At 38.0% G+C, this 69,356-nt stretch overlaps 3 protein-coding genes across 4 annotated transcripts; all 3 read left to right on the forward strand.

Moving 5' to 3' along the window:
- The first annotated feature begins 7,410 nt into the window (after window positions 1–7,410).
- slc25a11 (solute carrier family 25 member 11) lies at window positions 7,411–26,606 on the forward strand. The gene is made up of 8 exons (XM_079815508.1): window positions 7,411–7,634; window positions 11,466–11,618; window positions 11,964–12,170; window positions 16,575–16,665; window positions 17,258–17,348; window positions 21,136–21,235; window positions 24,177–24,228; window positions 26,048–26,606. Exons 1-8 carry the CDS (start codon window positions 7,558–7,560, stop codon window positions 26,201–26,203), a joined length of 927 nt encoding a protein of 308 aa, XP_079671634.1. The 5' UTR covers window positions 7,411–7,557; the 3' UTR covers window positions 26,204–26,606.
- A 2,974-nt stretch (window positions 26,607–29,580) lies between these two features.
- On the forward strand, window positions 29,581–36,571 carry spag7 (sperm associated antigen 7). The gene is made up of 7 exons (XM_079815511.1): window positions 29,581–29,697; window positions 30,203–30,270; window positions 30,379–30,467; window positions 31,581–31,665; window positions 31,927–32,016; window positions 33,223–33,379; window positions 35,903–36,571. The coding sequence occupies exons 1-7, from the start codon at window positions 29,613–29,615 to the stop codon at window positions 36,019–36,021; spliced, it is 693 nt and encodes a 230-aa protein (XP_079671637.1). The 5' UTR covers window positions 29,581–29,612; the 3' UTR covers window positions 36,022–36,571.
- A 5,485-nt stretch (window positions 36,572–42,056) lies between these two features.
- rnf167 (ring finger protein 167) lies at window positions 42,057–56,403 on the forward strand. Of its 2 annotated transcripts, XR_013816299.1 has the most exons (11): window positions 42,057–42,343; window positions 44,956–45,084; window positions 45,293–45,373; window positions 45,460–45,606; window positions 46,752–46,839; window positions 47,653–47,743; window positions 49,241–49,346; window positions 49,836–49,929; window positions 50,287–50,367; window positions 52,715–54,186; window positions 55,114–56,102. XR_013816299.1 is itself a non-coding variant. In XM_079814317.1 (10 exons), the coding sequence occupies exons 2-10, from the start codon at window positions 44,995–44,997 to the stop codon at window positions 53,173–53,175; spliced, it is 1,239 nt and encodes a 412-aa protein (XP_079670443.1). In that variant the 5' UTR covers window positions 42,057–42,343; window positions 44,956–44,994; the 3' UTR covers window positions 53,176–56,403. The 2 variants fall into 2 exon arrangements, 1 of the variants encoding a protein (XP_079670443.1); XM_079814317.1 differs by having other exon boundaries at window positions 52,715–56,403.
- The last annotated feature ends 12,953 nt before the right edge of the window (window positions 56,404–69,356 follow it).

A 69,356-nucleotide genomic window follows, 5' to 3' on the forward strand; every position in this document is an offset into this window, starting at 1 on the left:
AATTATTCATGCCTTAGGCATATAAACATAAACGGGATATACAATTTATTTGCATGTTTACACAGAAATAAAAGTGCCACTTCTATGATAATTTCACATTAAAATCTACCAGAATATGCTAGATTGAGTCTATGCACAGATTGTTTCTTATTGTTGCATTATAAGGACCAATCCCAATTGCACATTACTGCCTCATTATTTCATGCACTCTACTCTGGTTTTACCTTATTTGTATATGTACATAAAGACCACATATATTTGAGTTATTTTCTCATATTTTCTGTAAGTAAATAAAATAGAGAAAATAAATAGCTCCGCCTGCCACCTCTGTCAGTTCTGGCTGTCTGTGCTTGTTTCATCACATCTTCAGACAATGAACGAATGACCTTGCTCATGAAACGATGTCAGATCACTGCAATATCCAAGGATGCCCCCTAATGTCATGCTACAATTCATTTTATGTCTGAACGCCATATTATATTTATTCATTTGGCTAAATACAGACCATTCTTAGATTAAAGCTATGATTTTTCCTGATGCTCTTAGAAAATGTAAACCTCAGACAATTTTACCATTTTCATTTGAAATACACCACAGGACTGAATAATCATCGTAATATTCTCAAAAGAGGTCCCTATATTTGCCTAAATGGATGTCCAAAAATTATGGTGCAATGTGCAAAAACATTTATTTCTGATATGCAGTGAAAAGTGAATTGTCATCTCCTTCATGGACATTTAGTTATTGCTTTCTTTTGGAGTCAAAGTTTTAAAGCTGTGATATAAAAAAAAGTCAAATTATACAGTAGAGAACAAAATAGCATATGGCGAAGACAAAACTTATTTTCAATAGGAGGCGAAATTGGAATATATTGAGTGCTAAAACCTATAGAAAGTGTTATTCCTTCAGGAGGATCGAAAGCCGAGTAGTGTTGGGGGTAACGTATTACAAGTAACGTAAGTCATATAATCAGATTACTTTTCAAGTAACTAGTAAAGTAACACATTACTTTTAAATTTACTACAAAATAGTTGAGTTACTTTTTCAAATAAGTAACGCAAGTGACGGACAGCTATCTTGTCTCCATTGTTGAGAGAAATCATAAGTGCAGAGGCGTAGTGTGTGGCATTTACTTATCTCACTTTAACAAAATCAGATTCAGTATTCCTCAAAATGAATAAAGTCAAATGTTTACATCACAGCTCGGCCAGAGCCGCTGACCCCGGTAAAGCCGCATTTTCAGTTTCTCCTCTCTCCTCCATATCCCTTTAAAATACAGCATTCTGTGTAGAATTCAAACGGGTCCGATATGTTTTGTGGTCTGCAGCGACTTGCACACATGGTCCGCTCTGGGCTATCGTGTCTCTGGACCGAGGCTGCGGCGGTTCGCGTGACACTAAAATGAAACCAGACACTGCATAAAGCATATTGACACTGTCTGATCGTTCCCTATCCCTTCCCTTGTATAGTGCACTATGTGCCATTCACCATGTAGAAAATAGTAAATGTGTGAAAAAGTGACCGATTTCAGCCGCAGCTTCAAGTTCTGTTTATTATGTAGGGGGCGGGGCTTCAGATTCTAGAGAGCATTTGATTGGACAGAAAATCTGATGAGAAGCTGAAGTGCGGAGTGATGTCTTCAAAATCATTGATCCATATTGGTGGAAGTGAGAGACTGTAAGTTGAGCACACTAGCTTATAGATAACAGTAAGGCTAACTAGGGGTGTAACGATATATATGCAAAAAAATGTTATGATATGTACCTTTATGGCGAATAATTTTTTACGATATGACGTCTGTTTTATCCTATTGGTTGAGCTACCGCACCTGCATCACACGAGCATTCACACTCAAATAAATCGCTTGAACTGAGCAGTAGCAGGGCAAAATGAGTTTGACTGAAATTGTCCACTTACAAGTCCGACGTCTGGCAGCATTTTGGTTTTCAAGTCACTTGACAGGAGGACGCTAAAAAAACAAATAGGAACTGTGTCAATACTGTAAACGAACACAACGTCGAACACTACAAATATGATGTGTCATTTAAAGTGTCATTTAAAATGGCACCACAACGACAAACTCCTGCAACCGTGTGCGAAAAAGAGAGTAAAGGAAGGCCAAACATCTATACAATGTAGTTTTGCTTCAACGTGGTGCAAAAGCTCAAGAAATAACCAGGAGCATCTGAGTTTTTAATCGCAAAATACATGAGAATATTCTGTTGTCAACAATGTTGGATTTCGCAAATTGGTGATATTCCATCACGCCCGCACTTCAGTCAGGAGGCAATTCCAGCCCTGTACAGCGAAGCTAAAGCAAATGTGACAGATGGTCTGAAAAAGGCTGAGAGTGTGGCGATAACAACTGACGGGTGGACTTTGAGAGCTTTTCAGAGCTAAATCACAGTCACGGCACATGCTATTGAAAATAAAAAGTTGTGTGCTTCGGACTCGCCTGCTTTTCAAGTCACACACTGGTACAAACATAGCCGATGTTTTAAAAGCGACCATACAAGTGTGGGAGCTTGAAAGATCTGCTCGTCCTAGCGTTGCTGTTGTTACAGACAACTCACACAACATGGAGGTGGCAGTGAGAGAAACAGGTGTTGGGTCGAATTCCGACCCCCACCCAAATTTTTACCCCCCTACAATGTCCAAGTATCGTACCAGAAGCTCAAAATTATTTGGAAGAAAATGACTGTACACGAGTCAAACGTACAGAATACAACTATTTATCTAGACCAGTGGTTCTCAAACCTGTCCTGGGGACCCCTCACTGGGGCTGTAACGATTTGACCAAAAATAAAAACACCTCGATTAATTTACCTCGATTACGATTAATGAACGATTGTTTTGCTCTTTTTTTCTTTTCTTTTTTTCTTTCCTTTTTTGGCCCTCATAGTTCACTGATAAGGTTTGTACTGTAACTATTTTCTACTATTAAAGGTGGGATATTTTGAATCATGAATAATGAATATCTTTGAGATTTTAAAACAGGCTACTTGAAGGAAACGGTTCACTCTCAGCAGTTATTGTCTATGGGGCAGATTTCTGTTTGTTGTACATCAGATACGTTTAAATTAGCACAGTAGGCCTACATTACATTTATTTGAATGCATTAATGAGAGAGTGATTGTGTGTGTGAATAAGTCACACCGTCTCTATTAATTATGAAGCTGTGGTTTGTAGTTACTTCAAAGGTATTAAAATGTATAACGGTTGAGTTTCTAAGCTACTTTAGTGATAAATCACAGGGGAATGTTGATAATGAGTTTCTGCGCTCCTCTCTTCGCGCGATCTTCGCGTGATGTGCCTCTATGAGTGTTGGTGTGTCACAATATATCAGGCATTGATATTGTGACACACGAACAAATACACATCTGATGGTCTAAAATCGCTTCAATGTTCAAACTGGCAGGCCTTAAAACATACAAATGACAAAGCTTTATGAGGACGCAAGTGAAAGTGATCTGGCTTCAGGGCGCGCGTTGTCAGAGACACGACTCGGCTCTGTGTCACAGAAAAAAGTGTCTACAGTGTCTTCACTTTTATGTTTTTACACATTCATTTCCCACAAATAATTGAATGAGGAAAGGAAAAACAAACAAAAAAACAGCAACAACAGACTAGCATGTTGACTACTTGAACATACATTTTGCTCTCCTTTCTTTCTGGCCAGCAAATTTCTCAATGACTCTCTGAGTAAAGTCAGTCATCTCAGTAGTGTCATGACGTTTGCATTGTTCAGTTGATATTTGAGGTCTCTAACCCCCGTTGTTGTCCACAACACTTCAGTTACCGACACTTTGAAATAAAAGACAGGGTAAGCAATAAAGGGCATTGCTAACAACACATCCAGCCAGCCACCTACGTTTCTCATAACAAGCACGTGAATCTCCGAGTGCAGCTTCATCCTCTGTCCCTGGCCGGCTGCTGGATTTGTAAATCGCGTTGGTCCGGTTCAGGATCTTCCAACGAACGCCGAAAGAATTTGGTTTAACTGCTGCCATCTCTACAAAAGTGATCATCATAACAAGGTTTTTGGCAGAGTCGGAGTGACTATGTGCCCTGCGCACTTTCGCTTTAGTGGCCAAGAGCGGAAAGTTGAATGACAGGTGACGAGAACCAATCAGATTGGATAAAATAACACGCATCCAATTCTGATTCGCCAGGGACGCAACGACAATTTGAGACCAGCTTTAGGTCACATGCTGCCCGTAGATTTTTGGACTCAGATAGACATCCATTTGTCCGGCGTCCCTCGCCCATGAAACCGCATGAAACATATTGAAGAACATATAAAATAGTTAACCGATCAAAGCCAGTTTTTATTAAATGCTGAGGCTCTTACTAACATCCGACACGTCGTATGAGTAAACTATTTTATTTTTATTTCATTTTTATATCATTTTTGTATACATGTATATTTCTGGAATTTTGATGGGGGCGACGCCCCAGCGCCCTCTATTGACCAGCCGCCACTGCTTGATATGTGACTGACGGGGCGGAGTCACGTGACTAAAACCGAAATAACCGACATGGAAAAATTACGTCGGTTAGAGGCTCTAAATTTCGGTTTCGATTACTTTTCGATTAATCGTCCAGCCCTACCCCTCACCACTGCACATTTTGTTTGTCTCCCTCATCAGACACACTCAATTCAAGTTTTGCAGTTTCTACTAATGAGCTGATGAGTTGAATCAGGTGTGTGTTTCTATATTAATAGAAAACAATTATTTTACATTGTAATAATAGGCTATATTACATTTTTTTCTGTATTTTGATCAAATAAATGCAGGCTAGATGAGCAGAAGAGACTTCTTTCATAATACTGCATAATTATCAAATATGGTAATATAATAAAGGTTTTTTACACGTCACCATTTCGCCAGCACACGTCACATTATAGGCCTGTAGGTGGCACTTGGGCTTCATTACCTATGATAGTTTAATCAAATATTAAACGTGCAACTTATCAATATACATAAATACAAGTTAAGTGAACACTTACCTTTTGGTGCTATAGTGTTTTCAGTTAACACTCATTTTCTCAGCGGTGCAATTTGATTTATAAAATGAGACAAAACGCAGATCAAGATCACTCCACAAATGTCGTCTGTCCATGTCATTTACGACCGATTTATGAATAAGAACGGAAAATTACCGCTCCACTTCACATTGTCCAATGAAATTTGAACTTGTTGTGTTGTGCCAGGTTGGTGTATTGTTATACATGACAAACGAGTACTGATGAATTATGTAATATTTTAAAATATATAATATATGGATTTTTAATGACATTGAAACAATAGCTTTGATTATTGATGAAAAAAAGTAAAAAAAAAGTAAAAAAAAAAAATTGTTTAGTTTATTTTTTCCTTCCATTGACCCATAGGCAGTTAGGCACTCACTGAAAGAACCACTGGCCTATATGGCTCTCGAGAGCCTAGGACTGAATCCGAAATCACTATTCCCTACGTTAGTCCACTAATACAGTTCCCTTGAAGGAGTGAATGAAAACGAGTGAGCGAATTCAAACAGCCGTGTAGTGTGTATCGCCAGTACATTCTTTATGGTGCATTGTGGGATTGAATAAGTTCACTCAAAAACATTCACTATCGTTTTGGACACCAGTACAAATGGCTGTATAGAGGATTTCGGCTTCAGCCCATCAGTCAGTCAAGCAAAACGCAGGCAACACATAACAATGCGTTATGGCAACAGCTCGGACTGACAGACAAGTAAAAAATAAACAGGAATTTCCAGACTGCGATTTGTTACTGTTTTGTACACATTGTCATGTTAAATTCAAAAGCATTTTCTTTTATTGACCCCAATATTATTATTGCTATTTGACTGAGAAGGGCACTTTTGACTCATTTTGAAAACAGGCAGGGGCTCGAGCACCTGGTTGTGTCCGAGAAGTGGAAAATGCTTCAAGCCTCCTGAGATCCCTTCACCTGATTGAGTTTTGAAGCCAGCATAGATCCTTCGCTGCCTTTGATATCCTACAATCCTGTGCTTTCCAGTCTGCCGTCTGAAAGTTGTGGTTGCTGGTCACTCCGTTTGTGTTTGTGTGTAAATGTATGTTTTTGACCAACTTTCTCCACTTCTTATGCCATTTCTAACAAGAAATTACTATTGTAGCAATTAAATATTTGTTTAGTTCTCACAAAAGCTTGCTTTATTTAGCTGTAGATTATATGCTGCCTCAGAAGTCTGTCCGAAATCAGTTTTGTGAGGTACCTATCAGTCCTGCTGATCACTTTCTTTATTCCACTCCGCTCATGTTAATATTAAAAAAAATTCCCAGGCCCACATGAAAAAATACTATAGTATATTATAGTAAAATTACTCTAGTAAATACTATAGTGTTTTTGAACCGTACACTCTAAAAAATGCTGTGTTAAAAATAACCCAAGTTGGGTTGAAAATGGACTAACCCAGCAATTGGGTTGTTTTAACCCAGTTGCTGGGTTAGTCCATTTTCAACCAAACTTGGGTTATTGTTAACCCAGCACTTTTTAGAGTGTAGGTTTACTATAGTAAATATACTACAGTAAATTAACAAAGTGTAGTAAAAACTATAATATACTACAATATACTACAATTTACTGTAGTATCTTTACTATAGTATGGTTCAAAAACACTATAGTATTTACTAGAGTAATTTTACTGTAATTTTACTATAATATACTATAGTATTTTTTCATGTGGGAACACTCAATAAGATGACATAAAATTAGAACAGCCGTCTATCTGGTACCGTTTTGACTTCTTTGTTCGCTGTTTTGCTATTATTCTTGTGCACTGACTCATTCGCTAAGCTGAACAGCCAATCAGAGTTCTCTCTCTCACAGACGGCCAGACACCGATTCTACAAGGTTGAATCGGCCAAAAAAACCCAGACAGTGTCCGACTAGAGCCAAGAGTGCAGAACACCAGGCTTTAAGGTGCGCAGTTTAAAGCAGGCAATGCCTTTCACATGAGCACCACAACGAAGGAGCTGGACTGTATTTACAACGGAAACTGCGTAGGACAGGCTAGAACAAAACTGTTCAATAAAGTCATTATTTTAGTTTGTTTTTGCACACAAAAAGTATTCTCGTCGCTTCATAAAATTAAGGTTGAACCACATGGACTATTTTAATGCTGGTTTTACTAACTTTCTGGGCCTTGAAAGTGTTAAGTAAAATAGCTTTCTATGGAGGGTCAGAAAGCTCTCGGATTTCCACAAAAATTCTGTTCTGAAGATGAACAATGGTCTTACGAGTTTGGAACGACATGAGAATGAGTAACTAATGACAGAATTTTCATTTTGGGTGAACTATCCCTTTAAAGCGGAAAAGGACGTGTCTGTCTCTTTAAGACAAAACTACACGTCACGTACGTGCTCGGCACCGCGAGTGCAAGCTCATATGTCATTGGTCCAAGCGTGTTCCGCTTGACGTGCGCGTTCCAGGCGAGTCACCTTGCTGTACACACATCAGCAGCCGTGTATCAGCGGAGCGGCAGAAGCGAAGGTGTCCTACAGAAACCCGAAACAACACTGCAGCCATGGCAGCCGCAGCGGTCACGGGCAAACCTAAAACCTCGCCCAAATCTATTAAGTTTCTCTTCGGTGGCTTGGCTGGGTACGTACGTATGCGTGCGTGCGTGCAGCGGCGCTGTGTGTTGCATGGGCTTGAATTGAATGAGCATCTGATGAGAGTGAGATTATTGACAAGGGTCAACCGGTTTCCGCTGCGCTAGCTATTGATCAGATTCAGCATAAGGAGTTGATATGGGGTGTTTTGGATTGTATATGGGGTGTTCTGTTGTGAAGGCATTTGCAGGCCCAGAGAAAGCCTGGTGTCAAAATCTGAACTTCAGTTTAAATGTCATGCGTCGTCATGTGTCACTGAGGAATGCACGTTGCAGGCCCTTATTTGTTGCGATAGACATTTATTTTGTGCCTCTTTTCAAATGTGTTTTGTATGCAGGCATTTAAATATTAAATTCCATCCTTGAATATATTGCTACAATTTTAAGACACATGTAAGACAGTCTCTGAAACAAACACAAGACCTTTGCTATTTCTTATACAGGTTGTCCTTGGGCAATGTTAAAGTCACCGTGATATCAAAATGGACAATTCTTTTTTTTTTTTTTATGTCATTTTGCTGTATTTATTCTAAATTATTTATCCATGCACAGTTATTTTCCTAAAATGCATGTGCCCTACTTTATTCAGAATATCTTCCCCTCCCTTTTCCAACAACATCTCTTCTCTTCCCTGATGACATGTTTACTGGCAACCTGTCACTCGCATGAGTCCACCAATAGCAAACCACCACCATCCAATCAATACTCCATGGATAAAATCAAGTCCCACCCTAAATTTTTTCTTGCTTGTGAAGCGGTTTCACTCAGATATAGGGAAGAAAAAACGATCGCAACTTCCGTTTCATGCTGACTTTAAAGGGTTATTTCACCCAAAAATTTAAATTCTGTCATTAATTACTCACTCTCATGTCGTTCCAAACCCATAAAACCTTCATTCATCTTCAGAACACAAATGAAGATATTTTTGATGAAATCAGAGAGCTCTCAGACCCCTCCATTGACTGCAACATAATCATCACTTTCAAGGTTCAGAAAGGTAGTAAAGACATTGTTAAAATAGTCCATGTGACTCCAGTGGTTCAATCTTAATGCTATGAAGTGACATGAATACATTTTGTGTGCAAACAAACCCCCCACAAAAACGACTTTTTGCAACAATTTCTTCTCATCCGTGTCAGTCTGACTCTTTGTAAACACTGCGCAGTGCTTCCGGGTTCGACGTCAGAATGCCAGCTCCCAATTGGCTGACGCTGTTCACGTAACCACCACCACGCATGCATGTGATGCTGGCGCAGGAGCCGGCCAATAATGAACCGCCGTTCTGACGTCGAACCTGGACGCGCTGCACTGTGTTTACAACGTGAAATGTGTAGAAGAACGACACGGATGAGAAGAAATTGTTGACGATGTCTTTACAACCTTTCTGGGCCTTGAAAGTGGTAATAAAACCCCTTTGTCTATAAAACATATTTTGTTGGAATGTACTGCTTTGAATATCACTAAGTTCTTTAATGGATGTTTTTAATAAAGTTTTTTTTTTTTTATCAAATATTGAAATGAAAAATCTTATATAATGTTTGTTATATTTATGTGAGATGGTTATCAATTGTTGCTTTTTTAGTCATTTTTTTTGCTACAGCGGTGTTAATTTTGTTTATATATTTATTTTTTATATATTGATCTTGCCATGAAAATAGCCACAGATGCTGATATGGCCCTAGAAAATAACATGAAAGTAGTAAGAACATAGCAGTCTATCGGGGGTCAGAAAGATCTTCATTTGTGTTCTGAAGATGAAAGAAGGTCTTATGGGTTTGGAACACAGACTTTTAAAAAAAATGGATGTAGTGTCCGTGACGTCACCCATAGGATTCTGATGAGCAGTTTTGAAGCGTAAAGTAGGGACGATCTTGCCGTTGCCATCTTGGCAGACGCGTGATGACGCACACTCCTGGATAACAGAAAATGGGCAAAGAGGCGGGACCTGGGTGGAGCTGAGCTGACGTGATGACTAACAGGCAGCAGACAAACGGCTATCCACCTGTCACTCAAAGTGGCCACGCCCTTAATTATGCTGAACTTTAAGGCTTTATATAATGTAAACGAATGAGTTATATAAAAATTCACCCCCCTCACAGTTGTTATGAAGGGCAAAATTAGCCGTATAGACCAAAAACACAATTTGTACCAGACTGTAAACATGTTTGTTATCTGCTGTAAAGTTGGGCATTTTAACATGGAGCTCAATGAGATTCTGCTCCCTTCTGGAGCCTGTCCCTAGCGGCCAGTCGATGAATTGCAGTTTAAAGGGTTAGTTCACCCAAAAATGAAAATTCTGTCCTTAATTACTCACCCTCATGTCGTTCGACACCCGTAAGACCTCCGTTCATATTCGGAACACAAATGAAGATATTTTAGTTGAAAGCTGATGGCTGAGAAAGGCTTCAGATAGGCCTCCATTGGCATTCAGTACATTTACACTCACAAGACCCATAAAAGGCACTTCAAACGTCGTTACAAAGTCCATCTAACCACAGTGACTCTACAATAATTTTACGATGCGACGACAATAGTTTTTGTGCGGGAAAAAAAATCAAAATAACACCTTTATCCAACTTGTTCTTGTCTTCCGTGTGTGCCTCCACGACGCATGCGCGAGAATATGACGTAGATCCGGCGTTATTAATGACAGAATTTTAATTTTTGGGTGAACTAACCCTTTAAGTCACTTCCATGTTGGCTTCAAAAGAAACTGAAGGAGGTTGCCGCTTGGTTTGGAACGACAGTAATTCAATTTTTGAGTGAACTATCCCTTTAAAGGTATAATAATCTCACACGTGTTTAAAACTGAGCTAAAGTCTAAATGACACCATAGTAAATGTACTAGTTTAGAAGGATATTAATGTGATGTGATTTTTTTTTTTTTTTTTTTTTTTTTTTTAAAGAAACACCAGCTGTCAATTTTAAATCAATACATTTCAATCATTATTTGCAAATAGTCTCAAAGGATTCTGATTAGATTAAATACGAGTAGCACGCGGAACTGCGCCAACTCTGCCGTCATTATGTTAAGCCCGCCCACCGACACAATGTGATTGGCCTGACCAGAGTTTGATTTTTCCAGCTCGCACGACAACGGAGAGTTGCTAGATTTTTTTCTATTTGCTGGCGCTAGGGTGCGTCTAGATTTCTAGGCTACATTTTTACAGCACCTCTCTCGAAAGCGTCATTCAGTTCCTGTTTTGATTAAGCCCCTAAATACGAAATGTGCTGTGATTGGTTGGCTGTCCCAGTGTGTTGTGATTGGCCCTGCTTAGCGCATGTTCAGGAAATGTCATGCCTCTTATCATAACTGCTAGATGAGCTCTAGTAAATATTAAGAACGGATTTCAAGCAAGCACAGACTTCAAGACGTTTCAGGGTGGTATGTTTTTGTTGTTGTAATTTTCTCATACATTTTAGATACGGAGTTATACACCATTTAATCGCGATACTTGTTGGAATACAAACAGTAATTGATCACAAAACCCTGATTAAGTTTCCTAAGGGGCGGTGAGCCGTCTTACAAAAGTGAGAGCTTACAAAAGTTGGGTAGCAGGCTAGCGGAGGAAAAGCTTTGCCCTTTGTTTACATCATAGCAACAACATAAAACATAATTGGAACAGTTAATAGAAAAAAAAAGACATGCTTACTAGTTGTGATCCCTTTTTTTGCGTATTCTGTGGGCGGGTTTATTTTTTAAATAAGTAACTTAATAAGATGCGGAATAAACACATGTTAAATAAAATATCTCCCTTTGGAGTGGACCCCTTTAAAGAAAATAAATGATTTAGCTAACACGCATTCTCTCTGATTTCCAGGATGGGTGCAACAGTGTTTGTGCAGCCGCTGGACTTGGTGAAGAATCGGATGCAATTGAGCGGTCAGGGCTCCAAGGCTCGCGAGTACAAGACCAGCTTTCATGCCCTGGCCAGCATCCTGCGCAATGAGGGCGTCGGCGGCATCTACACCGGGTAAGAAAGAGAGCCAAGCCGCAGCTGCGCTAGGAAACGAGCGTTGTAGATTAGTGAGGTACACTTTCTCACAAGGCAAGAATGTTCAAGTTCAGATGAATAAATTTGAATGAATTATTAAATTAATGTTTTTTGTTTTTTTAACATTAGTTTTACCAGACACTGGATGTGAGAAACTAGGGAGCTCTAGCTGGACATCCTTACTGAGTGACTGTAGATGGAGCCCCTATAGCTTTACACAAGCTGTAAATATCTGATTATGATACATAAATCTCATTCTTGTCTCACTACGCATGTATTGTGTTCACACCTCTGTCTGTTTCTGTCCTGTGTTTTAAATGGCAGGCTTTCGGCGGGTCTGTTGAGACAGGCTACCTACACCACAACCCGCTTGGGCATCTACACCATCCTGTTTGAGCGCATGTCCAAAGCAGATGGCACACCTCCCAACTTCTTCATGAAGGCTTTGATCGGAATGACCGCTGGGGCCACGGGGGCGTTCGTCGGGACCCCAGCTGAGGTGGCGCTCATTCGAATGACGGCCGATGGGAGGTAGAAGAATATCATCACACTTCACCATACTGTAAATCCTCTAATATAGGCCCGGGCCTTTATTTTACTCAATCGCATCGTGGTCCAGGCCTTTATTGGAAGGAGGCCAGAATTAGAGGCAGGCCTCAATTTCTATTTGAAAAAATCAAACTACCAGTAAAATGAATAAAAATGAGATTTTGCGTCTATTTCAACCTATAAAATACGAAAGGTTCATTTATTGAAAACGTACAGTTACCATAACATTATGGCATGCATACAGAACATTAACAACAAATACCGGTAATTCAGGCTAAATTCCAGTGTAGAAATATGGTAACAAAAACGTAGCAAACCATACACGGTGATAATTAGGTTATTGATTCATAACAAAAGGCAACAGACACCTTACCGCTCCAAAGTTTAACCATTCCTGTCTCGTTTGGTTTGAAGTTAAAAAAAAATCCTCCAATTCTGTTTAATCCTCGTCCTCCTCAGTTTCCTCCTCCTCTTCATCTCTCCCTGTAAACTCCTCATCACTCGCGCCAGCCTCTACAACAAGTTCATTATTGTACAGCTCCTCTTCGTCCTCCTCATGTTCCGCTGCGCGTCTGGAAAAAGGTTGGTTCTAATAAAAGCCCCGGCCGCTATTAGAGACTGGCCTTTATTTACCTTCGGTGACAGCGAGACCGGCCAATGTTGGAGACCCGGCCGCTAATGGAATACAGGCCAATATTAGAGGATTTACGGTATTTCACATATTTTTTTGTATCCTAAAAGTGACAAAATAAATCACTCTGTAGAGCCACACAGTAGGCTTGGGTATCAATTCAGATGTTCCGATTCGATTTCGATTCGCAAGCTCTCAAATCGATTTGATTTTCGATTCTCGATTCGAATTTCGATTCTTGATTTTTCTTGATTTTATTTTTATTTTAGGTACACTCGGGTACATTAAAACAGAACCCATCTATATATTTCAAATGCATACAATTATGTTAAAAACAATACCATCTTGATACAACTTTATTCTAAAAAATGTATCGCAGGGCTCCAGAGTGCGACTAAATGGTCGCATTTTGCGACTAAAATTTGAGAGAGTGCGACTGAATTTTACATCCAGTCGCACATGTGCGACCAGTAAATTTGCCTGCTGTCGGTACTGGAGAAATTAAGAAAATACACTTACTAATTATAATTGATAGACGTTATGTTTGGCAAATTCTATCTTTGCCAGCCGTTTCTTTATGAGATAATATTAAACCATTTGTCCGTGATGCATTTTTGCCATTCGCAATCCAGAAGAGAGAGAGCGAGCGAGCTCTGTCACGTGAAGCTCCAGCGAACACAACACCACCGTCAGCTTTAATGAGTGAGGATGCGATGGCCAAGAGAACTACACAAAAGTTTAGTCTTCTTAAACTTTAGGGATGTGCTGTGATATTAATCTAATTTTATTTTCGATTTTGGCTTTCAAGAATTATAAAAAGATGATATGAGGTAAAACTATTCCTATAGCCGTGTTCCGTCGAGCTCATCCTTCCCTTCTCAGCTGCGCTGTCATTTCTCCTTAAACCTAAACTAAACGTCAGATTCAGTGATTGTTGTAAACTGCAGTCTCTACTATTGCTAAACTGCGGGATGTGTTTGATCATAAAGAGCTATTAAATGCACAATAATCCGCGCAAGAGACGCTGTTTCCAACTTCAAGGCGGCTTATGTGTGTGTGCTGCGAAATTGACCGATTTGCACATTATTGTAGGCTTCGTGTGCGCGTCTAAACCATCAAATAAACAACAAATAGCCGGTGTCAAAATGACCGGATTGGAGAGTAGTTATTTTAACAGTTTATATCTTAAATGGGCGTAAATAGTTTGGAGAAATAGGAGAATATGATATTATTAGTTCTACATTCGATCGGTCTTAAAGGGGCAGCGTCTAATAAACCTGCTGACGATTGAGCCATTAATTCGAATCGAACAAAAGGCAAATAGAAAATATTCACATCTCTTGAATTAATAACTTTAGCTTTTATAAGCATTAATCTATCAATTTATACAGTGAAAACTATGCAGTGTTATTTTACATTTCATTGCTTTATTAGATTTCTTTGTAGGTTTGATCTTTCTAGGTAATATTAATGTTAGCAGACCTTCCGAATGCCTGCACACTGGTCCATTTACAAATAGATGTTTTATATTTTTGTTCAAACTTTGCGGTTTCTTTTGCTATAGATATTTTACTTTTCAGATTATAAAGCCATGTTAATTATGTTCTTAATTATGTTTTTTTTATTTTTTATAAAAAAAATATATAAAGTATAATAAAAAGAACCGGTAAGAATACTGTTAAAGTACCGGATCGATAAGCAGTATCGGTAAAAGTAGTAATACCATTAAAACCTTAACGATACCGATCCCTATTAGTAATACAGTGGACATTAGTAGATTTGGTTAGCATGTTGATTTACGGTGTGCGCCCCTAAAATTTCTGGTTGTGCCCCTAAAATTTTCAGTTGGGGGCCACTGTGCTCCTAGTGAAAAAAGTTAGTCTGGAGCCCTGTATCGAAGTATTTTATATATGTTTTTATGGATATTATGGAAGTTTTAATACAATGTTTAATACAATGATCATAATGCATGGCAAGCGTTCGCATGTATGTGATCTATTTTTAGCGGTTGTGTGCTCGGCTGTCTGGGTGATGTCTCATCAAATGGTTCCGCAGATTTGTAGCATTTCACCTCAGCATTACAAACGTCGACAATGCACCGGAAGCCGCCATTTAAGCACTGAATGAATGAATGAATGACAGGCGCGCCTCTCGCTCCTTTGTAACATCGCGCAAGGCCGATAAGAGGGTGACATCTAGACTAGTAATTGAATTTACGTTAATCTTATGTTCAGTGTTTGCGGAAATAAAAATGGGGAAAAAATCGATTTGTGGCCTTTGAGAATCTCTTTTGAATCAACCACATTTTAAAAAACGATTAATCGAAAAATATTTGTTTTTGCCCATCCCTACCACACAGCTGTTTCAGGAGGATTGGGAAGATGTGTCCCTCTTAGTGTTTGTTCTCACTTGGCATGTTTGGTTCAATTAAAACAAACTCGTAAAATGTGAGAAGGAGGAATTCCTACCACTGTTTTGACTCCTTCACACATTTTATAAGCTCTTCACAAGTTAGTCTTTAGGTTACTCAGTAGGTAATATTTCAAGGATTTTATGCCACTAGTTCTTCATAAGTGCTTGTTCTATCAACCTGATATAAAGTGTCTGTTTTCAACCACACGTTTGTGTATGCCAGATTTAAAATGTGCTTGCCATATATGCAATTTGTGCCCAATATGAATCCTCCAATATGCATTATTTATTATAAATTATGCCTTGTTTATAAATCCTAGAATTCATACAAACATTTCTATCTACAGTAAAAATATCAAAATATTGTATTATTATTAAACGGATACTTCACAGCTGAATAGATGAATGTGTATTTAAACTGGGTCATTTATGTTGTAGAAATGTGAAATTGTTTTTGAAGTTGGTGCCTTCTAGACTGAGAAAAGCCAGAAAATGTATTTTTGCCTCATATGGATGAAAGACAACAACTCCCAGAATGCACTTGCTTCGCCGCCCTGTGATGCCACTCCCAAGCCACGCCTACCGGTTACATCACTTGCCCACCGCGGCACCGCCCCAACATCGTTTTAATTTTTATAGTAATAAAAATAATTTAGTTCAGTTACGCTGCAATCACACAGGGCGTCGGCATTAACGCTTCTCATTTACTTTGAATGGGTGACGTCATGCGCTGCCGAACTGAATTGTGGGTTCCGTCATCCACTCAGTTCGCCCTTTGCAAATATCCTAGAGCAGACAATAGCCAATTGCGTTCATGCAAACCCAGAGCAGACGTGTGATTGGCTGTTGTCACTATGACGGTTGCATCAGCACGTTCATTCAAATATACTACCGGGTTTCTACTGATACAAAGCTTAATGCTAATCGCTGAAGTAACCCTTTAACTAAAACTGCTAATAATAGTTTTTGTTAATTGAAATTAATATAATAAAATTTAAAAACTTATACTTAACTTTAGAAAATTTTAACATTTTGCCTTGCCTATTTTACTTTGAAGTACTAAAATTAAACCTGAAAAAAAAGCTAAATAAATAGACATAAAAAATAAAAATTACAAAAGTGAACACCTAAAATTTGAGCTAACTTTTAATTTTAGTATAGTTTTAATAATTTAATAAAAAAAAATTCAGTTTCAAAACATTAATAAATGCTATAACAGTATATAAATAATACTAAAATAATTGTTATTAATATTAACACAATCAAATAATCATATTATCATCATCTTCTTAAAATATTGAAATGTTCATAAAATATCCCTCCTTAATCTCTTTCTTGTCCAGGTTGCCTCCAGAGCAAAGGAGGGGTTACACAAACGTCTTCAATGCCCTCATGAGAATCACTAGGGAGGAAGGAGTCACCACACTCTGGAGGGTGAGTGTGTGTGTGTGTGTGTGTGTGTGTGTGTGTGTGTGTTAGAATATGTTTGTGTGCAATCTTGTTACATGTGCACTAATGATCTAGATGGCAGATGTTCATTAATTTGTTGAGTTTTATTTGTTAGCCTACTTGCTTGTGGTTTACAGTCATGTATTTCTGAACAACTCTGACTATTATTGGGATTTGAATAAGAACTGGTTCAGTTTTAAAGGAATCCTGGAACTAAATAACTTTTCATGATCTTTGATTTCATTAACAGTTCTTGAACATTGCATTCTTTCACCAATGTGCTGAAATACTATGAAAGTGTTTCCTTCACCCTGTTGCTGCGCTGCCACTAAATGTTCATAAATGATGTTTTAGCTGAATTGTGAGAGAAAGCATGGGTGCCGCAAAATTATACAAAGACCAGTGTATTCTGATTCACAAGCAAATTACTCTTCTTTCAGTTTCAGACAAGAGGCTTAAATTAGTGTAGCAACTGGCTGGTTGTTTATCTGACAACGTGTTTCTTATTATTCCTATATGTTTGCTTTACTATTCTAAATCTGTCTATGTAATGATGTGTGTTTTATTTCTCCTGTAGGGATGCATACCCACCATGGCCAGAGCAGTTGTTGTGAACGCAGCCCAACTCGCTTCATATTCCCAGTCCAAACAAGCGCTGTTGGACTCTGGTATGAACCTTCATTTATCTTATCAGTCACAAACATGTAGTGTCAGCCCTTCTGGAAAATCTAGCTAATTCCAGATTCTGATGGTAGCGGGATAAACATGGTCAGCTAGTCCAGACTAATCATTCATGGTCATTCAAGCTGGTCTAGGTGATTAGTGAATTGGACTACCACCAGCTGAATGAAACTCAAATCAACCTGGTAGACCATCTTTCTAGACCAGCAAGAAACCATCTGCCATGCTCCAAAAACCTGCATGACCGCTAAAGCTGGTATGAGCTGGTTGTCCCACTGGGAAATATTCTAAAATCGCTCTATTTTAGTTTTTGTCTTTGGATTTTGATTATAATAAAAGAAAAATAATTTCTGGCATTGCTAAGAAGATTTGGATAAAGGTTATAAGCGTTTCCATTGGTTAACATTAGTTAATGCATCAAGTAACATTAACTAACAATTAGCAATACATTTGTTACAGTATACGTAAATCTTTGTGAAAGTTAGTTCATTAAAATACAAGAAAATTTTTAATTGTTAGGTCAATAATATTTATGGAGTCATGAACTGTATTTTTACAATAATTTTATAATGTTTCCTGAGGTGCACATATAATGTTAGTATGGTTTTTACATCAAAAATAGTCATAATTTAGAAATAAAAGGCCATTTTCTACCCTGATTTTAGCCTCTGATCTGAACGCTCTGTTGGAAGGGGCGTGTCTGCTGTCTGCTGGGTTTAAATGCCCACTGCTGTGATTGGCTGCTGTGAGACTTCAGTGTAAACGCCCACTGCTGTGATTGGCTTCTGTGAGACTTCAGTGTAAACGCCCACTGCTGTGATTGGCTGCTGTGAGACTACAGTGTAAACGCCCACTGCTGTGATTGGCTGCTGTGAGGCTTCAGTGTAAACGCCCACTGCTGTGATTGGCTGCTGTGAGACTTCAGTGTAAACGCCCACTGCTGTGATTGGCTTCTGTGAGACTTCAGTGTAAACGCCCACTGCTGTGAGACTTCAGTGTAAACGCCCACTGCTGTGATTGGCTGCTGTGAGACTACAGTGTAAACGCCCACTGCTGTGATTGGCTGCTATGAGACTACAGTGTAAACGCCCACTGCTGTGATTGGCTGCTGTGAGAGTTCAGTGCAAACGCCCACTGCTGTGATTGGCTGCTGTGAGACCACAGTGTAAACGCCCACTGCTGTGATTGGCTGCTGTGAGACTACAGTGTAAACGCCCACTGCTGTGAGACTACAGTGTAAACGCCCACTGCTGTGATTGGCTGCTGTGAGACTACAGTGTAAACGCCCACTACAGTGATTGGCTGCTGTGAGACCACAGTGTAAACGCCCACTGCTGTGATTGGCTGCTGTGAGACTACAGTGTAAACGCCCACTGCTGTGATTGGCTGCTGTGAGAGTTCAGTGTAAACGCCCACTGCTGTGATTGGCTAGCATCTTTATTTTGCATATAAAATAAGTATATGGAACTACACTTTTACTCTTACAGCTGTCCAGATTAACTCATTGTGAAAAGTGTTGATTATAGCATTATTTTTATGAAAGGTTGCAGCGATGAGCATTGTAGCTGATGATAGACAAGAAAGTTAGTAGACAGTTTGGCGAGAGTTAAAGGGTTAGTTCACCCAAAAATGAAAATTCTGTCATTAATTACTCACCCTTATGTCGTTCGACACCCGTAAGACCTCCGTTCATCTTCGGAACACAAATGAAGATATTTTTGTTGAAAATATCTGAAAATATCTAATATGAGAAAGGCTTCAGTTAGGCCTCCATTGGCATTCAGTACACTTATACTCCCAAGACCGATAAAAGGCACTTAAAATGTCATTACAAAGTCCATCTCACCACAGTGACTCTACAATAATCTTACGATGCGACGACAATAGTTTTTGTGCGCAAAAAAAAATCAAAATAACACCTTTATCCAGCTTGTTATTGTCTTCCGCGTGTGCCTCCACGACGCATGCGCGAGAATATGACGTAGCGCCGGGGTTCGGGATTCCATGAAATGCACACTTAAGCCCCATTTTGAGCACTACACCGAGACCTAAAGCACGATCAATGTAGAATCCAACAGCTGAGATACGCGCGTCTTCCTCTGATTGTAAACAAATCCCTTCTGGGTCATGTGTCCGAACGCCGGATCTGCGTCATATTCTCGCGCATGCGTCGTGGAGGCACACACGGAAGGCAGTAACAAGTTGGAAAAAGGTGTTATTTTGATTTTTTTTGCGCACAAAAACTATTATCGTCGCATCGTAAGATTATTGTAGAAACGCCGTTCCTTACATCACGACTGAACAAGCGGATATATTCCACCAGAGTTGTGAATTTTAACTTGGTGCTTAAAATTGGAATATTGCATAAAAGATGTGTGAATAAATCACAGTTTCAAGTGTTCAAGAGAACAAAATCATCACTCCTTGGGAAATTGGCATTTGGAAATTGGCATTTCATGACCCAAACCAACATTTGAGATGCTATGCAATGAAACATCCGCTAGTTAGTCCAGTTATCCAATCACATCCTCTGTTGAGGGAAAGTCACATTAATTTTTTTGTTGCACATCTAGGGATTTATTCTGTAAATGTATTTCCATTTGTAGTTTTTGCGCATTTGCATACATCTTCTTATTGGATAAAAAATGTATACGCATCAATGGAGCACATACGTTTTTATCAAGCGGCAACCCCCACAGTTTCTCTTGAAGCCAATACAGAAGTGACTTAAACTGCAATTCATCGACTGGCCACTAGGGACAGGCTCCAGAAGGGAGCAGAATCTCATTGAGCACCATGTTAAAATTCTCAACTTTACAACAGAAAAACACATGTTTACAGTCTGGTACAAATTGTGGTTTTGGTCTATACGGCTAACTTTGCCCTTCATGACAACTGTGAGGGGGGTGAATTTTTTTTATAACTCATTCGTTTACATTGTATAAAGCCTTAAAGTTCTGCATAATTAAGGGCGTGGCCACTTCGAGTGACAGGTGGATAGCCATTTATCTGCTGTCTGTTAGTCATCACGTCACCTCAGCTCCACCTACGTCCCGCCTCTTTGCCTATTTTCTGTTATTCGGGAGTGACGCGCTGCCAAGATGGCAACGGCCAGCTCGTCCCTACTTTACGCTTCAAAACTGCTCTTCAGAATCCTATGGGTCACGGACACTACGTCCATATTTTTTACAGTCTATGGTTTTTATGCACATCTTGCCGTTTTCATCAAGCTTCCATCAAATTTTTTTATGTAATATCCCAAAATGTGCATAAAAATTGGTGGATGGAAACTTGGGTAGTGGCCATTGACAATGCAGATGGTGGCGAAATAGACGGTTGAGGAAAGTTTAACTTTTTGCTAATGAACAGCAACATGATGCTGCAATTTAATATGATCTCTTATGATCTGTGTCCTATGATATACGGTAGTTGACTGCATGATGGAGGATGACCAAATCAGATCTGGGCTGCATTTCCCTAAAGCATTGTATGGCCAAGTGGTTTCTGCTATCTAATTACATGCACAATGCTCATGGGAAAACTAACAGAGATCAGTTTTGCAGCCCACCAATAACAGGACATCCAGCGATAGGAGCACCTATGAGTTTTTCATAATTCAATGTTCATATAGTCAATCCAGAGTGTGTTTTATTGAAAATGATGAATAGGTGATTAACCAATCACTAACTGTTATTTATTTACCCTAGGTAAACTGGTCAAACTGAAATGTATTGCAACTCTTTAAAATATCTCTCTACTTCTGTTTTTGTGCAGGATATTTTGGAGATGATATCCTGTGTCATTTCTGTGCCAGTATGATCAGTGGACTGGTCACCACCGCTGCCTCCATGCCAGTAGATATTGTTAAAACCAGGTACAGCTTTACTTCCTAATGAAAATTCTGTCATTTATTCAACCTCATGTCGTTCCAAACCAATTCATTTTCAAAGCACAAATTATATATTTAATGAAATCTGAGAGATTTTTGTCCCTCCATTGAAAGTCTGTTTCCCCAAAATTGTTAAAAAAAACTTATAAAGAGATTTAAAAAAAAAAATCCATATGAATCGACTGGTTTAATCCATGTTTTATGAAGAAACACGGTCGCTTTATATGATAAACAGATTTAATTTGGGCCTTTATTCAGATATAAACATTGATCGACAAACCATTCAATTTTAGTAAACAGAAGCTCAAGCCTGCGCGTCACGTGAATACGTTGAGCTTCTGTTTATTTTAGCTGATCAATGCTTATATGTAGGGTTGGGTATCGTTTGGGTTTTTTTCGATTCCGGTGCCAAACCGATACTTTTAAAACGGTTCCGGTGCCTAAACGGTGCCTGAACCGATACTTTTTTTTTTTTTAAAGGCCACCAAACGAGGTGGATGACATTAAATGGCTTTTTATTTATTTATTTATTATTTAAATTGAACCATTTATTAAAAGTTTAATGTATACTTAAATGTATGAATATAAATAAATACAAAACACAATTTACTTATTTACAAATTATAATTGACATATTTACAAATTCACAGTAAAACCTAAGCCACCTAACCCAACTACAACAAGCCTAATATAACTCTAAACAGTTACAGTAATAACAGCAGTCGTCTGTATTCTTGCTCTGCTACAAACCAGCTTCGAGCTTCAGCTTTATTTTGAAATATGATCATATTCTCTGGCTAAATATTTTAGAACGCATCGCCTTAATGTTTCCATGGCGACGCGTCATGTTTCTCACATGACACACAGCAGCCGCAATAGCGCTGACAGCTCAGCTGTATCGGGTTTATTTCGTTTTTTCTTTTTATTCAAAATATTCACAAACTTCTTAACTGTGTCACGAACTATCTGATGTTCAAATGTGTGAGTGAATGTGTGTTAGTTGATCTATAAAGCGCAATGGGCGGCGCCATGTTAGTTTGCGCCTCAGAATCGGATCTGTCGGATTTACAACACTTGAGATCATTCTCGTCTCACGAAATACATGAAAGTAAGTGACCAGTGAACTGGAAGAAGAATAGAGTAAACTATATAGTTACTATATAATGTGCATTTATCTGATGTGAATAAAACACGTAACGTTAGTCAAATTATAACCGTCTGAAAGGATTGTCATTGCCGCTTTCATAGACATCAGTGTGTGTTTTTTGCTAGTAGCCTACTTATGAGCATTTAAATGTCTGAAACCTGGAATAAACATGATGTCGTTGAAAACACTGAATAGTTGTCATGAGTTGTGATGTGACCAGCGCTGAGCGTCTGTCTCTGGCTCAGCCAAAGCGCGAAAGCACGTTTGAATTTTGGCACCGAAATGAGGAACCGAAATCTGCGTTCTGATTCGGTCCGGTACATACCGGTTATATAAGTACCGGTGCCATATTGGAACCGGATTTCGGTACCCAACCCTACTTATATGTGAATAAAATCCTAAATTAAATCTGTTCATCGTATACAGTGATCATGTCTCTTCATAAGACTTGGATTAAACCGCTCAGTTCATATGGATATATTTTACAATCTCTTTATGAACGTTTTGAGTGAGTAGACTTTCAATGGTCTACTCAGATTTCTCAGATTTCATAAAATCTTCATTTGTATTTCGAAGATGAACCAAAGGCTTATGGCTTTGGAACGACATAAATTCTGTCATCAATTACTCATTCTTTTGATCTCTTTAAACAACTATAACATGCAATGCATATGTTGACTAAAGCCGACAATTAGTCAATAAATAATTTCCATGTTGTGGTCCATCACCAATGTGACTGATGTTAAACCTGCTATTGCATTCACAATAAATGCTTGTATCTAGTATTGCCTTATATGACCAATTTATTGTACATCCCTAATGATAACCGTATCAGCATCAGTTTTATTTGCATTGTGGTTTACAAGAGTTTTATAAACATAAGTTTATAAGGAACTGGCTTGATTCCAGGAGTATCAGTATTGCAGAAACATCATAAACAGTATCAGCGGTGTGCTTTGTAATATTGTATGGTATCCAAATATTGTATGGTGGAAGGATGAGTGCAGGTCGACGCAGGTTATTGACAGAGCATATTTTGTTCAGTTGTGTGCTGAAAAAGATTGTAAATTCTGGAGCTGATAAGTAAACTAACTGCTCTAAGGGAACATCATTATTTATTATCTTATAACGTATACAGGTTAGTGGTCAAAGGGTTTTTCAATGCCTGGTACTACTACTCATTTGTAGAGAGCAAGGTGGCCAATACACGCATCGCAGAATATACATAATGTATAAATGATGTTTAATTAGGGTGGTATGGCCAAACAGCAACTGCATATATCACAATAATTGTTGTTGGAAATCAAACCATTTTGATACTATTTATAATAATGTTGATTGCAAAATATTAAATTACATTTTTAATATAATATAATAGAGCATGGGACTAACACCAAGGTCATGTGTTTGATTGATGAATGATAAAATGTTGAACTTGATTGCAATGTAAGTCACTTTGTATTAAAAGCATTATAGCCAAATAAGCCAAATGCATAAATGTAAATGTCCCAGGTGAATGGTACTTCATCTCATTCACTTATTATTATTATTATTATTATTATTATTATTTAGGTTTGTACAACTTTGAAGCAAAACCAAAGATATGATTACGCACATAACTAATGAGTCACTCATAAAATAAGAAAAAACAGAAGACTCAAAACATTAATTCAAATCATCAATGGATTTTGCTGATTCTGTCTTTTTTCTGTGCAGCAGGTTTGGGTAGAAATTGTGCCGATCATGCAATGCTAACATTTATCTCCTTCTTTTCTAAAGAATCCAGAACATGAGAATGATTGATGGGAAGCCGGAGTACAAGAATGGTTTGGTATGTTCTCAACTCTCACTCATAGTCAGTCTGCTTTCCCCTGTTACTCTTTCTGTTTTAAGCTTCTGATCTCAGACAGCTAGAGTTGTGACCTTTCAGTCATGCTGGTGTAGGGAGAAATCAGAAACGGATCAAGTTTCTGGAAAACCTTTCAAAGCTTATTTATGCCTCAAAATAAAATTATAAAATGGTAATTGCAATGTTTTATATATCAATTCTGACCTTTCAGAATTCTGAGGTTACATCTGTAAAAAAAATTCTCACAATTTTGACCTTTTTCCAGTTAACATCTCGTAATTATGACTTTTTCCAGTTAACATCTCGTAATTATGACTTTTTCCAGTTAACATCTCGTAATTATGACTTTTTACCAGTTTACATCTCGCAATTCTGACTTTTTACCAGTTTACATCTCGCAATTCTGACTTTTTACCAGTTTACATCTCGCAATTCTGACTTTTTACTAGATTACATCTCGCAATTCTGACTTTTTACCTCAGGATTCTCAAGTTTACATCTCGCAATTCTGACTTTTTACCAGTTTACATCTCGCAATTCTGACTTTTTACTAGTTTACATCTCGCAATTCTGACTTTTTACCTCAGGATTCTCAAGTTTACATCTCGCAATTCTGACTTTTTACCTCAGGATTATCAGTTTACGTCTCGTAATTCTGACTTTTTACCTCAGGATTATCAGTTTACATCTCGTAATTATGACTTATTCCAGTTTACATCTCGCAATTCTGACTTTTTACCTCAGGATTCTCAATATACATCTCGCAATTCTGACTTTTTAGCTCGGGATTCTCAAGTTTACATCTCGCAATTCTGACTTTTTACTAGTTTACATCTCGCAATTCTGACTTTTTACCTCAGGATTCTCAAGTTTACATCTCGCAATTCTGACTTTTTACCTCAGGATTTTCAAGTTTACATCTCGTAATTATGACTTTTTCCAGTTAACATCTCGCAATTCTGACTTTTTACCAGTTTACATCTCGCAATTCTGACTTTTTAGCTCAGGATTTTCACGTTTACATCTCGTAATTATGACTTTTTCCAGTTTACATCTCGCAATTCTGACTTTTTACCAGTTTACATCTCGCAATTCTGACTTTTTAGCTCAGGATTCTCCGTTTACATCTCGCAATTCTGACTTTTTACTAGATTACATCTCGCAATTCTGACTTTTTACCTCAGGATTCTCAAGTTTAAATCTCGCAATTCTGACTTTTTACCTCAGGATTCTCAAGTTTACATCTCGCAATTCTGACTTTTTTCCAGTTTACATCTCGCAATTCTGACTTTTTACCTCAGGATTCTCAAGTTTACATCTCGCAATTCTGACTTTTTACTAGATTACATCTCGCAATTCTGACTTTTTACCTCAGGATTCTCAAGTTTACATCTCGCAATTCTGACTTTTTTCCAGTTTACATCTCGCAACCCTGACTTTTTCCTAGTATTCTCAGTTTAAATCTCACAATTCTGACAACCCCCCCCCCAACCCAAGACACACACAACTCCTTTTATTCTGTGGTTAAAATAGGCTTCCATGAAAACTGCATATCGTGGAGGAAACCAAAAGACTTGGTAAACAATAAATTTGTGCTGAGTTGTTGTTATTAGTAATTTTTAATCAACAGTTCCGGTACCTGACTTTTTTAGTACCATTGTAATGGTTATGCTGGATAAAATGCTAAGTGTAAATACACTTGTGCAATAATAAGTATTTTTGTTGTTGTTAGTGGTATAGTCTCTGACACTTCCAGCCTCCCTCTCATTCTTTTTTTGCTTTTTTCTTTCTCTGTCTGTAGGATGTATTGGCGAAGGTCATAAGGAACGAAGGATTCTTCAGTCTGTGGAAGGGTTTTACTCCTTATTATGCTCGTCTTGGACCACACACGGTTCTTACCTTCATCTTCCTGGAGCAGATGAACAAGTTCTACAAGGTCTATTTCCTTGACTCCTAGATATGTCCTTAAGTTCGTCAGGGGACAGCACAGGACATACTTCCACATTATGTTTCTCTCCCACATCTGGTTTCCCAGTATAGTTTCAGTTTTTGGTGGTTGGTAACAGAACCAATGTATGCGCTGGATTGTGGGCCTTTGCTGTGAAGACCATTTGGACTCTTACACGAACTGACTAACCAAACTATAAATTGAATTGAATGAAGGTTTCGCTCACTCCAGTAAGACCCTGTTTTAGTTTTAAATTATATTTATGTAATCCCACTCCCCAACACAAACTTTTCCTCCTTAAAGGTCAACAACTGTACTGACCTGTCAACTGGCCTAGTTGTTGTGAGGAATCTTTGTCAATACAGATGCCGAACCTGTATTCTGAGTGAATCATAAAAGATTGTTCTCTTTCTTATCTCATAATTCCTTTGAATCTAACCAGCATACAGTGCAAAACACTCAAGATCCCAATGCAGAGACAACTTTGCCTCAGATCACCATGTTCACCATATGTCCTACCATAATGACTGCTTTGCCGTGAACATTTGGTAATGTTTGCTGACGTTGAGCACAATTAACTGGAAACTGTGTTGTAATAAAGATAAGGAGGTGTGTAATGGCCAATACCACACCAGAGCGCTGCTTGTATTCAAGTTTGAGGTATTTCATAATTAATTTTCCGTTCTGAGGAACTGTATGAAAGTAACAGTGGAATTATTGTGTTCTTAAATTTTGGGATGAAAAGGAATTCCAAATTTTTCAACACTTGGGGCCTGTTTCAGAAAGGAGGTTCAACCAACTCTGAGTTTAAACCTGAACTCTGAGTTGACTTACTCTGAGATGGGAAACTCTGAGTTTTGGGTTTCAGAACAGCTGAATTGAGGTAGTTCAATCAACTCTGAGTAGACTGACTCTGAATTAAGCTCATGCACTCCAACTATGAAAAGCCACGATCAATGGAGCTCCGAAATTACGATTCACCATGGCAACAGCACCCAACAAAAAGACATTTGCATACTTCCAGGTCAATACACAAGTTTAATTCTTAATTATTTTAATGAAGTTTAATTTTCATGGTATCCAAAAGGCAAACAAAGAATGTGGCAGCAGCTAAAAATAAAAAATAAAATAAAAACATAATTCAATCAGATAAAGCTTTAAGCATAAAATGTTCATGGGTGTTGGTTTAATGACTTTACAAACATTTGACATATTAAATAAATATCATTCAGTGTCCAATGTGGAGCAGCTTTTCCCACATAGACCCTTTTCACAGACTGTGATGACGTGTTTTAATAGTCATCAATATCGTAAATCCTGCAACGTTTTTTGTATTTTTTTTATGTACATTTATAACATTAATACTTTGTATTATATTACTTTTGCATCCAATTACAAAAATCAAGCTACCGCTGCTGTGAGAGTGTTTCTAATAAAGCGTCTATGGGAGTGATAGTTAAAATTAACATCTTTCTCTCTTTTCACTGCAGTTATCAATCTCACTTTAATTTTTCCCTTTTTGAAAGTTGTGAAATCACTATTGTCAATCACTATTATAGAGTTTTTCTTTTGCTATTTGAGCAAATGGAGACACAAAAATATATATTTAATTTATTCTTTCATTCACCGCTATGAAAGTTAACCCTATGACGACTTCCGCTCTGAGAAACCCAGAAATGTGAAAGGGTCTATGCTCTTTCACATAATGAAATGTTCTCTGATCCCACCTGTTACATTTATTAATTAGGGTAATGACATTAAACAGTTTACTTCTACTCAGGCCAGCCAAACTCCAGCACCACTGACAGATGAAGAGGAGATGGAGGAAGAATATTAATACCCAACAGGAAAAAGAATAAAGTATTTGTAGGAAATAAAGATGACTATAAAAAATGTAAATAAATGTATTTAACAGCTGTGGTGGTGGTTATGGCATATATCTCGTACTACCATCTGGCAGCATCCTTCCATTCCATACAATAATCCGTTTTCAGAAAGTGTGATGATGGGTAAATGAGTGTCATCAATGCGTCCAACCACTGGAAATCCTAAAGGAAATTCTAATTATCAGGGTTACTTCTAGAGGATTATCAAGTGAATGTCAGGATCCTGTATAAAAGGACATGCCATTTTTGTCTCTTTGACAGTGTCCTCATGATGAAAATATAAGCAATGAATGTTCCTGCAAAGAATGCTTTTCTTACTTTGTATTTTTGTCAAGTGGCAGATAATTTAATTTGTTTTAAGTAAACTTTGCTTACTTTAGATTTAGATTAAATTTATATATTTTTTTATATATTTATACTTGAAATACAACCAAAATACTCAGTAAGAAAAGCATTTGTGACGTTTGAATGAATGAATAAAGTATTTAAACACTGCTGGTGCTTTAAAAAGGGGGAGGAGAACGAAATAAACTCTGGGTTTACCAAAGAAAACCTGCTCCTGACCAGGTTAGGTTCACAGAGTAAGTAACCCTGGTAACTGACTCTGAGTATAAGTTACCTCTCTTTCAGAAACGGGCTTGACTTACCCTGCTTTCTCGGGTTTGACATACCTCCCATTCTGAAACAGAAAACCCAGAGTTTCCCTTATTTCAGGGTTAACATACTCAGAGTTTTCACTTAACCTCCTTTCTGAAACGGGCCCTTGATATTTTCTTCCTAGTATGTAAGGCATTGATTGTATTTTTGTTTTTAATGAAGAGTAATATCAATTGAGACTAGCTTTTAAAAATAAGTAAATTATTTTACTTTCATCAAATTATTTTACTTTCATCAAGTAAAGAAACTAATAAAATTGTGTTGCTTCTCATTTGCTTGCCATTCAGAAACAACAAATTATGCGATCTGAACAAAACTAGTCCATTAAACAGCTGTTTGAAATACTTAATTTGGAAACTGGAAAACATGATAAAAAAATTATATTTGATATATATACATACATACATACATGTAGTTGTACTGCTGGTTGTAGAACAATGGTTTATTCTTGCTTAATTTCTAGACATGGCATACACCTGAAAATAACAAATTGATTAAATATTATTTCAACAAACATTCCATTTGGAAATGTACTCATTAAAACTTTAAAAAGTGATAGTAAAGAGGCAATATGTGAATAAATGAGCTGAAGACACTTTCAGAATAAATGAAATACTGTTTCTAAATGTGAATCACAAAATTAACAAGAAACGTATGCATAACGTCAGAAACATTTTTGTCGTTTTTGTCACGTTCCTACACGATAAAACCTATGTAGCAAGCATTTGCACAACTATACAAAGACACCGTTCATCGAGCCCATTTAGATTTAATGACGTCATTGTGATACCCGCTGGTTGGACCACATTACCCAGAATGCAATTTCAAGAATACAGCATGCAGCGGTCTTCCGGTCAGAATTAGACAGTCCAAAGATGGCGGACCTCCTGGGCTCGATCTTGAGCTCGATGGAAAAGCCTCCAACCGTTCACAACCAAGAAAGCCGACGGAAAGCTAGAGGTATTAAGTTTTAATTCTACAAATATACTTTTTTTTGCAGTTTAGATTACGAAACTGAGAATGCTTGTAGATTCACAAATGGAAATAAACAAATATCCGAGTGCCCTCTGCGACACTAACTCGGTGTAATATAACCAATCACCGTCTGAGAAATAATATATGACCGTACATACGTCATCTGCCGTTGAAAATCATCTCGACGTCATATCTGGTGTGTTGATGCCTTTTGTGGTTGGTATTAAAATGTTTTATAAATAGGCCGGCCGTGCATTTGCATAAAAGCGCGTGTTATAAACACGAATAAGCTATAGCAAGATAGCAGTTCAACAATAATAGCTAAGCTATAATAATATTACAGCCACATCAATGTCGTAAACAATGTGCCAGCGTTCAATAAATTGTCCACGTGTTCACTAACAATTCAACAGTGCATATTATAAGTTACGTGTTGCATAAGAAATCATTTGTATGATGTGTTCTGATGGCTTTTGTTTTTACTCTGCAGAACAAGCAGCCAGACTGAAGAAGCTCGAGGAGGATGAGAAGAGGAAAAAAACAGAGTTCAGGAGAAGGGTATAACTCAATCTCCCTGCTTCTGTCTTTCCTTGTCTCACATAAACAGGAGCCTATGACACACAGTAAGCTTATGTTTATGTAAATGAGTGTGTTTTTTTCCTTTAGATGGAGAAGGAGGTGTCAGACTTCATTCAGGACAGCAAACTGCAGAAGAAGAAATATGACCCAATGGGAAAGATCGAGCGAAGCATATTGTGAGTTCAACACTGGTATATTTGTACCATTGAGATGCTGTTATAGTTTTAAAGTAATATTTTGAATTGGCTTTTATTTGAATATTTTTCCGTTTGCATTTTAAATTTAGTTTAGTATCTTTTTTATGTGTGTTTTTGTTATTAATTATCTTTAATATGTCATTTTTATTTCCTTTTTAGTACATCAAATTAAAGTCATTCTTAACTATAATGATAATGATAACGATAAAGATATAGTTCTAAATATAAACGAATAGCAGAGTTCACACCTCAATTATAACCATAATGGCACAGAGAAACAATAGTGTTTGACACACTTTCAGAATATTTTTTTTCCCAGCTTATAAAAACATTGACAGCCAACCCAGAATCCATCCTGCTTTAATTCAATTCAATTCAAATTTATTTGTATAGCGCTTCTCACAATACACATTGTTTCAAAGCTTTAAAGGGTACATAATACACAGTTTCTGCCAGTCTCATGTTAATCTTGAGTCCCTATAGAGTAGTGTTGCAACCTTCATATCTCTGAAGAGTCTTTAGTTTTATCATATTTATAGAAGACCGATACGCTGTACCGATTCTTTCTGAAAACAGCCGAACTCGTGGAGGCGTGTAGTGGGCGGGGCTAAAGAGAGCACACACACACCTATGACACACACAACACATCATGGCATTATCCCTGGATAACTTTCGATTCACTATACATTTGTGTTGTTCACATTATATGCACTTAAACGCCGATTGCCAACAAAACATAGGAGATTGAGGTATTCTGCAAACTACATGCTTATAGAAGAGTATGTGCAGAAATACTTTAGATTGTCATGTTCAATTTCTGGATTTGGGTTCAATTTTATGCCCCTCCAGATTGGCATAAGATCTTTTCAGTCTTTTAACATTACCAGCTGTGATTAATCAATGTTAAAATACATTTATTTTAAAAGCATACTGCTATTCTAGTTTAAAATTAAGAAACAACTATAAGTAAGCCATTGCTTTTTTTTTTTTTGGATTGGTCCAACTACTGGCTCAACCACTGGCGGGGTTTTAGAGAGGACTTCCTGTGTACCGTACAGTTCATGCTAACTAACATGCCTCCACTTCTCTTAGGCATGATGTGGCCGAGGTGGCAGGGCTGGCGTCGTTTTCCTTTGGTGAGGATGAAGAGAGCAGATATGTCATGCTGTTTAAAAAGGTAAAAAGGCTTCTCCAGAGGATCTTTGTAAATATGTTTTCTTGTGTTTACTATACTGTAGATCGAAAGATTTTAATTATTATAGTTAACTTAAATGAAAACTAAAACCATTAAAAGTTTCAAATAAAATAAATGTTAACTGAAATAAAATGGCAAAAGTTGACACTGGCAAGGAACCAAAACTATATCAGGTGACTCTGGAGAAACCAGTTCCACACGGTGTATTATTGTGTGTTTGATTATGTTTGTTTGGTTATGAAGGAGTTTGCACCATCAGATGAAGAACTGGAGGCTTATCGGAAAGGTGAGGAGTGGGACCCGCAGAAAGCTGAGGAGAGGCGTCGGCTAAAGGTAAGAACATCCATCCTGAATACTGTGCAGGAGCAGCAGTCTCTGTTCTGATTCAAAACCTCAACACTAGGCTTGCTACGATAGTCGGTGTTGCCGGTGTTACCGGTGTCCAGACTCAACACCGGTTACATCACTTGCCCACCGTGGCACCGCCCACCGTCTTTTTCATTTTTTTATAGTAATAAAAGAATTTAGTTCAGTTAGAGAACAGACAATACAATTAAAAACTGAACGTGTCTGCTTAATAAAGCAGGATCCGACCGTGAGTCTCGGCAGCGGCAGGAAAACTTTTGAACAATAAGACATAAGCCGCATTTCCACCGCAGGAACTTTCCCCAGGAACTAGGGACTTTGGGGTGGTACTCTGTGTGTTTTGACAGCAGAGACCAGGGTCTAAATGAAGTTCCGGGTAAATATTTGCTCTTCAAAAAGGCCCTGCTCGCGAGGTAGTACTTTTTCAAAGTTCAGGAACGTTTGGTCTTGAACATGCTGATTGGTTGAGCTCACACAGCGTTTTATTTCAACCATCATTTTTAAAAGTCAGTTGCGCTGCGTGCTGTAAGAGTTGTTTGCTATTCGAATCAACAATTAAATTTAAAAAATATGATCGATGGACCGACAATAAGATTCAGGCTTTATTAAGCTTACATGCGGAGGACGAAATCCAGCAGGAACTGGAAAGTCGCGTGCAGTCCTTCCTCGCCAGACTAATCTTCACGGTACTTTAAACCTTGATGGAAACGCAGGCAGGCAACAGGTGTGGGGGAAAAAGTTCCTAGGATAAATTGTTCTGGGTAATTTCGATGGAAACGGGGTTATAGAGTATTTAGGCTATCACTAGCAAAGCTTTATGACTATCCTAGGACAGGCTAAAACAGGTTAGCAACATGCTAACAACATAATTCATGTAAGCAATGTGTTAATGTTGTTGGTAAAATGTTAAAACATGTTAAATCCTGTTAGAAACATGTTAATCATGCAGAGACCATGTTTAGCAACGTGCTAAATCATATTAGCAACATGCTAAATCATGTTAGAAACGAATTCATTAAATTTATAAAAATTTCATTAAATTTAAACTTTATCAAACTTTCATATGGCTTTGTCAAGCCAACATCAAAGTTTGTCCCAATGAACTTTACTTTCTATTTTTGAATTACTGTTTCTGTTGGAGAATGTTTACATGTCTTACTGCACCCTCTTCAGGAAAAGGCTGCACTGGAGATGGAAGAGGCCAGTCACAGTCAGAAGAGGCCTGCGTCGCCCAATTCTAACTACAGAGACAAATACAGCCATCTGATTGGAACATCTGCTGCTAAAGACGCCGCCCACACGCTTGAAGCCAACCAGGCTTATGGCTGTGGTGTGTATATTTTTAATGGATCTAAACCATGGGTTAACAATCTTCTTGGCATATTTGTGCTGTCAGTGTCACTGATTGGATGAAGGCAGCATGTGATGTTACATTATGGGCCTGATTTACTAAATAGCTAATTAGCGTGAGAGCGATATGGGGGGAAAAAAGCGCAGATGGGAGTGGAAAGTTCTGCGTGTGATCTAATGACAACGCAAATGAAAGAACACAGACCAAGCTGCAACCTCCCGCAGTTTCTCTTGAAGCCAATACGGAAGTGACTTAAACTGTAATTCATCGACTGGCCGCTAGGGACAGGCTCCAGAAGGGAGCAGAATCTCATTGAGCCCCATGTTAAAATGCCCAAATTTACAGCAGATTAAAACATGTTTACAGCCTCGTACAAATTGTGGGTTTGGTCTATACGGCTAATTTTACCCTTCATGACAACTGTGAGGGGGGTGAATTTTTTTATAACTCATTCGTTTACATTATATAAAGCATTAAAGTTCTGCATAATTAAGGGCGTTGCCACTTCGAGTGACTTCAAAACTGCTCAACAGAATCCTATGGGTGACGTCACGGGCACAACGTCCATATTTTTTTACAGTCTATGACACAGATGGATCATTTCCATAATGACCAACACAATCAACCAAGAGCGGCGCAAATTAGCGTCTGGTTAAGATGTAGGGTTGCCACTAATGACTATTTTTATATGTCGATTAATCTATCGACTAATTTCTCACAATTTTCAACAAATTTTACTTAAAAACATTTCATATAACTTGCAACGTTGGCCTTCAGTAGTGTACTATTAAAAAAAAGTATACATGTAAACAAGCCCTTGACAAAATGTAAAACTAAAAGAGTAAAAAAAAAAAAAAATTGTAAACCAACAAAAAAAAAGAGAATATCAGCAAATATTTTTTATATAGAATAGTGTTGTCACGACACCAAAATTATGAATTCGATATGATACCAAACTAAAACATATCAATACCGATACTGAATCGATACCATGGCAAACAGTAAAAGTAATTGAATAATATGACAGAACTTGCTATTCATTGTTTATCATTGTTTTAGGGTTAAATAACCCTAAAAACTCACTTGGCCGGCATGTTCCTGCCCTGCCCTGCTTCACACAGAATATTAGGTCCGGCCCTTTAAGAGCTGCACGGACCAAATTCATTGTAACAACCGATTTCTCATTCAACTCTACCATTCAACTGTATACGTTCACTAAAGATATATCCGACTGCGTTTACCCGAATACTTACCCGAGCATTTTTACATATTTTTTACCATTCAAACCCAATAATCCGCAAAACTGGCATTGCGCGCGCTTCAGGTCAGAGTCCGGCAGCGCGAGCACGTCCAGGCTGCGCCACACTTTTGTTTTTCTTTTTCCTGAGCTGCGCTTATATATTTGACTTTTCTGCTTCCGTTGTTTAGTGAACGATGGAAGCAGAGCTCACACACACGTCCTCACTCCTGCTGTCACACATCGACGCAAATTAAGAAATACTGCTCTTATTAGAGTGCTGTCAAAGTACCGGTCCTAATACAATTTCATATCGTACCCAACTTACCCAGTTGACTAAAAATATTAACGTCGACTAATTAACAGCGTCGACGCAGTCAATTGTGTCGACCAATCGCGACAGGCCTATTAAGATGCTTCTTTTGGGGCGGTAAATAATGGCACAAACACCAGTGCTCGGCTCTGTTTACATCACTGCGCGTTCCTCTTTGACGTGTTGTTCATTTTAAACGGTTGATGGGTAAAGTATTGTTAAAATGCATTCTAAAAATCTGAATAATTCGTAATAAATAATTATTCACAGTATTTTGAAGTGCCCACGATAACAGTATTGTGCATGTTCATTATTGTGGTATATCGTATTACCGTTAACGGCACATGTTTCGCACTGACGCAAGCTGTTAGTAAATCTGGCCCAAAGCCCAAAGAATTGTGCATCCTATATATATATATATATATTGCTGACTATACCATGCAATGAAGTATAACTATTCGTCGATATCAAATGTACTTGCCCATGTGACGTCACAGATCCCCCAACATCAAAACAAGCCATTTTTTGAGCTTCATTCAACAAATGCTTTGTTTATAATGCGGAAGACGTTTAAGCTATGAAACTTGCAGTATGTTTTAATGGTACAAAGACCTCTTATGTCAAAAGATCAATGCAAATTTGATTTCTCATGTCATTACCCCTTTAAATATAGAAAGCTTTTTAATACACAGTGGTGCAGTGAGTGATGTTAAATCCTCAAAAATCCTTCAAATTCAATTACAAGTGGTCAGTTAGAAACATGGAGCTGACTCGCCTGGCCACTTGTCATGAGATCGTGAGACTAAATACCAGACCTAAACGGCTTATTAAAAGAAGGAAATCAATTTGTTTCATACTGACTTTAAACCTTTTGCCCATATAGAAGTACAGCTCAGGGTGATTTCTGTCCTGCATGCTTTTTTATCGTGTGTGTTTAATCTCTTTGTTACAGTTCCTGTCGCCAATAAGAGAGACACTCGCTCCATTGAGGAAGCCATGAACGAGATCAGAGCCAAAAAGAGGCAGAAGAAAGGCGAGGAAGGAGGAGCTGGCAGCGGCAGTGGTGTGTGAGGGGTGTGTGTGTGTGTGTGTGTGTGTGTGTGTGTATGTGTGCGTGTGTGTATGATCAGTTGGGTGAGAGAACCGTATTTTACTCCCATGACAACGTTTTACATGAACAGCAGGGTTTGGTAAAGATGAATTGTCATGCACATAAAGGCAGTCCAGAACTGCCACAGTATATGCGCACTGTTAAAAAATACTTTGAACTCTATATTACTGTCCCAAATAATGTGTTTTTAGAGGTCATTATTAGAATAAACAGAAACGTGTTGTTCAATATTGCAAATGCCTTTGTATTTTGGCATGGTAATCTCTAATAGCTCTGTTTAATATAAGCTCTCTTTTAAAACACATGTGGTTTTATTATAGTTTTCATTTGCATTTCCATCGATTAAAACGGTCATATTTATTGCCTTGACATAACTGTGGTAGGTTTGACTCCATAGCCATTTTAATTGTGTTTATTTTTAAAGTCATGAGACGGTATGTCCTTAAACTAGTAGTCGCTTCTTGTAACTGTTCTTTTGGTTTGTTTTAAATAAATTTGGTTGAAGATGTGTACATTGTGTCTCTTATGTACAGTTATTGAATGCAGTCTGTTTACATTAGTTTTAATAAGCATATTTATCATCTGTATCTTACACATTTTGTCCATTTACACTGGCTAATCATCAATCTGAGTCTTGGATCAAATATGATGCTAAATGGTATTTAAACCTACTGTAATGACAAAATATGTTTCAAAATAAAGGTTCAGAATCAGTTGTGCTAAAGGCAAATCATATTCCCGGTCTCTTTACTGATTGAAGTTTTACCCTTTATTTACCCTTCAAAACAAATTTTTTGCATATAAGTTGTGCATATAAGTGTAATTTTGGTGATTATTTATAATATTTACTACAATTTTAAACAAATTTTTACCCTATTTTAGATTTTTTTGCAATGTATTATTTATTTTTACATTTAATTAAAGGCACAATATTTATTTTTCACCACTAGAGGTCGCTTATTCAAAACAAAGGCGTAGCTTGATGACACCTTGATTTCACTAATACAGTTCACTTGAAGGAGTAAATGAAAACAAGTTGAGTGAATTCGGACAGGCGCTGTGTGTACATCGGCTGTACACTCGTTATTGTGGTGCAATGCGGGATTGAATGAGTGCACTCAATAATGTCCACTATGGTTTCGGACACCACTACAAATGGCTGTCCCCTCAAATAGTGCCCTATTTGAGGGTATAGGGAGCGATTTCGGATTCAGCCAATGTCCAAACAGTTGCTCACCTTCTTCTTTTGGCGTTTTATGGCGGTTGGCAAACAAACTATAGGTGCATTCCCGCCACCTACTGGACTGGAGTGTGGACCATTGATGGAATTGGAAAAAATAAATAATTAAATCAATCAAAGTAACTGAAAAATAAACGTTAAAAAAAATAATGAAATGTATTAAGTACTAAAGAATACAAAAAATACAAAAATATGTGCATTACCTTTTAAATCCTATTAAAGCTGCAATATGTAACTTTTCCGTCCACTAGAGGTCGCCTGTTCAAAACAAAGGCGTAGTTTGATGACGCCAAGTTTGAGCGCAGAATCTTGGGACATGTGGTCTTCAGCTCACAGCCGGTGGGAAAGAATCGGGATAGGACTCGGGCAGAAATCATGTTGATGGATGTGATTATTAACGTTACTGTTGTATGAAGCAGGAGCAATTGATAATAAGAAGAGTGCAACACTAGCCTTGCGAGCAGCGGGACTTTTATTATGCCACAGTCGCCGGCGCCATTTCCGCTTTTCCGGCCATGTGTATGAGGTAACGCAGCTCTGTTTATCCTATTAGAAACATCTGAGTGTGTTGAAAATGATGTTATGGCGTCACTCTGCAGTGAGAGTAAAGCGTTTCTGCAAAATAAAACGGGAGACCGAGGGTAACGCAGATATGACGCAATCGACAGGCTTCTCCCTCAAATGTCCTGGTTTCTTGCGTAAAATAGCAATTTTCTCACGATTTACAAATAGTTGAAAACATTTGGGATATTTTAAGTACTCAACTGAACAAAATATATAACACTGGCCTAGTGGTTTTTGGATATTTTACTGAAAAAATGTTACATAGTGCACCTTTAAACAGATCTACCTTAAAGTTCCAGTGAACCGGAAGTTGCAACTGATTTTATTTCAGTGCTGTGCGGTATATTTCAGAATGTGAAACGTAATATTGAATAGAGGGCGGGGTTTTACTTCAGCGCTCCTCCTCTCCATTTCTCGCTCATAGCAGACTAACGGTTGGAGGGCAGTGGATAAGGATATTCAAACACAAGCCGTCAAAATGGCGTCATCGGAAAGGGAACTCCATTCCAGACCCGAAGTAACTTTTCAGATTTTGACTAAAGGTTACCAAGGCAAACAATTATTTTTCTGTGTATTAACTTGCACGGATTAATTGTTCACCTGTAATGTGTGCTAACAAAGTAAATAAGATCGTCGATTTCATGAGGACTTTAAGTATGCCATTAATGTATTGTATGTTTTATGATGATTCAAGCCATTATTCAGCAATATATTAAGTGTAAGATTGACTATCCCTATTTCTCTTAATTGTTAAATACCCATTCATTTTCATAAGCAGTACAATATATTAGTACATGCTCTGCTGATCCACATAAACTACAATTCCCAAACTCATGTTTGCTCATTATATAGAGAGAATAATTTAGAGCTGTGTGCCCAAGGCGAAGTCTGGTAGTAACTGTATCTTCTCTTCCACTGCCAAAATCACCCCTTACTTAATTTTAAATATGATAAAGATGTTTTCCTATTCCCTCCTCATTCCACAGTTCTTGGCATTTTCCTTTTAGCCTATTGCTGTTCTAATTTTAGCCTTAACTTCATCTTTACTTAGTGGTAGCCTATCTTGATTTCTCTATGTGATAATTTCAGAGCCTGTTTTGCTACATGATCAACTTCCTCATTTCCATCCACTCCCACATGTGCTGGAACCCACAGGAAACACATCTTAATTCCTAACTTATTCACTCTATACATACCTAAAAGAATGTCGATATTGTCTTGAGGATCTTCCACTAATAAGGCTTGATAATGAAGAGAATGAATCTGAGCATATCAGCGCATTCATTGGCCGAGTGTCCTCCTTCCACCTGATAGCTAATAATATTGCTATATGTTGAATATAATCAGATACTCTTTTGCCAATTTTAACTTGAAAATGTGGGACATATACAGCTGCTGATGCTCACCTATCTAATAAAACACATCATTATATTAAAGCGTCATTGTTGTTTCCATGAGGGAAATCGAGGGCAACGCGGGTATTGTGTCACTGATAGGCGACACACGGTCTAAAATTGCTTTTTTCTCTGGATTTAAACATTCTTGGAAACATTTGGGAAATTGTAAGTACAAGTCAACAAAATATATTATGACTAGTGGTTTTTGGATATTTAATCAAAACAAATCTTACATATTGTGCCTTTAACCCTCTGGTGCTCTTCGTTTATTGGTTGCATTGGTTGTCCTTCCGGTCATAAGTGACCGGACACCTAAAAATTAAACTTCCTCCACCCCAGTAAAACCAATGCAATTTATTTTTCTTCAATAATATTTTTTCTTTTTAATTATGTATTTTGAGATGATTTGATGTTTTTTTTTTATATTTATGCAATAATTATGGTCTATTTTTGCCTTTTTTTATTGCAGTATTTCAGGTTAAAATAGAGACTAGGCATTGAAAATAAATTTTTTTTGCAGGCAGATTAGTGCCCTCTTTTGGAATTATGTAAGAAATCATGCAACCATGGGTTTAATCCTTTACAGTCTATGGTGTAATCACTAAAGGTCTCTATGGAGAGGCTTGAGAATTCCCTAGTTCTGTTTTGGCCACATTTAATGATTTTTTTTTGAATATATATAATATATATTTAGAATATATTTGAATATATATTTTAAAAATCTCAAAGACTATTTATTATAAAGTTTTAGAATTTTTTTTTGTTTGTTAGAAACAGATTTTTGTCTGTGAATTTGTGTTTTTGCAGATTTCCCATTCATTTCCTATGGTGTCATTTTTGACCGAAGAGCACAAGTGGGAATATTTTTTTTTACGACCACTTAGCATGCTCAAATCATACCCTCAATTTTTTTTGTGTGTGTTTACATACCTAATGCTAGAAAAGTCACCAAGTTTCATATCATTCTGATGAAGCTGTGATTTTAAAAAATTCCAAATGTGGTTCATAGGTTCAGTTTTTCATAGGTGTGTGTGTGTGTGTGTGTGTGTGTGTGTGTGTGTGTGTGTGTGTGTGTGTGTGTGTGTGTGTGTGTGTGTGTGTGTGTGTGTGTGTGTGTGTGTGTGTGTGTGTGTGTGTGTGTGTGTGTGTGTGTGTGTGTGTGTGTGTGTGTGTGTGTGTGTGTGTGTGTATAAGTGTGCGTGTGTGTGTGCGTGTGTGTCAATAGAGAATGGGAACGTGACGTCAGCAACGCAATGCATTCGTGGTCTTTAGGACACTGCACTACATTAGAGAATGAGTAGTAGTGGAGGTAGACTTTAAAACTTGTATTATACAGTTAAAAACACATTTGAATGGTCACCGCTTGCTGTGTTATGAACTGCCATAGCCGCTCTTTTACAACCTGCGTGGAAAACATTTCTCAAATCACGCGCAATATTTCAGTTTACCAGCTTGGAAATAACAAGAGTAAGTGAAAGTAATGCTACCTTCACATGCTATCGGAAATTTGACAATTCCCACTTCTGAAGTCGTGATTACAAGCTCATCCCATTCATATTTCGAGGGCGTGGAGGGCGTTCATGTGCAATTTTTACCTAGGAAACTCCTATTCACGATAATTCCGAGAGCACTTGAAGGCTGCATAACACTCGGAAATAAACAACTTAGCCAAAATGTGTCTTTATAATTTGTATTTATTATTTATAACAGATATATTACAGATGAATATTTTCTGAACCGCTTGAATGTGCTCACACCATAAATAATGAAACGCGTCTGGAAATGCTTCATTGTTCAGCTTCTCTCAGTAGAAGGAAATCTTGTACTTGTTCCATTTAAGTCCAGTAAAACTTTTTAGAACTGTAGGCTAAAGCGCTTTCAAATACAAATCATTTCAAAGCTGCATTACGAGCCATAATCTGTTATCCTTTAATGCACGTTAAGGAATTAGGACGATATGATATAGACTATGTTGATTGAATAAATGATCCACTGGCTGAGATCAAGCTATAAGTATATTAACTATTCTATTTATCAGATACAGACTTTTTAGTTAGGCTATTAAAAAATAAACTGCAAAAGACAAACCAATGTGTGGTGCGATAGAAGGCGGTCGTCTGATTTCTCATTGTATGAAACGTGATGAATATGAGCAATGTCCTGGCCGCACGACTGAGCGCTCATGTACGTAAGAGATTCAAATATTAGTCCATTGATTATAAGTGAGTGCAAGCAAGAGTTCTTAAAAAGTATTAAAGTAAATACAGTCGTTTTTTCCTCTGATGATTCGCATTTGTCATCATTGTACGCTCCTGAGCGTGTCCTAAAACATGGCGGCGACTACCCATAATGCAATGTGCAATGACGTTGTTTCCCAGACTCTATATCACACTCCTGATGTTTTAGAGTGTCACCCCTTTACTGCTGTATACTTTTTTTCAGCATCGTGGCCGATTTGTAGATTGTACACACAAATATTCGGAGAATTTTTGTGTTTTTGCCAATTTCCCATAAATTTCCTATGGTCGGTCATTTATGACCGAAGACAATAACGCTACGACCAATTAGCATGCTCGAATCATGACCCCAATTTTTTTGTGTGTTTACATGCCTAATTTCTAGAAAAGTCACCAAGTTTCATATCATTCCGATTTTTTAAATTTCAAAACAGAAAATGTTCCAGTCAGAAATGACCGAAGAGCACCAGAGGGTTAATTTGGCATTGGAATTTCCATCAAACTGCACTTCCTTCCTGAATCCCTAGGTGGATCCGCGTACCCTCGTTTGAAATCTCATTCATCGATATCGCGATGTTTGCAGTTCTCGCACTTCCTGTTGGCCTTGCAGAATTGTAAACAAACGCGAGAACGTAGTTCCTCGTAGGGTCAAATCAGCTAAGCGTCCCGAGAAACCGATACAGTTCAATGAGCTCTGATCTTCGAGAAGGAACTTTTAGGAAGAATAAGCGCCGTGTTACAACGATTAAAGCCGAATCAAAGCAACGACGACGCGAGTGGAAGGCGTTAGCTGTCCGCTAAGGAATACGAGTGATTAGCCAGCTAGCTGGCAGTCGCTTGTGCAGTGAGTAAACAATTACAAATTCTCTCAACTAACTTAACTAACTTTTTTATTGTTCCGTTACAAAGGAAACTGTAGCCTGTACTTTTCGTATATAATTTGGTTGTTCAGAATAGTATCTTTAATGATAAAATATCGTAGCTTCCTCCATGTCGAGGGATGATCGATCCATGACGCAATTATTGTATTTCGTACATTTATCGTTTTCTTTTAGTCTGTTTTGTGTCTGTGTGTGTCAGTTAAAGAAATCACGAAAGGTGTATGTTTGTTATTGTTTGTAATTAAGTTGTAATTGTTGGTTATAAAGTGTGTATGTTGTTGCTCAGTAGCGACAAAGTCTGTTAAAACATTACTAGTTTAACTGATTCGAGTAAAGTTACTGACTCACAAAACTGCTTTTTTTTTTACTATTCCCCATGGTTATCTAGGGCTTTACATTAAAATGCGTAAAGAAAGTCACATGTCATATCTTGAAGTCAGCTGTCAACACTAACAGAAAATATTTAGCCTACATTTGGTATGTTTGGCGTGCCATAAAAAGCCATGGTATTGTAAGCAATACGCATTAGGAGAATCAGACTATTTTAAGTAGAATTATGTTGATCATTAAATAGCAAACTAATGCTAAATCTTCCATGCAAAATACAATAACATCCACAGACTGAGAATCATTGCTGGTATGTTATGCCATGCCTCGTTTTTTGTTTATTCAGCTTACAACACAAATATCCCATGTGCAAATCTGGAAATACTGCTCTTCATTTGAGCCACCATCTATAAAACACGTCGGATGACTCTCAGGCACACCTTGCATACATATCTTATCTATTGCTTTGTTTTTATCATTTAAATGAATGCTCGTTTCACCAATACATGTTTATGAACAAACCCCATTAAAAGTAGATCTTAACACTGGCATTAAACCTGTGCTTCTTCTTAGAGGTCTATGCAATTTGGACTAGAGAGATTAGTATCTAGTTTATAGTCCAGTCCCTGTATATCCCTCACAGAATATGCTAATTCTTCCCGTGGTTGGTTTCACTTCCCGTGACTCAGTTAAACAGCAGGTTCCTGGCAGTGGAGTAACACTTTCAATCGCTGAATGTGCTCTACTCAGTGTGTTTTACAGGAAGGGTTAATCATTGGGAAGCTGAGTGGAGTTTCATTCTCGAAATGACTCTTAGATTTGATGCATTCATATTAAGAGGGGTTTGTTTTTTAAGGAAGCATTAAAATAAATTGTCATTGAAAGACACTTTTAAAGTCTGTGATACTGACGGGCTGACGATTTGGGGGAAATTCCAGGTTTGCTGTGCTTGTCTGTAGGGCTGCACAATTTGGCATAAAAACTTTATTATATATCAAAATAGCTATAAAATAATAATAATACATGACAAAAAAAGACTAAATAAAAAAAAATGACGACAAATACAAAATCGACGCCGTTCACCTTTGTGTCATTAAGTCTGTTTACATAAAGAAGAGTCCGGCTATCGTTAGATTTAATCACCGTTGGTAGCGCAATCTTTTGTAATGCTTTTTTTCTCAGTTGGTCAGAACAAAAGTGGCAGACATGTTACTTGTTCAGATGGTATTTTCTGGTTCATTTTCTGCTATAGCCTATTTGCTTCTTATTTATTAAATCCAGGCAATTGACTGATGAAACATTGATTAAAATTAAGATACAATTTATACAAAACGAAAATTGACTTTAAAGAAAGGCTTTCCAAAAAACAAAACTTAATGAAGTGGTCAAAATAATTTCTGACCTTCTGACATATTGCGCATCTTTTCACTTTTCATAATCAATATAGCCTAGATGAAATTTAAGAATAACATATAATAATATTTAAACATAAACAGGAACATACAGAAAATGCTTTCACTCTAGAAACGAACCGAACCTTTGTTCAGTTTGATCTGGACCGTGGTCCGGGGGAGGTTTCACACTTGTAATTTTGATTCGGACCAAACAGAAAAAAAAGTCTGAAAATCCAGACCAAACAAGGTAGTTGTGAAAGGGCCCTTAAAATGTGCTTGTCTGTATATGCTGTTGTAATATTTCACTGTAAAATAAAAATTAGTATTTAAGAAAAATATGATAATTTTATTTTACATTATTGCAGAAAGTGTTTAAAAGCCAGCATTAAATACAAATCCATCTATTTTGAAAATGCATGTATATATTGATATATGAATGATTAATCTGTGGATGTTTCATTTCAAATGTTTTCTTTTTTTTGAGAGATGGTAAAGTATAATCAAAATGTCCTAGCTCATTCTTCTCTCTGGTGACGTATGCTGGATTTCTCCCACCATTTAGTCCGTGCAAACTCTTCTTTTTCAGTTATGCTTCGATTTACACCACAAAATGGAAGAAAAGATCTTTCACTAGTACTTCAGTTTCATCAGCGACATAAATCACACTGAGGAAATCATTCACAGTTCCAGATTTGTTATCATTAGCACAGATCAGCCACTTACAAAACTGCTGATAATCATGACTTTCATCCTGAGGGAAGGATGTTTAATTGTGTCTAGTTTCTTTAGACATTGCTCAATGAAAATGTTGGTCGTTGATGTTGAAGTTTGTAAAATCACGAATCTGTATGCAGGTCTTCATCGCCCCTCATCAGGGCCCAGCCTAATTCAGGATGGTGTGTGTGGGGACTCAGCTGGGTGTTTCGTTCCTCGTCTTATGCTTCGCTCTGGCACCCTCTCCTGGTCAGGCATATATATATGCTGTAAGTATCTGGTTTCAGGATTATTAAGGCTTTTATTGGTGTTGTAGACATTTTTATGGTACAGTACATTTGTTGAGGATTTGGTTGCACGGATTCTACACGCTTCATCTTTGAACAATCGATATTCATTTTATAACGTAGGTTGTTTGATTGCTTTATAATGTCTTTATTCTGCAGATGCTAATGGCCTCTTTTCTGTTCCATGCAGCATTACAGTAACATGACCTCCATGCTGTTTGAAGATATGCCTGCTCTCTTTGGCTCTCCTCTGCCAAAAGATGGACTCATGGTAATGAATCCTTACTGCTGGACTTTTCCCAGTAACAAAAGTAACTGCATGAGAGTGACTGGCTTTTCTCTCTCTCTCTCCTCCAGGGTGTGCTGGTTGAAGCTCGTCCTCAGAACGCTTGCCTACCTATAGATCCTCCTCCAGTTTCTCCCACACCCTCCGATCCCACTACAAACAGCACTACAAGATACATTGTCCTCATTCGACGCTATGACTGTAACTTTGATATCAAGGTTAATGTTCCTTCACAGCAAGGCTATTCTAATAGATTGCAAAATATGGGTTGTAAAAGTTTAAATGTAAAATAATACGGTTGACTTATGTTTTTAAACAATATACCCTTGTGAAAAAGTACACTTTAAAAAAAGTTATTAAGGAAAAAATATACTTAAGTGCAAACGGAATAAAATTATTTCAGACACTTAATTAGCGAAACTTTAGTGTGCTTTACCCACTTCAGTAGGACTTTAAGTACATCTTTGTGTCAATTCATAATCACTGTCTTCGAAATAAGCTTAAAGTGACAAGCATAAACTGAAAAATAATAATGAAATTTCTATTGAAACTTGTATGCCATGCATTTAAATATATTCACATTTGTAATGAAGTTGCAATTCAGTACATATTTTAAATGTAATATCAAATAACGCATTACAGTTAAAATTGTGCTTTAGTATGTTAGTCAACACATCAAAAAATAATTATACTTTAAAGCACAACAAAAGATTATTAAAATATAATCATTAATGTACTTTAAAAAAACTTTTATTTTGACAGTATTTCAAAGTGCAGTATTTGAGTCAGTTGTAGCCTACTATAATATTGAAGGTAAAAATGAACTGATTTGTATACAAACACTTAAATTACACTCAATTATGTTTTTCGTGATACGGATTTCGGTAAGTTGTACTCTTATCTTTTAACCCTTTCAGACACTTATTCATGTTTATTTCACGCTGTAACTGGTCTTAAAGCGGATGAGTTCACGTGTGCTGCCGCTTCTCTTGAGCTGAGCTGTGCCAGAGCGATCTCATGCCACAGCGTGTTTTTGAATTTCGTAATAAAATGGACATAATTTGAAATCTGAGACTTTGAGTCATATCAATTTTAACAAAGCACAAAGATTATTTCGATTTCATGGATGGGATGCGTGCTACAATGTTCTGTTCATTCATCTGAAAACAGGATGACCAATCGATTCTTGGGATTTCATAAAAATTATAATATTGATATTTTTTTACCCAGCCCTATTATCTAGTGACAAGGCAGCCATCATAAAGTCAGCCAATTAAAAAATATATCAGACTGATATGGCCAAAGAAGTTGATATTTTAGTTGATAATGAGCAATATTGTTTTTGTTTTGTTTTTTGTTATAGGTGCTCCATGCACAGCAGGCTGGTTACAGTGCAGCCATAGTTCACAACATGTTCTCAAATTCACTTCTCAGTATGGGATACAGCAATGGTGAGATTGACACACACACACACACACATATGCACTGCTTGTATTAAACAACTATACACGCCTCTGCGCCTAGGTTTGTTTAATGTTAGTAGACATGGTTAGTCCCACAGTGAATCTGTTTACTTCACGTTTTCTGTGCTCAGTGTGGGTGAAATGTTATTGAGAATACTACACTCGGTCACTTTAGATTACGGTCCAATTCTCACTATTAACTATGACATTTGCATCAATAAAATCCTAATTACTGCTTATTAAAAGTTAGTAAGGTAGTGTTAAGTTTAGATTGGGTAGGATTATGGGATGTAGAATATGATCATGCAGAATAAGGCATTAATATGTGCTTATTAAGTACTAAAAAACAGCCAATATCCTAGTAATATGCATGCTAATAAACAACTAGTTAATAGTGAGAATTGGACATCTAAACTAAAGTGTTACCCTACATTCTTATTGATGGCTGAAAACAATCAAATTGGACAAATTGGTAACACTTTACTTTGATTGTCCACTTTAGACATTCTACTGACTATAAGTAACTTTGCAGGTAACCCTAATCTACTAATACTCTGAGAGTTAGTTGACATGTAGTTGAAAAGTTACTTCTAGTTATTAGAATGTCTAAAGTGGACAATCAAAAAAAAAGTTTAATCAAAACATTTTTAATAAATGAACATAAAAGTTGTGGTGGACGTATGGAATGACGGGTGTTTGGAGTCTACTTGGTTTTCTATGGAATTTTGCAAATACAGTCCTATTTAAAATGGTTTGAGACATTTGTTGTAAGACCCATACTTCTGTTTTGTTTCTGTTTAGACACCATCGCGGAGGAGATCGAGATTCCCTCTGTGTTTACAAGCTACTATGCCTCTCAAATACTGCGCAGCTTTATCATACCAGAGAAAGGGTGAGAATAAAATGGGTTACCTACACTCGTACACAAAAATGAAATGCAGATGGATACGTAAATACAACCAGTCGTTTGGACACACCTACTCCTTTATAATTATTATTATTATTCCTATACTTTTAGTATAATAGTAAGTGAAAAAGCCATGAAATGACAAATATGGACGTGGACAGGGCACACTTTTTTTCCCATAGAGCATGTGTGCTCCTAATTTGAAAAATATAGGATCACATAAAAAACTTAGGCGCAATGAAAATGTATCAAATCATTCGTTTTTTTCCTTAATATGGGGGTAAGAGGAGAAATTTACAAAATAGTTTAATTTATTTGAATACAAAAAAAGTACACTAGTCTTTTAAATATTTCTGCTTCAGTTTGCATTTAATAATTATGGAATTATGTATGCTCTAAACATTGAATTAAATGCCTGATACAGTTTATTTTGTTACCAGAATACCAATAATAACAAGAAAAAATTAATTAATTACAAACAAGTTTGAAATACACACTTATATTTTGAAATATCTTTATTACTTCCAGCCTCATTCAAACATATGAGTGAGATAAAATATGCACTCTTACAACTATCTAAAACATATTACAATAGAAACACCATAAAGTAAACATAGTCATCATTCATCAACAGTAGATCATAAGCAATCGCTTGGTTTAAATGCACAGTATTCATTGATTGCAAACTGCTCTAAAACAGCGAACCTGTTGAAGAGGCAACAGCACCACATTTTTACTTTGAAAGTGTAGATCTCACATTTATTTAAAGGTAGAGTAGGCAATTTTGGGGGTAATTTATGGTCCTATTCCTTCCACAGACAATATATATACATATAAATACATTCTGACCATTTCACTCGGTGATTACTGTCAGAATGTGAAGAGTCTTTCAACCAAAATAACAAAAAAAGTTTCTGGAACAAATTGCCTACCTTGCCTTTAAAGAAATCATCGCCTTTGAAATGTAATAATCACATTAAGTTGTATCACAATCCCTGTTTTCCAAATGTAAGACGTCTTAAAATGATTATTAAGACTTTTAAGATATTCTTAAACTGAATTTAAGACATAACTTAAAGACCTGCAGGCTTTTTATGTACTCCTAAATAAATTTTATAGTTCGCACACATCTACTACTTTTATTTGCAAATGCGAGTGAAATGCCTGCACTGTCCAGCCCTGGTGTGGTAATTATGTAGTGACCAAAAATAGTCAACAAATCAAAACAGTCTTATGTTTTAACTTCTTCAAATTTGCTACCCATTGTAATATAATTTTATATGTTGTAATTTGTAACAAAAATGCATGCTTGGGCACATTTCTAATTCGTCTACAAATCTAATTTCAATCAGAGAGCATCACAATAAACATGCCCAGACTTCTGACTGGTACACACACATTTTGAATTCCTTTTATTCAGCTTGACAACCTCATGGTCAAAGGTTGTATATGTATGTTATTGTGTGTGTAACTTTGCTGCAGGGCCTATGTGATTCTGAAGCCCGAGTTCTCCTTCCCTCTGTCCTACTATCTCATCCCCTTCACTGGAGTCGTCGGCATTATCATCATTGTAATGGTCATCATACTGGTCAGTGCTGCCACAACTTCTTTATAAACCCCTAAATGTGTACAAGAACCATGCATGGAATTACAGGTGCCTAGAACATTAGTGAGATTTTTCCACAAATATTCTAATGATAATATCATATGCTGTATATATTCTTACATTGGTGTTTTTATATTTGGAAAGTCACATAGATGGTCAATTCACCTAAACCTACGTTTATTTATTTATTCCATGGAACACAAAAAGAGAAGATTTACTAGTGTACTAGTGGCTGTTTTCAATTACAGTGAATGGGGATTGCAGCTTTTAAACTTTAAAAAATATGCAAAAGTACCAAAAATTTTAAGAGCATAGTTTTACTTTCTACTGTTTGGAATAGCTAAACACCTGGAGTGCCCTTAAGATGCCAACAAAGGTTGTCTATATAGGCAGCTATGTAGGGTTTGGAAAAGAGCTCGGATATGTTCATTAGTGAGTGTTAATATATGTTTTCCCTTCTAATTGGTCCAGGTTGTGCGGTGTGTGCAGCACAGGAAGAGACTTCGGAAAAATAGACTCTCCAAAGAACAGCTGAAGAAAATCCCAACTCACAAGTTTGTTAAAGGTGAGCAATGAGAGTTTATTAATACTCTGGGTTAAATGCGATATAAGCTCTATGGAACACATAGAAGGATGCTTTTTATGAAATAGTTATGGCTCCTCCAACAAAAGCACAATTTTTTAAGTTCCATAGCATAGCTAAAGAAATGTATTACAACTGCTAGTCGCAAATAATGAAAGTTCAGCTATTTTCCCCCATAAAATCATGTTTGGGTGCTTTAAAGATAATAACCAGCACTGAAATCTGATATGTAGGGGTATGCGCCACATACTCTAACAAAGAAAACTCACTGATGGGTTCTGATAGCAAGCATGATTGTTCTACTGGACCATTATTTCAATAATGCCATATTTTTCTCAGGTGATGAGTATGATGTGTGCGCGATTTGCCTGGATGAATATGAAGAGGGAGATAAGCTGAGAGTGCTGCCATGTTCACATGGTAAGTGAGCTGCTCGATCATCTGTGTGAGCGACGTGTGTGTGTTTTAGTTGAACCTGTGTTGTCTATCCTTTTTGTCTAATAAGCATATCTAAAGGATTTTAAAGTTAGTGAAAGTAATTGTTTCAGTTTGACTACAGTTGTTCATTCTGATTGACACATTTAGTGCTGATCGCAAATGATCAGAGCCACAGTGAATGTTTCACACACACACACACACACACACACACACACACACACTTGTGTGTTTCACTATATTAGTGAGGATATTGCTTAGACTTCCATTGATTTTATATCAGATTCATGATTTTTTTCTATGGCCTAACCCAACTACTACCCCTAAACCTACCCATCACAGAAACATGTGGAAAACACTAGATTTAAAGGAACACGCCGACTTTTTGGGACTTATTCTTATTCACCGTATCCCCCAGAGTAAGTCCATACATACCATTCTCGTGCATTAACTCTGTCTGACGCGCACAAAGACTGCAGGTAAACGGCTCCAGCTAGCCTACCGCTCAATAAGTGACAAAATGGCACAAACATTTTCCTATTTACATGTTGTGATGTGATGTTACATCGTGTACTAAGACCGGCGAAAAACAACAACACCTGTCAGATTATACACGTAGAGCAGCATGTCAGCCTCCGATAACGACTTGGTACCTAAAAAGGGAGCTACTTGGTTACAAGAGGTCAGCCCTCTTGACAACTGACTAAACATTGACAACTTAAAGCTGTTGCTGTTTGCAGCGCAACATTTGACCGTTTGACGGTTATTTTCGTCAGTTACGGCTCGTGAGATCTAGCATTCTGCCTCCTTTGTATCAGAGACAGAGATAAAGTAGTGCGTAAGATTACATTTATTTGAATGAATGGATTATAGCATTTATTTGGATTAATTATCGAGAGAGAGGGAGATTCGTAAGTTATCTTTGTGAATGCGTCTGTTCAGCGTCTCTCTTAACGAAGATGTGTGTTTATTACTGAAAAATAGCGATGTAACCCCATCGTTGCTGAGAAATACAATGTAGTGATCCAGTAACTTAGCTATTTTATTGCTAAAAGTCGCTCATGAATGTGCAGCGCGATCTCTGCTCTCTGAATGCGAGTGACGCGTGCGTGTGCGCTTCAATAGCCCCGTTTACATGCACACTTTTGTCATTCCGATTAAAATCATTCCGATTGAACGATTCTGTTTACAGGAGACGTTATCTAAACCGATCTGGTGTTGCTGTAAGAAACACCTCAGAAAAATAAATTCTTCTGTCAGGCGCAGTTGAAGTAGAAAGTGCCTGGGACAAACGCTGTCAGGTGAGATGCTGTAGCCAGGCTGACTGTCATTACTCCAACATTATCTTCATAACTTGTTACGAAATAAAAAGTTTAACACTTCAGAAAAATGAACTTTACTCTCGTCAACATTATAACATTATATTTTTATTCCTATTGAGGTGTTTATATGCAGCCTTTTCATTCGGACTTTTAGACTTTTAAACCGATTACAGTGCTCCGTGTAAACGCACCTGAAATGAAAACTGATTCATCTGACTTGGAACTACCTTTGCATTAAACAATTTTATTGCACACCTTCCAGCCAATCAAGATCAAATATTCCGTTTATTGTTAAACTAAAATGTTATGGTTTTGTTTGCATTATAAATGCTGCTGCCTACCAGCTGCAATAACCAATAAAACTTTGTTCCATATATTTTTTTCTATATTGTCATAAATATTGTTATCGCAAATATTCTTGAAATATCATGATATAATTTTGAGGCTATATCGCCCACCCCTAGTTCCTAGCCATATCGGCCTAGAAAATCACAACTTTTCATTTTCCTTCGGTCTTAGTACACAATGTGACTATACACATCACAACATGTAAATGAAAACGTTGGCGTTATTTTGTCACTTATTGAGCAGTAGGCTAGCTGGAGCCATTAACCTCCAGTCTTTGTGCTAAGCTAGGCTAGCGGTTGGTGCGTCAGACAGAGTTATGGCACGCACGAGATGAGAATGGTATGTATGGACTTATCTAACTCTGGGGGATACGGTCAATAAGCTAAAGTCCCAAAAAGTCAGCGTGTTCCGTTAAATAAAAACGTGTTTTGGCCGATTTAAAAGCTTTTTTTAACTAGTGAGGACCAGAAAAATGTCCTCACTAGTCGGTTGACATAATTTTTCACTATATAAGTGAGGACATTTGACCCTCACAAGTATAGTTAAACAAGTTTTCCACATATATGCTGAAAATAGTGCAATGACACATATTTTTAAGTAGAGTTAATTTTTGTCCCTGTTCAGCATACCATAACAGGATTATTTTTGCTTCCCTCATTCAGCTTACCACTGCAGGTGTGTGGACCCCTGGCTCACCCAAACCAAGAAAACATGCCCAGTGTGCAAGCAACGTGTGACCCGTCCCAACCCAGAGTACTCTGAGTCTTCCGATTCAGAGGAAGAGGCAGGGCCGCGCGAGGCTGGCGGGGAAGAGGAAGGAGCAATCAGTGAGGCAGATTCTGAGCGCACCCCTCTCCTTCGTTCATCCAACCCTGCGTCCCCTGCCTCCTCCAGCCCGCCTCCCACTTACGCCTCCACTGTAACGTCCGAGGAAGCCATGGCTACGGTAACAACCTCAGCACAGTGCTTGCCGCACACACCGCAGCATGACGTGCCCCTCCTGGGCCACGATGAGTACTGCTCACCCATAGAGGACTCGGATGAAGTTACTGAGGATGAGGAGGGTCACCCCTCGGATAACGATACCACAGAGCTAATTGGACGTGGCGCTCTACGAGTCTGAGCCGTCGATTGAAAACAGCCCTTTATCTCGGTCACTTTGGTTGTTATAGGGGTCTGTTTCTCTGATGTATATCGCAGAGGTGGATTTTTACACCCCTTATATTGAGATGCATTTTACCACAGTCCAGTCTCACTGAGATACACAGCCATCCCACGTTTAGTTATAGCTAGTGCATCCAACACTAAACCGCATACGTGCAACATTTTACAGTTCCTGACAAAAATACACCGATTAGTGTGGTTCCCAAAATCATTTGTTCTCCTAAAATGTCCAAATCAGTTAACGGTCATTTAAAAACTATTTGAAGTTAATGTTTTCTTAACAAAATAGTCCCTCCATAGATCAATTAAAGGGATAGTTCACCTAAAAATGAACATTGTCATCATTTACTCGGCCTCAAGTTGTTCCAAACCTGTATGAGTTTCTTTCTTCTGTTGAACACAAAAGAAGATATTTTAAAGAATGTTGGTAACCAGGGATGGACGCAGGATGGAAATGCCAAGATGCACATAAATGATGATGGAAATGCTTACTGAATAAATTCCTTGATGTGCATAAAAAAAAGTCATCTGACTGCGATGGGATGGCCTAACTGGAACGATTTCCTGTGCGCAGGATCTGAAATGCTGTTATGGTCATTCTGTAATGTCATTAAAGTGGTTCAGTATAATTCCCTCCCAGAAGCGATTGCGTTCACAAACACCAGACATTTGAATGCAAGATGACTGCGTTTATTGTGTTGCATATGCGCTTTCTGAGACCTATACATATGCAGTGGCTTTTATTGCAGCAACTTCCATTTTTCTTGGTGCTTTTTAGTGCCAGTTTATCAGGAAGTGACGATTTTGTTGGAAACTGGAATGGAAACTGTACTTAAAAAAATATATTTGCAACTTTGGATGCAAGCATAGCTAATTGGTGCTGTACTGTCTGGTTACCAACATTCTTTAAAATATATTTTTTTGTGTTCGACAAAGAAAAAAACTCATACCGGTTTGGAACAACATGAGGGTGAGTAAGTAATGACAAAATTGTCATTTTTGTGTGTACTACCCCATTAAAACACACCTTTTACTCACCCTCATGTCATTCCAAACCCATATAAATGTATTTCTTCCATGGAACACACAAGGAATATTTTTTTTGCAGGATGTTTTGCAGTAGCCCATATGACAACACTGCAACTTTTCTTATCTGACACCTATTTCAGGTGTTGGAGTCTCTGCTAATGAGCTGATTAGGGAAACATGCAAAACACTGTTCTATAAGACAAAAAAAAAAAGAACTTGGACATGTATGAAGCCTGAATATGTGGAAGTGCAAATGAGATTTTATAGCTTTGGTGCAGGGGCAGATTTTCAGTGAATGAGGACTAGTTTATCCAAAAATGAAAACGCATAATTTACTCACCCTCATGTTGTTCCAAACCCGTAAGACTTCTGTTCCTTAGGAACACGAATAAAGATATTTTTAGTATTCTCTCATGCTTTTAGTCTCTCTACTGAAAGTCCACACTACCAAAACTTTCATGCATTACAACAATAGGATATTGTATACATAATCCATATGAATCGGGTGGTTTAATCCAAGTCTTCTGTAGAGACACGGTCACTTTATATGATGAACTTTAGGCTTTTTTCTCATATAAATGTGGATCAATGCACATCATATTTGGTAAACAAAATATGATAATTGCTTGACGCACAAGAATCAATGAGGTTGGGTGTGTCCAGTTGAGTTTTGTTTACGATCAATGTTTAATGAGAATGAAAGCCTAAATTAAATCGGTTCATCATATAAAGCGATTGTGGATTAAACCGCTGGATCCGCTCTTTATGAACTTTTTGAAGCAAGTTTGGTTATTGCAGGTTTCATAAAAAATCTTCATCTGTGTTTCAAAGGTGAATGGAAGTCTTGCGGGTTTGGAACAACATTGAGTTTTTATTTTAGGGTGAACTACAGTATATGCTTTTAAATCTGGCTGTGTTCCTCGTCGTATGGCTTTGCAAAATATAGAATATAGTACGCAAGTTATATGGATCATTTTTATGGTTTTCAATGGTGATTTATTGTCTTTTTGAGAGCTTTTTTTAGCTTGTTAAAAAAAAAGAGCACCCTCCTTATTCTGCAAAATTTCTGTTTCGCTGAAGAAAACCTCAACATGAGGGTGAATAAATAAAAATAAAACTATTTCGGGGGAACTGTTCCTTTAAGTTGGTGGCTCCGGTCACCATTAATGTGCAATACGGACAGGTTGCCAGTTTGTAAATGAATACTAATATTTTATTTATACCTACAGAGGTCGTACAGAAATTATTGCAGACTTCTGAATTAGCGTCTTTGATTGGTCAATTCTTTTATGTTATTTTTAGTAAACGCCTGCATCGATCAGCCCGTTTAAGTGATTAAATCATACCTTCCACGCAGGATTCACTTTTAGAGCGTGATGATTTAGAATTTGTTTGGTTGGTTATTACACCAACAACAACAAAATCCTTTATAATCGGTTATTGTTTTTTTATTTTCAATACATAAACTGACTCTGAACCAGATCTCTCTCGCTCTCTCTCTAGATAATGTAAAGGCATTGCTATCTCTCATATACAAAGATTGCAGTTGAAAGAGTTGTATTATTGTTATTGATGCAAGATAAATGGACTAACAGTCTTATTCCTTGTTTTATATAGACATTTACCATTGAAATGCTAGCTGCTGTTTCAAATTTACATTTACTTTGATCATGGCTGACAGTGTATAGACTTAAGTGCAGTGTTTATTACCTTTTACTGTCCTCTTATATTACAGCTTTTTTCTCCAATGAATAAGAAACGGTTGTCTATACTAAATAAACATGTGCCTACTTCAAGTGTTCATTTGTAAATGTAACGCCATCCATCTCTTCCTCTAAATCACTCATCAGTCAAATGAATATTCACGTGTCTGTTTTTCTTTCCCAAGTTTTATCATTGTGGTTTCAGTTCTTTGACATCACTGACAAGACAAAGCATTCATTTATATATTTGTGTCTCCTTTTTAAACTATAAAGCAAATAGCACTGTAAAGAATCATAGGGTTTGCACCTGTAGTATGCTGGACCAATAGCTTTTACGCTGTATATAACTTGATCTGTGTGTTAAATCGTTGAGTGCTGCATTCTAATTCACTTTGGAAGATTTATTTAGGATTGTACCATTGCTTTCTTTTTGTGCCATAAAAATAAGTGTACTATTTCATGAGTCATATCTTATACTATGAACTCCTTTGAAAGGTTTAACAAATGCGATTTCATACAATTAAAATTCTTCTTGATTCTATATAGTTATAGACAGTTAAGCATCTGAATGCCGGTGGGCGTGGCTTATAGTGTGATCGCTGGGTTCAAACTGTATGATTTTGGCCAACTGAGGCAAATTTTGTGAATCCTAAAAAAATCCTCTGATCCTGGGCCAAAATCCGAAGTCTTTGATCGCTAGTTTGACATGTTCGTCGACAGCCGATTAATGAAGCAGTCGTATGCAAATATATTTGCCCATGTGACGTCACAAATCCCCTCATATCCAAGCGAGATGTTTTTGATGCTGGATTAAATTATCTTTTTTTAAGATATGAAACTTGTAAAATGATTTAATGGTACAAAGACCTGTTTTGTGTCTTAAGATCAAGGTACATTTGATTCAGAGAAAAACATTGTTTTTTCTTCTAAAGAAACAAACGGCTGGGTAGGGACTACAATGAGCTCTTCCTGGGTTGGTGACATCACAAACCCTAACATTTACATGAACCCCGCCCCCGGGAACCAGGGATGGAAATTAACTTTTTTTGTCCACCGGCCACTGTGGCTGGTGGATTTCAAAATCTACCAGCCACTTTCTGGTTTTTAACCGATTAGTAATTAATACTACAAGCTCTACAATGCTTAAGCAGTTTATTTAATCTCAAGTCTCAATGAAATACTGACATTTTCTCTTTCTCTCTTATACACACACAAACCATGAACTGATATACACTTCATTAAATGAGTAGGGCAGATTAATGGATGTGGCATTTGGACGATTCGTGGTCTTTTATGGCTTCCAGTTTTAGGTTTTTAGTCCCAGCAATGAAACTATTAGTTTTGGCATCTTCTGAAGCGTGTTGACGACATACTAGGGTTGCCACCTTCAGTGTGGCAAAATAAGGGACACCCATTCACGACAATATACAAATTTATAATACAACCCCAAATCAGAAGAGTTGGGACAGTATGGAAAACGCAAAAAAAAAAAAAAAAATCGAAGTGATTTCTAATTTTAGTTTGACTTGTATTTCATTGCAGAAATATATAATATAATATGAACACAAAATATTTCATGTTTTGTCTGGTCAACTTCATGTAATTTGTAAATATGCATCATTTCCTGTCATTCAGACCTGCAACACATTTCAAAAAAATTTGGGACAGGAGCAATTTAGGGCTAGTAATGAGGTAAAATGGTTAAATAATGATGTGATTTGAAACAGGTGATGTCAACAGGTGATTGTAATTATGATTTGGTACAAAAGCAGCATCCAAGAAAGGTCTAATCCTTTAGGAGCAAAGATGGGCCGAGGATCGCCAGTTTGCCAACAAATACGTAAGAAAATTATTGAAATGTTTAAAAACAATGTTCCTCAAAGAATGATAGGAAGAGATTTGGATATTTCACATTCAACAGTGCATAACATAATTAAAAGATTCAAGGAATCTGGAGGAATTTCAGTGCGTAAAGGACAAGGGCGCAAGCCTAAGCTGAACAACCGTGATCTCCGATCCCTCAGGCGGCACTGCATCAAGAATCGTCATTCATCTATAAGCGATATCACCACATGGGCTCAGGACTACTTTGGCAAACCTTTGTCAAGTACCACAATACGTAGTTACATCCACAAATGCCAGTTAAAACTGTACTGTGCCAAAAGGAAGCCCTATGTTAACAGTGTCCAGAAGCGCCGTCAACTTCTCTGGGCTCGGAGGCATCTGGGACGGACCATCACACAGTGGAAACGTGTACTGTGGTCAGATGAATCAGTATTTCAGGTATTTTTTGGGAGGAATGGACGCCGTGTGCTCCGGACCAAAGAAGAAAAGGATCATCCAGACTGTTACCAGCAACAAGTCCAAAAGCCAGGGTCTGTCATGGTATGGGCTTGTGTCAGTGCCCTTGGCAAAGGTAACTTGCACTTCTGTGAAGGCACCATTAATGCTGAAAAGTACATAGAGATTTTGGAGCATAATATGCTGCCTTCAAGAAGACATCTTTTCCAGGGACGTCCATGCATATTTCAACAAGACAATGCAAAACCACATTCTGCACACATTACAAAGTCCTGGCTGCGGAGGAAGAGGGTACGGGTACTTGACTGGCCTGCCTGCAGTCCCGACCTGTCTCCAATAGAGAATGTGTGGCGCATTTTGAAGCGCAAAATGCGACAACGAAGACCCCGTACTGTTGCCCACCTTAAGACTTGTTTGCAGGAAGAATGGGACAAAATTACACCTGAAACACTTCATCACTTGGTGTCTTCAGTCCCTAAACGTCTTTTAAGTGTTGTGAAAAGGAATGGCAACATTACAAAGTGGTAAATGCTTTGCTGTCCCAACTTTTTTTGAAATGTGTTGCAGGTCTGAATGACAGGAAAGGATGCATATTTACAAATGACATGAAGTTGACCAGACAAAACATGAAATATTTTGTGTTCATATTGTCTGCAATGAAATACAAGTCAAAGTAAATTTAGAAATCACTTCTTTTTTTTTTATTTGCGTTTTCCATACTGTCCCAACTTTTTCTGATTTGGGGTTGTATTTTACATTTGATTATTTAATTTATTTCTAAAGAATTCTTTAGTAGCCTATTTGGTCCACTTTAAAGGGATAGTTCACCCAAAACTGAAACATTCTGTCATCATTTACTCTCCCTCATGATGTTTCAAAACTTTATCAGTCTCTATGTTCTGCTGAACACAAAAGAAGATATTTTGCAGAAAGTTTGTACCCAGGCTGCTTTGGGGGCACCATTGACTTCCATAGTAATCTTCCTGTGTGTTCAACATAACAAAGAAATGTATACATGTTTGGAACAACTTGAGGGTGAGTAAATAATGACAGAATTTTCATTTTTGAGTGAACTGTCCCTTTAAGCAGTCATTCTGAACCAGTAATCACTTTTTTGACAATTCTGAAATTCAAAAATGTTTATTTTTGTATTAATTTACTTAAATTATGACTATATTATTATGCAATTATTTGTCCCATTTTTATCTAAATATTCTTTTAATAAATGTCAAACTTTATATGGCAGGATTATTTATTATGTATGATTAAAATTATACATTACTTAGGCTATAATCTTAATTAACCTGTCTAAAATATATATAATAATTCTGTCTGCCAAGCTCTGATGATGTATGGAATATTATATAAATATATTATACATTAAAAAAAACAATAGGCCTATACCTTTAGAAGTGTGTGTCAGTGCTGCGGCTTTAAGTCAGTCAGTCTGAGACACTGAAATGCTTCTCTGCAAAGTGTGCAGTTGGCCTGAGGTTCATCACGAGTTACTGGACAGACCCATTGATACCTTTTTTTCTATTCAGCTCTATATCTGGAGATCCTCTTGCGTTCAAACGGCGGACGTGACGCGAGCTCGATATGTTTTTAAAAAACCGTGCAAGTTTACAGCTCATGTTCTCGAGACTCCGTCGCTATGGCAACAAAGCCGCTAAAACGCAACCACGCGCAAATGAACTTTTCTACTACTGATTGTGAATTTGATTTGTAACGCCACATTTTTTTTGAAGGTGTGCCCCCTCTAAAAGTGTCCCCCGTCCAGGTGAAACAGTAGGCTATGCTATTTTTATGTACCCACCAGTGTGGCCGGTAGGTGAAGCGAGTTTACCCGCAACAACAGAAAATCACCCGCATTTGGCTGGTGGCGGGTGATAATTTCCATCCCTGCCGGGAACACACAACAAAGGGGGTGAGGCCATGTTGAGAAGAAGAAGAGTTGACATTTGGGAGTCAAGCTGACGCATCCGTCTTTTCACATTTATTGCAATAAAGTACAAACACAAATGCAATAGCATGTTATAAACAGCAAGAAGACAACATAAGTTATAACCGTAATTAAACTAAACTACACCTGTTCTCTCTTCATGCAGCACATGTTCTCTGGCTCTGTGCATTTTACAACAGTTCCCACATGAGTGATTTATAGATTAGCATGACAGAATATGCTAATCGATGACTTGAAGATAGTTAACACCAAATCAGCTACATAAATTCATCAACTAACAGTTCAGAAACGTCCTGTCTCATTCTACATGTTGTCACTTCTTCTTGAGTCCCTCGAATATTGTCCGACTCCGGTTTGAACATAAAAGGCTGAACAGTTTCTGACATTTTCAGTGTGTGTCTGCGTGAGGTAATCGGAGCTGCCATGGCTCTGGGAGCTGCTAACATGAGCTCTTGAAGCTCCACCCTCTTCTTGAAAGGGAGCTGTGAGCAGCAGCTCATTTGAATGTAAAGGGACAGAGACAAAAACACCACGTTTTTGCCCTCAAAAAGTGACCATTTTAACATGCTATAATAAATTATCTGTGGGTATTTTGAGTTAAAACTTCAAACACACACTCTGGGGACATCAGAGACTTATATTACATCTTGTAAAAGGGGGCATTATAGGACCCCTTTAAGACTACACCCTTAAAAATGCTGGGTTAAAAATAACCCAAGTTGGGTTGAATATGGACTAACCCAGCAATTGGGTTGTTTTAACCCAGCGGTTGGGTTGAATGTTTGCTTAAAACAACCCAATTGCTGGGTCAGTCAAACCCAACTTGGGTTGTTTTTAACCCAGCATTTTTTTAGAGTGTAGTAGAAAGAAAGCATCCAAAATACATACGTTTTTTTTTTACACTTTTTCTTTTTCCATCTGTAGATTTCAGTTACAATGCATAAAGTTGTTTCCTCAAAATGAGTTTTTTCTCCTCCTCTTCACTAGCACTTGCTTCAAATTTTAAATTTTTCTATGTTCTGAAAGTTTTTACAGAGCAGTCATTCGCCTGAATTATGAAACTTTTTATTTCTCAAACTTTTTTGGCTGTTGACTTTTTCTTCCTTCTGCTTCATGGAGTGATACAACGATTTGTACATAAATTATTACAAAAATTGCAGAAAAGAGCAAATAGTACCTGTCAAAAGTTTAGAAACATTAAAATGGTGTAATGTTTTTGAAGGAAATGCTCTTTTAATCACCAAGGCTGCATTTATTTAATCAAAAATACAGTAAAACCCATAATATTGTGAAAATTTACAATTTATAATTATGTTTTTCTATTTGAATCATTTTAAAATGCAATTATTTCCTGTGATCAAAGCTGAATTTTCAGCATCATTACTCCAGTCTCGTTGCAGTGTCACATGATCCTTCAGAAATCATTCTAATATGACATCAAAACCATCAAACATGTTCATTGAACTTTCTATTCATTAAAGAATCCTGAAAAACTTCCACGGAAATATGAAGCAGCACAACTGTTTTAAACATTGATAATAATCAGAAATGTTTCTTGAGCAGCAAATACAGCTTAGTTTTATGTTGAACAGATTGTGGTAAATAAACAATTGCCTTTGCACTGAATTGTCACTTATATTTTATTTGTCTAAGTGAACTATAAACTTCATATTATTTGAAAACAAATGATACTTTGTGACGTATTATAAAAAAACTTTTTTTAACATGTTTGCATTTGTTCAAAAATACTATGTTTTAAACTGCTTTTCACTCAACGTCCTCCTCCTTCACAGACTGGCTAAAATGATCTTCTCCATTGTCTTCATCAGATGAGATAAGTGCCATATTATCTACAATTATTCAGGGCATTATAGTCTCCATTCTTGAGCAATGGCAGAAGGCAGAATGTCTTCCAGACACCAAAACCTCTGTGGTTCAAATTGGATGTAAGTAGTGTCATGTAAATCAGGGGTTTTCAAAATTTATGATGCCAAGGACCCCCCAAATACGATCTTTTATGAAGGACCCCCTTCCTAAATTCCTTCTATTTTTATGAAAAAACATTTAAACTGTTAGATAAATTGTGACATTAATACAAAATATTGTTTCAAAACTTAATGTTGTATGTATGCAGCAAGAAAGGAGAGAAACATTTAGAAATGAAACAGAATATTCGGTAGACTTTATCCATGTTTGCTTTGTCTTTTTATTCTCTAAAATATTCTGGGGACCCCTTAGGACCTTCTGGAGGTACTCATTCATAGATCCCTGACAGTCAAGATAAATTTACTACTTAGAAACATTTATATTTTTAAATAAACATTTGTAATATTTTTCTACAACAGAACTGTAAATACCTTGAGTTTTGTACAGAGCTGGATATTTGCATAGGCATTCTAGGCACGTACAATGAGGAGAAATAATACAAAAAATATATTATTTTAATCTAATGCTAAAACTCTGCAAGACAATTACTTTATAAATGAATAACATTTACAATATTATTACTGTCGGGCCTCATATATTCTTTTTTTTTAATGAATCGTTACTATTGGGCACCTTTTGTGGGCACCGTTTGTCCAATGAAAGGTATAAAAACAACTTGTGACTAAACCTCGTAAGGCCATTGGCTCCTCATACTGTCAGTCAAACCTCAAAACTCCGCCCAGCCTCTATCGTTAATGAAGTGCCGCCACGTCTGCTTGTTTGCAATGCAAAGGTAAATAACGAACTGGTCACAGCATTTAGTTTACTCAAGAAACAATATATATATATATATATATATATATATATATATATATATATATATATATATATATATATATATATATATATATATATATATATATATATATATATATATATATATATATATATATATATATATATATAAAGGCTAATGTTTTATGTATTTGAGGAGTGGGGAAGAGTGTCTTAGTTTAACAGTTGTCGGTGAGTCATAGTCAATAGGTTTCTAAACACAGGATTTTGGCCAAATTACAGAAATAACTACTCTCACACATAGATACAGCTACAATAAACTTCATAACCTGTAAATAATAAGTTGATGAAAACACTGTCCTCCACTACTTCCTGCAGAGTTACCTATTAATGATGGACCATCGTTCCTGAGTGTTACCACTCAACATACAAACATACAAAAGCATCACATTAAAAACTTACGAACAGAACATTTATATAAAAGTATTAAACATTTGTAATTATTCACAATATTTTAAGGTCAGTAGGGTTTAGCTGACAAAAAGGTTTGTTAGCAAACTATTGTTAACAAACTATAATACAACACACATAAAGGTCACTGTTTTCACTGCATGTCAATATGGCTCCATTAGTGTTTTAATGGTCAATACTTCATTTAAAAGTGGTTTGTGCCTGGAGTCGAGCCAACTCGTTGCTTGTCCTTCTCCAGCTGACACTGCTGCCCCAAATAAAGCCTTTTATCAATCTATACCAACAGCTTTGTTTTTTACATTTTTGCAATCAGCTGGTGCCTTGGTGGATGTATGAATATGAGGTCAGTTCTCCTCAAGTTCACATAGAAGTCCTTGAAGAGTAACCACAGTTCATCATTCATTTTTTTCCACAAAAACATCAATACTAACATCAATAAACTGGTCTGGTTTCATCATAAATATTGACTTACACTATATTGCCAAAAGTATTGGGACACCCCTCCAAATCATTAAATTCAGGTGTTCCAATCACTTCCATGACCACAGGTGTATAAAATCAAGCACTAGGCATGCAGACGCTTCTACAAACATTTGTCAAAGAATGGGTCGCTCTCAGGAGCTCAGTGAACTCAAGCGTGGTACTGTGATAGGTTTCCACCTGTGCAATAAGTCCATTCCTGAAATTTCCTCACTACTAAATATTCCACAGTCAACTGTTCACGAGTTCGCACTTACATATAATTTATAGAGAGTAATTCAATGCGTATTTGGCGTGCTGTCCGGGGGGAGGGCTTCGAGCTCGGAATTAGGCCCGAACCCAGAGTACCCCCCAAAAGCTAAAGAGCATAGGACAGCCGCCTGCTAAATACCCCCCCAAGAAGTGCCGAGCTTGGCAGCTGGCATTAAAGAGGGGGCCTGGTTGTTTGAACGGGAGTGCCTGTGAGCAGCTTGTGTCGCCAGTGGGCAGCCCCTGTTAGTTCACGAATCGCACGGTTCTTGATGGGAGCAGGGTGTGGTCTTGTACGTGGGAGACCGCCTGGAAGAAAAAATGGGAAAAAGAAATATGAGATTATGATTTAGAGATTTTGTGGGACTTACCCCTTCCTTGCTGCATGGAAACTTTCCACTTTGTTGCTGCAATGAATCGATCCACTTCCTTATCAATCTAGAGGGTTTTATCCGCTTCCTTACTGTGTGGAAAATTGTCCACTTCTCGCTGCGTAAGTTTTTTAAACCACTTTCTTGCTGTGGGAAAAAACTATCCGTTTCCTTGCTGTGTTTAACAACTTCTATTTCTTGCTGTGTGAAAACGATCCACTTCCTTGCTGGAATCTTCGACTTTCTCGCTGTGTCGAAACTTATTCGCTTGAGGAGACTATTCACCATCTTACTGCTACTACAACTATCCAGTATCTTACTGCGTGGACAACTATCCAGTATCTTACTGCGTGGACAACTATCCAGTATCTTACTGCGTGGACAACTATCCAGTATCTTACTGCGTGGACAACTATCCGCCATCTTACTGCGTGGACAACTATCCAGTATCTTACTGCGTGGGCAACTATCCACCATCTTACTGCGTGGACAACTATCCAGTATCTTACTGCGTGGACAACTATCCGCCATCTTACTGCGTGGGCAACTATCCGCCATCTTACTGCGTGGGCAACTATCCGCCATCTTACTGCATGGACAACTATCCAGTATCTTACTGCATGGACAACTATCCAGTATCTTACTGCGTGGGCAACTATCTGCCATCTTACTGCGTGGACAACTATCCGCCATCTTACTGCGTGGGCAACTATCCAGTATCTTACTGCGTGGACAACTATCCGCCATCTTACTGCGTGGGCAACTATCCGCCATCTTACTGCGTGGGCAACTATCCAGTATCTTACTGCGTGGGCAACTATCCAGTATCTTACTGCGTGGGCAACTATCCAGTATCTTACTGCGTGGACAACTATCCGCCATCTTACTGCATGGGCAACTATCCGCCATCTTACTGCGTGGGCAACTATCCGCCATCTTACTGCGTGGGCAACTATCCGCCATCTTACTGCGTGGGCAACTATCCAGTATCTTACTGCGTGGGCAACTATCCAGTATCTTACTGCGTGGGCAACTATCCAGTATCTTACTGCGTGGACAACTATCCGCCATCTTACTGCGTGGGCAACTATCTGCCATCTTACTGCGTGGACAACTATCCGCCATCTTACTGCGTGGGCAACTATCTGCCATCTTACTGCGTGGGCAACTATCCAGTATCTTACTGCGTGGACAACTATCCGCCATCTTACTGCGTGGGCAACTATCCAGTATCTTACTGCGTGGACAACTATCCGCCATCTTACTGCGTGGGCAACTATCCGCCATCTTACTGCGTGGGCAACTATCCGCCATCTTACTGCGTGGGCAACTATCCGCCATCTTACTGCGTGGGCAACTATCCAGTATCTTACTGCGTGGGCAACTATCCAGTATCTTACTGCGTGGACAACTATCCAGTATCTTACTGCGTGGACAACTATCCGCCATCTTACTGCGTGGACAACTATCCAGTATCTTACTGCGTGGACAACTATCCGCCATCTTACTGCGTGGACAACTATCCAGTATCTTACTGCGTGGACAACTATCCAGTATCTTACTGCGTGGGCAACTATCCGCCATCTTACTGCGTGGACAACTATCCAGTATCTTACTGCGTGGACAACTATCCAGTATCTTACTGCGTGGACAACTATCCGCCATCTTACTGCGTGGGCAACTATCCACCATCTTACTGCGTGGACAACTATCTGCCATCTTACTGCGTGGGCAACTATCCAGTATCTTACTGCGTGGGCAACTATCTGCCATCTTACTGCGTGGGCAACTATCCAGTATCTTACTGCGTGGGCAACTATCTGCCATCTTACTGCGTGGGCAACTATCCGCCATCTTACTGCGTGGGCAACTATCCGCCATCTTACTGCGTGGGCAACTATCCAGTATCTTACTGCGTGGACAACTATCTGCCATCTTACTGCGTTGGCAACTATCCGCCATCTTACTGCGTGGGCAACTATCCGCCATCTTACTGCGTGGGCAACTATCCAGTATCTTACTGCGTGGACAACTATCCGCCATCTTACTGCGTGGACAACTATCCAGTATCTTACTGCGTGGACAACTATCCGCCATCTTACTGCGTGGACAACTATCCGCCATCTTACTGCGTGGGCAACTATCCGCCATCTTACTGCGTGGACAACTATCCGCCATCTTACTGCGTGGGCAACTATCCGCCATTTTACTGCATGGACAACTATCCGCCATCTTACTGCGTGGGCAACTATCCACTATCTTGCGGCGTGGACGACTATCCACTGTTTTACTGCTTGGAACTTTCTGCTTCCTTGCTGCGTGGAAACTTTCCGCTTCCTCGCTGCGTGGAAACTTACCGCTTTCTCTTTGTGTGGAAATGTACCGCGTTCCCACTGCATTGACACTATTTACTACCTCGCTGCGTGGAAACTTACCGTTTTCTCTCTGTGTGGAAATTAATGTACTGCGTTCCCACTGCATTGACACTATTCACTTCCTTGCTGCGTGGAAACTTACCGCTTTCTCGTTGCGTGGAAATTTACCGCTTTCTCGCTGCGTGGAAACTTACCGCTTTCTCACTGCATGGAAACTTTCCACTTTCTTGCTGTGTGGAAACTTTCCACTTTCTCGCTGCGTGGAAACTTACCGCTTTCTCGTTGCGTGGAAATTTACCGCTTTCTCACTGAGTGGAAACTTTCCACTTTCTTGCTGCGTGGAAACTTTCCACTTTCTCGCTGCATGAAAACTTTCCACTTTCTTGCTGCTTGGAAAACTATCCACTTCTCACTGTGTGAAAAACTATCCGCTTTCTCACTGTGTGGAAAACTATCCACTTCTCACTGTGTGAAAAACTATCCACTTCTCACTGTGTGAAAAACTATCCGCTTTCTCACTGTGTGGAAAACTATCCACTTTCTCTCTGCGTGAAAAACTATCCTCTTTCTCACTGTGTGGAAAACTATCCACTTTCTCTCTGCGTGAAAAACCATATGCTTTCTCACTGTGTGGAAAACTATCCACTTCTCACTGTGTGAAAAACGATCCGCTTTCTCACTGTGTGGAAAACTATCCACTTTCTCTCTGCGTGGAAACTTCCCGCTGACTCACTGCGTGGAAACTTTCCACTTCTTGTTGAAAGGCTGAAAACACAAAAGAGAAGCATGAGTGCTTGACCGGGAGATTTCTCACTGCGTCCACTGGGAGATAAATGCTCGCTGGACAGAGACAAAACCTCCCGGTAGATTGGGGGGGGGGGTTAATCGGAGGGTTTGGAGGGCTTGATGATGTGGTACCAGTTGGTCCTGATATAGTTTTGAGAAAGCATCTGAGGACCATCTCCCGAGAGCTTGGATCTGCTGTTGGGAGAGGCCTTTTTGAGCTGCTGAAGTTGCCTCCCCAATGCGGAAAGGGTAGCTTGAGAAGTCTTTTACACTTATACACTTTTTTCGTGTATTTCATGAAATATGAATGAATTTGCGTGATTTAAATCCGACAGATCCGATCCTCTGAGCGTCAACTAACATTGCGCCGCCCATCGCGCAGTATAGATCAATTGACACACATTCACTCACACATATTTGAAAATCAGAATATCAGATAGTTCATGACATAGTTAGCAATTTTGTGAATATTTTGAATAAAAAAAGAAGAAACGAAATGAACCCGATACAGCTGAGCTATCATACAGCGCTATTATGGCAGCTTTGTGTCATGTGAGAAGCACAACGCGTCGCCATGGAACAATAAGGCGATGCGTTCTAAAATATTTTGAGGCCTGACAGCAGATAATTAGTAAATTCGGCATCCAGGTGATGAGCTAGTTCAAAGTCCATGTGTGAAATATTTAGATACACTGGACATTAAATGTGCATAAACTGGCATCGCTGTTTGGTACATTTACCAGAATTAAAATGTTTGCAGGGCTGCCTGCTTCTTCGAAGGAGGAGACTCTCCTTTTGAATCCCTGATTTGCGCTGGCGGTTGCTGCACTTAGCACGTAATTGGTGGATCTAGCTGTGTTTGATTCCGGGCAGGGTAGGGAGGAGGGGTTAACCTGCAGGCACAATGTGGTTGAGTAAGTCACTGACCTGCAGACCGCAGGTCTGGGGGGGAACATTACTGCATTGGCCGTGGAGAAAATTAGCCAGAGAAAACTTAGCTCCTGTGGGAGCAGAAAGAACAGCACTGCTGTGTGGATAAAATTAGCCAGAGAACCTGAGCTCCTGCGGGAACAAAAGGAACAGCACTGCTGTGTGGAGAAAAATAGCCAGAGAAACTGAGCTTCTGTGGGAACAGAAGGAACAGCACTGCTGTGACAGTGGAGAAATTAGCCAGAGAAACGGAGCTCCTGCGGGAGCAGAAAGAAAAGCACTGCTGTGGAGGTGGAGAAAATTAGCCGGAGAAACAAAGCTCCTGCGGGAACAACAGGAACAGCACTGCTGTGACAGTGGACAAATTAGCCAGAGAAACTGAGCTTCTGTGGGAGCAGAAGGAACACCACTGCTGTGACAGCGGAGAAATTAGCCAGAGAAACAAAGCTCCTGTGGGAGCAGAAAGAAAAGCACTGCTGTGGAGGTGGAGAAAATTAGCCGGAGAAACGGAGCTCCTGTGAAAGCAGTAGGAAAAGCACTGCTGTGGTGGAGAAAAGGTTAGACGGACAAATACAAATAAATAAATAAAAAAGAAACACATTGAGCAACCAAATAGGACTCTATTTTGAAATTGCTATGACTTATTTCATGATACTCATTCAATTCATATGAGGAGATCAAATATACAGCCTTACAACTGTATACAACATATAACGATATATTCACCAAAAACAAAACGTTGTCAAGTTCATAAGAATTTG

This window comes from Gobio gobio (assembly GCF_949357685.1).
Source record: "Gobio gobio genome assembly, chromosome: 4".
Taxonomy (NCBI): Eukaryota; Metazoa; Chordata; class Actinopteri; order Cypriniformes; family Gobionidae; genus Gobio; species Gobio gobio.

Excerpts from the sequence above, each read along its gene's own strand:
- spag7 (XM_079815511.1), top strand. The coding sequence starts at position 29,613 with ATGGCGGACCTCCTGGGCTCGATCTTGAGCTCGATGGAAAAGCCTCCA. Across the intron at positions 29,698-30,202 it reads AAGCCGACGGAAAGCTAGAG|AACAAGCAGCCAGACTGAAG; the intron begins GTATTAAGTTTT and ends TTTACTCTGCAG. Across the intron at positions 33,380-35,902 it reads CAACCAGGCTTATGGCTGTG|TTCCTGTCGCCAATAAGAGA; the intron begins GTGTGTATATTT and ends TCTTTGTTACAG.
- slc25a11 (XM_079815508.1), top strand. The coding sequence starts at position 7,558 with ATGGCAGCCGCAGCGGTCACGGGCAAACCTAAAACCTCGCCCAAATCT. Across the intron at positions 17,349-21,135 it reads ACAAGCGCTGTTGGACTCTG|GATATTTTGGAGATGATATC; the intron begins GTATGAACCTTC and ends GTTTTTGTGCAG. Across the intron at positions 21,236-24,176 it reads GTAGATATTGTTAAAACCAG|AATCCAGAACATGAGAATGA; the intron begins GTACAGCTTTAC and ends TCTTTTCTAAAG.
- rnf167 (XM_079814317.1), top strand. The coding sequence starts at position 44,995 with ATGGTGTGTGTGGGGACTCAGCTGGGTGTTTCGTTCCTCGTCTTATGC. Across the intron at positions 45,374-45,459 it reads TGCCAAAAGATGGACTCATG|GGTGTGCTGGTTGAAGCTCG; the intron begins GTAATGAATCCT and ends TCTCTCCTCCAG. Across the intron at positions 45,607-46,751 it reads ACTGTAACTTTGATATCAAG|GTGCTCCATGCACAGCAGGC; the intron begins GTTAATGTTCCT and ends TTTTTGTTATAG.